We start from the raw sequence: 72,089 nt of genomic DNA, 5'->3' as shown, positions 1-72,089 counted from the left end.
GCTATCTATGGTTTCAACCTTTCCCATTCACCAGGTTCAGGATAGGCCCGGACCTCTTAAGAGTGCCCACGGACCCATTGGCTCATGCCACGTGTCACGAGTGGAAAACAGGGATAACAATTACCCCCCAAGTCTTCATCCATGTTCACATGGTGGAGAGTTACCTCGCTCTCCCAGATCAATCTCAAATATCCTGGTTCATTTACTAAGAGTCGGGTTCATTTACTTCGGGACCACTTGTGCGATCCCCATCCTTTCAAACTCTCAATGTTTTAGACATGTGTCTTCAGGTTGATGGTGCATCTGTGCCACTCGCGCCCTAAAGATCTGGAAAGAATCTTTTGATTTCCCAGGTGACCGATGGAAGTCATCGCAATTATGGAGACGTCTCGTCTGTGCGAAAAGGGTTTATTGGGTACTCGAGTGGGTTGTTTAATGCTGTACACCACCCAGAACCAATGGATGTGGATAGCCTTGAGATTTTTAAAATGGACCGTTGGATGAGGTAGATGCGGATCGTGGATTGCGAATCCACGATTTAGTGTTTGATTAGGCCAATTAATGCCCCTGCATAATCCGGGACTGATCGCGAAAATATATATACGCAAGTGCACGCAATCGATTCAAGTAATATAGATGATAAATAGAGTATTGTTCCCACGAACACTATTTTCCAATTACCACTAATTGTTCTTTTAATTTCTATTTGGCAACCAAAATTTAGATGAATGACTTTAATTTTAAAATTATAACTAACTATGAACAAGAATCACTAATTAAAATATTTAAATAACTATTAAAAAAACCTAGGGTGTTAGTTTCATCAACTTTTTATTCTACTAATTTTATTAATCAATTCTAAATTTCTTTCTTCCTATTCTAATAGCAGGTTAACAAAAATTGATTCCTAATCTTTTTCAAGATATAAGTTCTCATCCTATATGCAGATTTTCTACATCTTTGTGATAAACTTAAACATATAGCAGGCATTAAGCATAGAAACCTAATTACTACACAAGTCATACAGGTACTTTCCTCCAATATGCAACCTATGCTTATATAATGATAACATATTCAATTCTCTTCTTTCAAATTTTGAATCAAAATCATAAAATCAAGCAAATATTGATCAGGTATTTACTAGCATTAAACACACATTATATAGATTAGAATAGAGAAGAAAAATCAATAGAACATCACAATTAAATTAGATAGAAATCCAAGTGACTAAATTAAACCCTATATAAAATTGTTTAGTTCATATCAAACATGACTAAATCAAAAAAATAATAATTCAAAAACATAAGATTCACAAACTTAAAGAAGAAAGAAAAATATAAAAATGCAGAATAACTAGCCTATGAATCAAAATTAGTCTCTAAAATGTAATTAAAAACTGACCTAATTAAACCCTAAATACGAATTTATAGTAAAAAAAAATTATATAAGCTGTGTTTTTCATATGCGGGCCGCGACTTGGCCTTCTTTGGGTCGCAACCCATCTCTATTTTTAAGGCCTTTTCACTATGTGTAAGTCCTCAGGCGTCGCGACTCAAGCATCATCAAGTCGTGGCCCGTGTCCAAAATTCCCCTTTGCTGAGCCTCTGACTTTGCCTTGCGCCGCGACTTATAAGGTCAAGTCGCGGCTCTAATTACCTCCATAATCCATGCGTTTCTGACTTGCCTTGAGTCGCGACTTGTAAGCCCAAGTCGCGGCTCTAATTCCATTTTTTTCTCAAATTTCTTCTTTCAACTCTTCTCTTCATCAAAAACTGACTTTTAATCGTCCTTAGCATCATTTTGAGTCCAACAACCGCCAAGATCATTGTTTTTCCACCATTTTCACTTCTTTTTACATTTTTCTCGTGATTCATTGCACCAACCTACAACAAAGACAAACAAAAGCGTAATCTTGCACAAAGCACGCATAAAGACTCAAGATTACCACAAAAACACATTCTAAAATGACACTAAAATGATGTTATCAAACCCCCCCAAACTTACTCTTTGTTGGCCCTCGAACAAAGGACTCAAACAAACCTAGACTCTAACAACATGAATTATACCAACAACAAAAACTATGCCTCAAAATCATGAATGTTAATCTTATAATTCTCAGAAAACTACTCAACAGTTTATTCAATCTAGAATTTTGATCAAAACACTCCATCAGCACACTTTAGTCTACTAACGTTTTGGATTATCGAACCATGATCATTAAATAAACATATTTGAAATCAATTATGCTAACCAAATTTCTTTCCAATCGACCCATTCAAACCAAATAATTCCATAAGCTCACATACTTGCAATTCTCCACTAATATAAATCATGATATGCATAAGAATCAATAGGACTTTTATAGGCTTGTAATGATGGTTTAGGTAAAGGTAGATGAAAAAATAATTTTTAAGCTCACTTTACTATAAGCACATGACCAAACTCACCAACTTTACTTTCATAATATTACAATCCCATAATCCCCTTTCTTGTTTTTTTCTTTTTTTTCTTTTCTTTAGAGATATATATATATTTTCAATAATAACTACACTCCCCGAAACTTGATTTTTTCTATATTCATATTGAGAGTGTATTGAAAAAAAAAATTCAATATATATACTCTCTCTAATTTTTTTCTTTCACTTTTCATTTTCTAAACCCACTAAAATCACAATTAAACCCCATTACACATCAATCCCCATAAGTTTTCTCAATCATATGCTCATAGTATATTAGGGACGGATATATAACCAAGTTTCAAGTATTAGGCTTAAATGATGGTTTAGAATAAAAAGATACAAGATTAGGCTCAAAAAGGGTAAACAAAGGATTAAGTAATTTAAGGTTGAAAAGAAAAGCTCAAACGGTCCAAATGATAGCCTAAATCATATTCCTAAGCATACATGATATATTATTTCGCCTCAAATAACAAGTAAGCAAGTTCTAGAATTATAGAAAATAATTTCCACTTTCCATTCATCATTCCACTAACCAATTTCAGCAAGCATAATCAATATCCAAAAACATAAATTTTACATCATGACAAGATATACGCGGAGGACTTTGTCCAGGTGGGCCCTGTAGTCCTGGAAGGGTCCAAACTTCCCACTAGCAACAGGTGGGAAATGGACGGGGAGAAGAATGAGTTCCGGAATTACCGAATGTTACAACAGCTGGAAAAAGCTCTTGGAGTAGAATTGACTCTAGGACTTTTCTACAACTGACTGGCCTGGAAGGAAGAGAAGGCCCATACTAGTGTGGGCATGTTCGGGGCCTGGAGCATAGGCCATATCAGCATGGGAACTACTCTCCCGCTCCACAACTATTTCACATGATTCCTCAAGTTTGTGGGGATCGCGCCTTTCCAGCTTCTCCCCCAAGCTTACAAATTGCTTGCGGGATGGCGCAGATTTTGTGCCTCGAAGGAGATCTCGGTGCCCACTTCCATGGAAGTGTTGTATTTCTACAAGCTAGAGCCGCAACTCAACTCCAAAGACAAGATCGAGATGGATTTTATAAACTGAAAGCCCTCGAAGTTAGTCTAGCTCCATTCAGCACATGGAAGCATCCCCCGGATGTCAGGCACTATTGGTTCATGACATCCGGGTTCCTCCTAGAGAAGAACCCCACTTTAGTGATGGACTTTCAGCGTGTGGGTAAGTTATCCTTCTCCGCTTTTTTATCCATCCTTTAGTTTTGTTTACTGGACACTTAAATCCTGGAAAACATGTCCATATGCTCAGATCCGGCTCATCGAATCGATCTTGAAGCGAAAAAAATTCAATGTCACTCTGAACGCTGAAGAGCTGGACATGGGGGCTTCGTAACTAGGAGAACCTTCAGCTACTCAGGTTGATTGTCGCAAACCAGATGATAGATGCCCCTAGCTTCCGGGGGCTGTAGTGCGAGAGGGATCCCGCCCTGAGGGAGGAGCTGGCCTTCATCCACATCGAGGCAGTGGAGGTCGCGGCCAAGGCTGACGTGAAGAAGGCAATGAAGGAGTAGGCCCATCAAGCAGAAAGGGCTGAATCCAAAGAACTGTATGCCCTTCTCGAGGGGAGGCAGCCTAACACCGGAGCTCAGGGAGCTAGCATTTCGGGGCAAGGTAAATCGCCTCCGATTTTAAATTATGCCCTTCATTTTGGGGGCTTAGTTAGGAATATGCAACAGTACCAAAATTATTTGACTAGGACTGCTAGCAGCATAGGGCTTCCTTGTCCCATTGTTATAGATACGCTGACCCTCATGCACTCGTTCTGGTTCCTCCAATACGGTAGCTTTTTGGACCTGGATGACATGGGGGACTGAATTCACTCTTTCACCTTAGGGGAGTTGAGTCGTGCCCGTTCCTTAGATAATGGTTCGTCCTAGAGGACTTTAGACTTAAATGTTCTTTTTTATTTTTTACTTTTACTCTCATTCATGTACTTTACTGATCAGTTTTCTTTTCTATCTCAGGTGATCCGGAGATGTCCAACCCTATGGCCAAGATGAAGGAGATGATCGAGGCCAGGGCGGCTGTAGCCACGGCTTCAGCGAAGAGGGCCATAAGGGGCCCGACCAAGAAGAAGATCATGGAGCCGATCCTTGGGGATTCAGAGCCAGTTCTGGAGGCTTCTAAGAGGTGTCTAAATGGAGGTTCCGTCCTGAGGGCACACGTCGAAATGATTCCGCCCCAACCTACTCCTCTCCAGGTTATTAACTTGGAGCAGGAGCCTTCTGAATGAGAAGGGATGGACAAGAGGAAAGTGGACTCGGTCACCGCGGAGTCCTCGAAGCAGGCCAAAAGGGCCAGGACCAAGGATCCAGCCTTAGTTGAGGAGCATTCCTCCGGGGGAAAGCCTCATTGTTACGCAAGAGGTCCCGGAGGCCCCAGGGCTTCCGGTCAACCCAGTCCTTCTCGAGGAAGGGGACCTAGTCCTCCAAGAAGAGAGAATGAAAATGGTGTCTCGGGCCTAGGACGAAGGTAAGGACAAACGGTACCGGGCCCTGACCATCTGGAAAAAGGTGGAGTTTACCCAACATCCGGAGGCTTTCAATGCTCCCCAACAGATCGTGGATCGACTTGTAGCTGAGATCGGATTTCGGCCTAAGTTGGGGCAGGACACGGCTCCGCTTGCAGCGGATTTGCTGGCCCAAGTGGGGGCTACCATGTCCAATCTTCAGCTCAAGCGATATGCCACCTTGGCTAGCCAGGATGCCCTTTTCATCTCTCAGGCCATTGGTCACCAGGCCACTGTGGTAAGCCACATGCACGTCTAATCTTTTATTCTACCATCATTATTCATGTTAGGAAAATATGTATTTGCCTCAATGGAAATGGTAAGAAAATACAACTCTATGCAATAATATTACAAATAAATAATGATTGATTAAATAAAGTTACAACTCTATAACTGAAAATACAAATAAACAAAGAAAAGGAAGAAGAAGAATAAGAGAATAGTGAAAATACAACTCTAAGCAAAAGATTACAAGTAAAGTAAAGGTGTTTGAAATAAAAGAAAGGAAGATTACAACTCTAAACAAAAGTTACAAGTAAATAGAATAAGAGAATGAAAAGAAAAGCAATAGTATAAAATGTAAGAACAGAATCAAAAGTAAAATCTCACTTACACAACCTAAGTGAAGAGTGTTGGGGATCACCAACTTGAACAAGGTTTAAAACATTTGTTCAAAAGCTTATTTCCCCCTAACTCAAGCACTAAGGGATCTCTCACAAATTATAGGAAATGCTTTATGGAATTATCAAGCCTCAAGGTGTTTCTAGCCAAGTGCTCTAATGGATAGAAAAGTTGTGTCTCTCAAGTGAGCTATAGGCTCTTATTTATAGAGTTTAAAGACACCCTTTGAATTTCAAATTCCACCAACTCCCATGGTTGTTACCAATGATTAATTGGATTATTATGGAATTAAAAATGAGATTTGGGAGTTATTTGGGATTTTGGAACCGTTAAACACATTTGGAAAAAACTAAAATTTTAGCCTGAAATGCACCTGTGGCCGCGGCCACTACTCTCTGTCCCCCAGTCCGCGGCCACCATTATTCAGTGGCCACGTGTAACGCCCTGGTTACCACAAGATAGTTACAGTGAACTTTGAACCATGATTTAACTCGCTAATCGAGTTCTTTGGTTAAAAACGTGCTTCTAAGTGTTATTAATAGGTTAAGGTGGAAAACCAATCAAAAGGAAATGATATAATTTATTTAAAACATAAAACTTTTCATGGCCCACAAAAAATTTTACAAGTTATTTACGATACAAAATGGTCACTACAGTATAAAATTTACAACCCGCCAATCTAACCGGCAAAAATAGGGTAAACCCCCTAGTTCCTCTGAGAAATCCTTGGCCGTGGTGGTCAAGCGGCCGCATATGTACACAACACCACCTAAGCTCTCCACTCAAGGTCGGGTGAGCTTTTCTTTCCCTTTACCTGCACCACATAGCACCCATGAGCCAAAGCCCAACAAGAAAACTCAATACTGCAAGAATATAATATCAAACGATGATCATAATAACCATCCAAGACTTTTAGTCCAAAATAAAGGAGTGACAGTTGTACAAGTCACTAAGGTAGGTTCCATTCCCTTACCGATAAGTGATCATTTCACTAGCTTAAACAAGATAGGTATCTGATGAAATAGTCACCAGCATAAACCTACCAAGTGGCCATAGAGTCACCAACGTGGGATTCTGTTCCCTTAGCCATGTGACAAAACAGTCACCTAGGCCTTTGGCCCTGGCTCTGAGTAACTAGTCATAGACTAGACAAGCGCTTATAATTTTCATCGAACTTAGGGTTGGTCCAGCATTAATGCTCCATATGAGTCATTCAATGCCAATGTTCATCGAACTTAGGGTCGGTCCAGCATTAATACTCCATATGAGTCATTCAATGCTGACGTCAATTAGATCTAATCTTTTATCAGCTCTGCATTCAAGACGCTTATGTCATTTCTGACTCTTAGGTCAATAACACGCGACCAGTGCCGATTCTGATTAGTCAGTTCCATACACAAGTAAGATAGATTTGCTAAGCATTTAACATGCAATCAATGTCCACATTTAACAACCAACATGCCTCTACAATAACCACACATGTCACATATAGGGTGTAGTTTTCTTACCTCTGGCTCGAGCGAGAATTAGTAAAAGAACGACCCTTGAGAACGATCAACCTTTTAGTTCCTTGACGGTCACCTGGTCATAACCAATTATGGGATTCCATCAATAAAATGAATAACAAAGGTTCCCGAACCAAAACCTAGCCTTCGAGACATCAAATGCTACTAAACCGGGTAGTAGGATCGATTCCGAGGCCTAAGGCTTGAATCCCCAAGCCAAAAACCTATTTTTGGCCAAAATGCCACTAAGGGTCGCAGCCCTCCCTCACCATGCCACGGCCCACCCCTCAACCAGAAGCGGCCCCCTTTCAACTCCCCAGCATGGGCCGCGACCCTTCATCTCCATGTCGCGGCCCTTCGGCCCTGCAGCTTCATCCTCAAGCTTAGGCCGCAGCACTCTAGAACAGAGTCGCGGGCCCACCTGAAACTCAGCCAAAACCCCTATTTTTTTTCCCTTTGAACTCATTCTAAAACTTCATTAAAACTCCCCCAACATCACCAAGAAAATCCACCAATTTTTACTACAACTTACCCACCATACAAGAATCAAAACCCAAGTAAATTTTCCTAAAAAACTTCCATTGATTCTCAACTAAACACTTTAAATTTCTCATCTGAAAACCATTAGAAAAATAGAGTATAGCTAAGGTTTCCTGGAAGAATTCTTACCTCAAGCTGGATTTAAGTCCTTTTCAATGGATGAACAAAAGTCCTAAGCTCCAAACTTTGATTCCTAGCTTGGTTCTTCAAATTGAGGTTCAAAACTTGAAAAGAAGAAGAGAGAGGAGTGATGATCGGATGAAGGAATGAGAAAGCTCTGTTTTGGTAAGGTTCTACAGTCTACATGCTTGATATATATATATATCTTAGGCGTGAAAAGACTATTTTGCCCCTAGGTCATTTAAAGGTTTCTAAAGACTCCCAAGGGTAAAACCGTCCTTTTCCACCTATTTCGTTAATCATAATTAACGCCCTCCAATTCCCGTTATTCTCGATATCCTCAAATACCAATAATTCATATTATGTTACCCTTGAATTCCCGGCAACGCTCTAATCACCAAATTACCCCAAGACTAACCCCGAGCCCCAAGCTTAAACCTATTATGACCAAACCGATAGTTTGAATTCGAAGATCATCTCATGCCGAACAGCTTGAACAAATCCACGTTATAATGTGGCCTCAACAATAGTTCACCGACATGCATACAAATATACAATTATGCCCTCAACGGGCCAAACTACCAAAATACCCCTGTGATGAAATGTGGACCCACATGCATGCATTTAACATCATATTATAATATAATTCACATAAACATGCATATAATAGTTTAATGGCATAATAAAACAATTATGGCCCTCCCAGCCTACTAATCCAACCATTAAACCACATTAGGGATTTGGGGCATTACAACTATCCCCTCCTTATAGAAATTTCATCCTCGAAATTTACCTGAACAACTCGGGATGCTGACTTCACATATCTAACTCCAGCTCCTAGGTCGCTTCCTCGACCTTGATGTTCCTCCACAAAACCTCAACCAAAGGTATCGTCTTATTTCTGAGGACCTTGTCAGTCAATGAAGTAGAAATCTTTGAGAACCCTTCCACGAAACGCCTATAATAACCTGCCAAACCAAGGAAACTTCTAACCTCAGAAGCATTCTTTAGCCTTGGCCAATCTCTGACTGCCTCAATCTTCGCTGGATCTACCTTAATCCCCTCCTTACTGACAATATGTCCAAGAAAAGATACCTGAGATAACCAGAACTCACATTTCTTGAACTTTGCAAACAACCTATGCTCCCTCAGTCTTTGTAGAACCAACCTCAGATGATGCTCATGCTCTGACTCAGACTGAGAATAAACCAGGATATCATTGATGAAGATGATAACAATCTGGTCTTGATAATCCTTGAACACTCTGTTCATCATATCCATAAAAGCAGCTGGGGCATTAGTCAATCCAAAAGACATGACCAAGAACTCATAATGCTCGTACCTGGTGCGAAAAGCAGTCTTCGGTATATCTCCCTCCTTGACCCTCAACTAATGATAACAAGAAAGAAGGTCAATCTTTGAGAATACCTTTTTACCTTGCAACTGATCAAATAGATCATCTATCCTTGGCAAAGGATACTTGTTCTTGATTGTTAACTTATTCAGTTCTCTGTAATCAATGCACATCCTCAGAGAACCATCCTTCTTCTTCACAAACAGAACTGGCGCTCCCCAAGGTGAGAAACTAGGTCTGATAAAACCCAAATCCAACAGTTCTTGCAACTGTACCTTTAATTCTTTCAACTCAGCTGGGGCCATTCTGTAAGGTGCTCTAGACACTGGCTCTGTCCGTGGTGCCGGTTGTATCACGAACTCTATCTCTCTGTGTGATGGAAACCCTGGCAAATCTTCTGGAAATACATCCAGGAATTCACAGACAAATCTGGTCTCTTCTAGTCTCACTGGCACAACCTGTGTGGTGTCAACCACACTGGCTAAGAATCCAATGCAACCTTCTTGCAATAGATCTCTATCCTTCAATACATAAATCATAGGTATCCGAGGTCCATGCACAGTATTAAGAAACACAAAAGGATCCTCACCTTCAGGCTCAAAGGTGACCATCTTCCTTCTACAATCAATGGTTGCCCCATACTTTACCAACCAATCCATACCCAGTATCATGTAAAAGTCAATCATAACCAACTCTAACCAACTCTATCAAATCCACTGACAACTCTTTGCCCTCCACTATCACTGGCAAAGATCTGACCCATCTCCTGGATACCACTAATTCCCCAGTGGGTAATAAAGTTCCAAACCCCACAGCATAAAAATCACAGGATCTACACAGTCTATCAATAATTCTGCTAGCAACAAAAGAATGTGTAGCACTAGAATCAATCAAAATATTATAAGGGGTTCCAGAACTAAGAAGCTGGCCTGTAAATACTGAGGGAGAAGCCTCAGCTTCTGCCTGTGTCAATGCGAACACTCTAGCTGGGGTCGAGCTGTCCGCTTTCTTGGGTTCTTATTTTCTTGCCTTAGGGCAATTCTTCCTGAGATGACCCACTGCTCCACATGAAAATCAGGCCCTTGCCCTACACTCTCCCATATGAAGCCTTTTACATCTAGGGCATTCAGGATAAGACTTCCAGGCTTCACGACCACCTTGACGACCCATTGAAATACCACGGGGTGGCTTATCTAGACCTGAAGCTGGGAAGGTGTCAGGAACCTTCCTCTTTTAATCACTGGGGCCTCCACCCCTACCAAAACCCATAAATGGAGGACATGTCCTCATGAACTCCTTTCTAGCTGCATTATCTCGCCAGATCTTGCTCTCTGCACTCTCAGCTATGAGTGCCTTCTCGACCACCTGTGCATAGGTAGTAACCCCTGCCAGAGTGGTAATGCGAACATCTCAGGCTAATCTAGGTAGTAGCCCCTGGAGAAACCTCTCCCTTCTGGTCCCATCAGTGGGTCTTTGCCAATCGGTCAAACTTCAAGGCATACTCAGTCACTGACAAACTCCCCTGAAGTAGCCTGATAAACTACTCAGCTTTTTCCGCCCTGATGGCATCATTATAGTATTTCTCATTGAACAGAGTATTAAACTCTTCCCAACTCAGGGCATTGATGTTTCTTGTCTGGGATAAAACTTCCCACCAAATTTGGGCATCCTCCCGAAACATATATATGGCATAAGCCACCCTCTCATTACCAGTCACCCTCATGAAATCCAGGATGGTGGTAATCATGCTCATCCACTGCTCCGCTTTAGTAGGAACTGCACTGCCTTCAAAGACTGCAGGTTGCTGCTTTCTGAACCTTCTATCGAGAGGCTCCCATTTATTACCAACCTCGGGCAGCTGCCCAGCTGCTGGCACAGATACAGGAGGTGCCTCAGATACACTAGCTACTGTAGGAACCTGCTGTTGTCTCAGGAGGCGGAGTTCTTCTCCCTGCCTCAATATTGTAGCATGCAGGTCATTGAACAATTGATGGCAGTTCTCAGGAGCTGGCAGTGGAATCTGACCCTGGTCATTCTCTTGACCCTGATTATTATTCTAGCCTTGATTACCCTGGCCAGCTGATGAATCTGTCTGTCCTGGATTCATTCTTATCAGCTTATATTGTGCTACAATAGTCAATACGGCCAGTCAGGCAGTGATAACTAAACCTCTTGCCGCCTTACGGTCCAAGAACAAGCAGATAACTCTCATATTCCATAGTCATACAAATATAAAAATAGATACATGACCACATCATTTAGCACTTAACATGTATCAAATAATAGTTCACAATCAATAATACTAATGAGTATGTTCCAGCAATATCAGTACTATTTAGCACACAGTTGCTGAAAATGCAGTATTCAGGGAACAGTCTTAACATGGTGTCTCATGTAAATAGGTAAAACATTTATACTGTATTTAAGCAGTTATATATATAACTACATAAATAGTTACCAAACCATGAGTCGAGCTTGTCTTCAGTGGTGAGTGTACATGCCCAGCCAGTCTACAGGAACCCTAAACCTTGGCATGCTCTGATACCAAGTTGTAACGCCCTGGTTACCCCAAGACAGTTACAGTGAACTTTGAACCATGATTTAACTCGCTAACCGAGTTCTTTGGTTAAAAACGTGCTTCTAGGTGCTATTAATAAGTTAAGGTGGAAAACTAATCAAAAGGAAAGGATATATTTTATTTAAAACATAAATTGTTTATGGGCCCACAAAATCGTTTACAAGTTATTTACGATACAAAATGGTCACTACAATATAAAATTTGCATTCCCCCACTAGATTAAACAGTTATCTTATTGTAACACGTATTTAATCAATCATTATATTTAAGAATATAACAATATCCCCCACTTGATTAAATAAGAACTCTCTCTTATAGGAGTCATTGCATTAGTGCATAAAGCAAAGTGTTTTTCAACTTGAACTTTACTATAGTGTAATTATCACAAAATTTGTCAAAAATTTGGTTGCACTAGGCATTGAACCATCTTTTCATAATAACAAATCGGTGATAACACACACACCTTTATGATGTTCACTTGAGACCTCTATGTCTCGCTTTGCACCGTTAATGGCCATGTGCACTTTCCATTCATGGACGTTCTTGAGAATACTCTCAATTCTCATGAGAGGCGGCACCACCCCTAGGTCCATATAGGTAGAATTCTTACAGTATTTTGTTACTAAAAATACTTGTCTTCACAAGACTGAATTCTATTAAAAAAAAACTTTCAGTTTTAACCCTCAATTTGGTAACTCACAGTACTCAATATCTCATAAGGGACTTGTTTTGAGTACGACTAATGTTCACTTGATTGACTTTTTGTTACCTATTGAACCTAACACTAGTTAAATAACTAGTGTTAAGATAGGTTACCATCAATCGTGAATCTCTTTGCAGAGTTTAAGTCTCATCCCTCGAGATGATGTAGCCACTAAATCCCTCGTTAATGGCTTAGTGAAAGGATCTGCCAGATTTTCACTTGTTCTCACATAGGATATTGAGATGACTCCTCTTTGAATCAATTTTCTTACATATCCATGTCTTAGACTAATGTGTCTAGACTTCCCATTATACACTCCGCTGTATGCTCTAGCCAATGTCACTTGGCTATCATAATGTATCAATATAGTGGATACATTCTCTTTGATTAGGGGTATCTCTATCAACAGATCCCTTTACCATTCGGCCTCTTTGCCGGTAGCAGCTAGAGCTATAAACTCTGCTTCCATAGTGGAATGAGATATACAAGTTTGTTTCTTGGAACCCCAAGAAATTGCACCTCCACCAAGTGTAAATACCCAACTAGTTGTGGACAAATTGTCCCCAAGATTGGATATCCAGCTTACATCTGTATATCCTTCTAAGAATGAAGGAAATTTGGAGTATTGAAGGCTTAGTCCTTTGGTTTTCTTGAGGTAACCTAGGACTCTTCCAATCGTCTTTTAGTGATCCACACTTGGATTACTTGTAAACCTACTAAGTTTACTCACCACAAATGCTATATCAGGTCTAGTACACTGTGCAGCGTACATTAGACTCCCTATAGCACTAGCGTACTCCAATTAAGCCACCGCTCTTCCTTCATTCTTCTCTAGTTTTACACTATGATCGAAGGGAGTATTGGCATCTTTAACCTTGAGATGGTTAAATTTGTTCAATACTTTCTCAACATAGTGGGCTTGCCCTAACGCAAAACCCCCACTATGTTTCTTTACTTTGATACTAAGTATGGTGTCAACTTCTCCAAGATCTTTCATCTTGAAGGTTGATGATAGAAATCTCTTCGTTTCTTCTATCCTTTTCATGCTATCACTTAGAATAAGCATGTCATCCACATATAAGCAAACAATGATCACATATCCCTTACAAATTTTGGAATACAAACATTTGTCTCCATTATTATGTCTAAACCCATTAGACATGATGGCTTGATCAAATTTCTCATGCCATTGCTTAGGAGCTTGTTTCAATCCATATAAGGATTTTACAAGTCTACATACTTTATGTTCATATTTTTGTAGGACAAACCCTTTGGGTTGTTCCATATAGACCTCCTCGTTGAGGTCACCATTAAGGAATGTCGTTTTGACATCCATTTGACAAACATACAAGTTGTGTATAGAAGCTAAAGCGAACAAAATTCTTATAGAAGTTGTTCTAGCAACAGGCGCATAGGTATCGAAATAATCGATATTTTCTTTTTGCCTAAACCCTTTAGCTACTAATCTAGCTTTAAAGGTTTGGATAGTGCCGTCAGTGTGGTATTTTCTCCTAAATACCCACTAATACCCAATTGGCTTAGACCCCGGTGGGAGATCTACCAATTCCCAAGTGTTGTTGGAAAGAATTGAATCCATCTCATCATTGATAGCTTGTTTCCAAAATGCACTATCTCTCGATTGCATAGCTTCTCTATAAGTCTTAGGATCATCCTCAACGAGAAGTACAATAGGGATTTTCCTAATGACGTCCTCTCTATTTCCTTCTACCATGTAGAATGAAATTCGTTGAGAATCTATCTCATCCACTACTAAACGTTTCGCATTTTTAAGTCTTTGACTTCTTCTAAGTTCAAAGGGTTGCTTTACATTCTTTTGAGAATTCTCCTCTTGAGAATCAACTTTGGATGTAGAAGCTTGAGAATTGTTCTCATATAACAAATTCTCCTTTAGAGATGTTGAAGCTTGAGAATTGTTGTCACATAACATATTCTCAAAAAATTCAACTTCTCTAGATTCAATCACAATATTAGACTCTAAGTCTAATAGCCTATAAGCTTTACTATTGTTGGCATAACCAACAAAAGCACACTTTATGGCTCTTGAACCTAACTTTGTTCTATTAGGTTCGTTTTTCTTGCAATATGCAAGACACCCCCACACTTTGAAGTACCCTATGTTGGGTTTTCTTCCTTTCCATAACTCATATGGAGATATCTCATTTTTCTTCATCGGTATTCGATTAAGAATGTGACAAGCGGTTAATAACGCTTCACCTCATAAGTTGAAATTCAACTTAGAAAACACCAACATAGAATTTATCATCTCTAGATAAGTCCTATTTTTCCTTTCGGCAACACCATTGTGTTGTGGTGTATAAGGTGCGGTGCACTCATGAATTATACCATTTTCTTCACAAAATGTATTGAATTCATAGAGAAGTACTCTCCCCCTCTATCACTTCTTAGCACCTTAATCTTTTTATTTAGTTGATTTTCAACTTCTAATTTATATAATTTAAAAGTATCAAAAGTTTCATCTTTAAGCTTTAAAAGAAACACATAGGTATATCTACTAAAATCATCTATAAAAGTAAGAAATACCTTTTACCACCTCTGGTTTAAACACCATTTAATTCACAAAGATCACTATGGATTAAATCTAGTAAATTAGATGATCTTTCTACACTAGTAAATGGTTTCTTAATCATTTTTTCCTTAACACATGTTTCACATTTACCATAGTTTTTAATATTGCATGCAATCATACCACATTTTACTACTCTTTTCATGGTTGAAAAACCTATATGCGATAGTCTAAGATGCCACAAAAACAAAGAGTCATACTCAACAATTTAGACGAAATTAGCATTTTTATTGATAACATTGAAAGTTACATCATTGGTGCACAATTTAACCATACCCTCACAAGAGTACCCCTTTCCTAAAAATACATTTGATTTGGTAAGTAGAAGTTTACCGGACTCAAAAATGGCTTTAATGCTGGGCTTGCCAAGCAAATCACCATTTACCAAGTTTCTACTCATTTCGGGAACATAAAGTACATTCACTAATGTAACTTTCTTGCCGGAGGTGAAAAAGACTTCAATGGTACCTTTGATTTGCTTGAGTTAGGGGGAAATAAGCTTTTGAATGTTAGGAAAATATGTATTTGCCTCAATGGAAATGGTAAGAAAATACAACTCTATGCAATAATGATTGATTAAATAAAGTTATAACTCTATAACTAAAAATACAAATAAACAAAGAAAAGGAAGAAGAAGAATAAGAGAATAGTGAAAATACAACTCTAAGCAAAAGATTACAAGTAAAGTAAAGGTGTTTGAAACAAAAGAAAGGAAGATTACAACTCTAAACAAAAGTTACATGTAAATAGAATAAGAGAATGAGAAGAAAAGCAATAGTATAAAATGTAAGAACAGAATCAAAAGTAAACTCTCACTTACGCAACCTAAGTGAAGAGTGTTGGGGATCACCAACTTGAACAAGGTTTAAAACCTTTGTTCAAAAGCTTATTTCCCCCTAACTAAAGCACTAAGGGATCTCTCACAGATTATAGGAAATGATTTCTGGAATTATCAAGCCTCAAGGTGTTTCTAGCCAAGTGCTCTAATGGATAGAAAAGTTGTGTCTCTCAAGTGAGCTATAGGCTCCTATTTATAGAGTTTAGAGACACCCTTTGAATTTCAAATTCCACCAACTCCCATGGCTGTTACCAATGATTAATTGGATTATTATGGAATTAAAAATGAGATTTGGGAATTATTTGGGTTTTTGGAACCGTTCAACACATTTGAAAAAACTGAAATTTTAGCCTGAAATGCACCTGTGGTCGTGGCCACTGCTCTCTGTCCCCCAGGTCGCGGCCACCATCATTCAGTGGTTGCGGCCACAGCCCAGTTTCAGCACACCAATTTGTGCTGTTTTTCCAAACAGTTCTAAACCCACCCTCCCAATTGATTTTGTAACCCCCAAAACACATTATTGGGGTTAAAATCATATCTCTAACAGCCATTTCACATATGGCTTTATGAAATTCATCTCAATATTGTGTAACACCAAATTTACAAAATAAAGGGTAATATTTGGAAGTTACAAATTTGTAACACCAAATATGTTACATATTTGGATATATCTCATATATCTAAATATTGTAACTCTCTATTATATGTTACAATATGTGACACTCTTTGTCACATTTATTTAATCTAAAACATTATATTATAATATAATATAATATTACATTATATTATAAAATAATATAACAATTCCTTGTAATTTTTCTAACTTTGATTTGTTCCAAGATGCCATGTTGGCCCATAGGAACCTGGATTTGGTGGTCGAGATGGCTGTGAAGCTGGAGACGACCTAGATGGAACTGGAGGGGGTCGTTAATCACTGGAAAGCTCTTTCCAAGGAGGTTGCTCGGATTGAGGCTGAGCGTGAGGAGGTTGCCCAGGTTCGAGCTCAGCACAAGGAAGCTTTGTCCAGGAAGGACGTTGAACATAAAAAGTCAATGGACAACTTAGTGGTGGAGCTACATCGTGTTCGTGGCTCGGAGGCTTCGATCAAAGCCCTTCTGGAGGCGGCTGAGGCCCAACCTCTCCAGGAGCAGGAGAAGGTGGCAAACCTTGAGTCCCAGAACTAGGCTTTGGAGGGCATGGTTCAGCTGGAGATGAAGCAGAGAGAGGAGGCTCACCTGGAGAAGGAGCAGGCTGATGAGATGTTGGCAATCACTTTTGACGAGGACATTTACATGGCATGGATCCAAGACAAGAACATGAATCTCTTCCTCTATCCAGATCCGACTAGAAAGAGGGCTAAATTTGAAGCTAAGGAGAAAGCTGATGCAGCGCTCCTAGCTGGGGATGAACAGGGTGAGAATGCTTCGGATGTCCCGGATCAGAACGAAGCCTAGGCCTGGGCCTCTGTATTTTAGTTAGGGATTATTTCCTGTTTTTCTAGTTGTATTACTTTTATGGACGCGAATGCGTCCAAGACAATTTTTATTATCTGTATTGTTATATATTGGTTTTTCTCTGCATAATGATTCCCACTTTGTATTCGTTTATTTCTTCTAAATTCACTAGATGTTTTATCACTCTGCATGAATCCGGGTTGAATATTGAGTCATGGTTCCAACGGCTAGGACCATTAAGGGAAATAATGTATAAGGTTCGAGTCTTGACAGCTTGGACCGTCTTGAACTTAACCAATATAACTTAACTGATTTATCCCGAGTCTATGGCTCAGGTTCCAACGGCCTGGACCGTTAAGGATTTATTAATTGTCATCTGATTTATCTGTCCTGATTCTAGTGTTCAGGGTCCAACATTCTAGACCATTAGAGATTAGTTGATTAGCTTATTTCGAACCTGAAGTTCAGGTTCCAACGACCTGGGTCGTTTATAAGACTAACTTTAATCAATTTAAACATAAGATTCACATTCCCATGGTTATGGGTCATTATAAGGAAAACGTGAATAGGGATTTCGTTATGCGGGACCACGTTAGGTCTAGACCAATTTTTAAGAGTTGGGTTTTGAACCCCCCGGACCATGTGAGTCCGGGTTAGGATTGGACTTTGAGCCTTGCATCCTATTTGTTGGGAGTTAGGTTTTGAACCCCTCAGAGAAAGTGTGTCCGGGTTAGGACTGGGCTTTGAGCCTAGCATCCTATTTGTTGGGAGTTAGGTTTTGAACCCCCTAGACCATGTGGGTCCTAGTTAGGACTGGGCTTTGAGCCTTTGATGAGATCTTTCCCCCAGTCTATATGTATTAGGGAAAGATCTCATCAAAGAGTTAAAGTGTCTGGCGATCTTTCCCTAATACATCTTCAACTACACCTGTGATTCCTCCCGGGACTCTTTGATGAGATCTAGGGATTCTTGGAGTAGGGCATGTTTCCAAACAGGATCGTATGTGTCCCGTCTATGAGACGGGACTGTCGTTTCTACTGGGATGAGCACTTCAAATCTGTACACCATTGAATAGGGAGTATGCCTGGTTGACGTTCTTTCTGGTCCAGTAGGCCCATAGGACGCGGGGAAACTCTTCTGGCCACTTGCTCTTGCAGGCTTGTAGATTTTTCTTTAATGTTCCCATCAAAATTTTGTTCACGGCCTCTGTTTGCCCGTTTGCTTGAGGCCTTGTTGTAATGCCCTGACTAATTCTAAGACCTCAGACCATTAAAACTACTAAGAGATAGCTACTATTTTTGGAATGCATGCATAAAATAATAGAACTTTATTATAAAAACCCAAAATACAGAACCCCATTGTTATAACATAAAAACATAAAGAAAACTTAAACATGTATTATAATCGTTCAAATACTAAATGCGGGAAAATAAATACATAAATTAAAAAAACTCAAAATATGAACTTCATCCTCGATCTTTTCCAGCAGTCCATTCAATCTATCATCTCCCAATACACATGCCAAAGCTGCAATGAACCTTCCCGCATTCTAAGCTTATTTTCCTACACCATCTAAAATAAAAGGAATGAGCCTAATGCCCAGCAAGGAAAATCTACTAAAACATACTATAAAACATAAGACTAAAAACATATATCATAAAAACATATGACGTAAAAACGTATATCATATAAACATAAGACTACAATATTAGTGGCCATTAACTCATTGCTGTAGTGTAGACACCCAAGATTTTGTACTTGTGAAAGGTCCAAAGCACCCATTAAAGTCCCCTAAACGCCTAAATACAGGCCTCGCAAGGGGCGTCTCACGAGGGCTGCGTGCCCAGATGCCCCGCCTCGCGAAGGGCGTCTCGCGAGGGCCTCGCGCCCAGCGGCCATGCCTCACTGGAGGCGTCTCGCGAAGGCTGCGTGCCCAGATGCTCTGCCTCACGAAGGGCATCTTGCGAGGGCCTCGTGCCCAACAGCCACGCCTTGCTGGAGGCATCTCGTGAAGGCAACGCGCCACAACTCGGCGTGCCCAGATGCTCCGCCTCGCGAGGGCCTCGCGTCCAGCCGTCGCACCTCGCTGGAGGCATCTCGCGAAGGCTGCGTGCCCAAATGCTCTGCCTCGCGAAGGCGTCTCGTGAGGGCCTCGCGCCCAAGATCCACGCCTTGCTAGAGACCTCTCGCGAAGGCAGCGCGCCACAACTCGGTGTGCCTAGATGCTCTGCCTCGCGAGGGGCGTCTCGCAAAGGCTGCGTGCCACCAATCGGCGTGCCCAGGTGTTCCGCCTCGCGAGAGGCATCTCGCGTGGGCCTATCGCCCAGCAGCCACACCTCGCTAGAGGCGTTCCGCGAAGCCTTGCATCATGCCTCCTCTTGGTGCATTCGGCCCTACCAGGCCTCATCTGCACCACTAGGGGTCACCTCCCAAAATTGGCCTCACTAGAGGAGTCTTATCTCACCCCTTAAGATTAGCGCCAACTGCTAGGCACCACTCTTACCGTAAGTCCAACAAGAGGTAAAATTATGGATCTCTCTAACACACCAATAAGGCTGAATTGGAGGGGCCTCATAGCGATTCACACCATGTCAGAAGAAGTACGGACACTAAGCCCATGCCAGATAAGTAGTGGTCGTACAAGTGAAGTACTTGTTATGATCCACACCAAGCAATCTCTGACACTCGTACTCAATAAGTAGTGGAGACATCCCCACGGACTCTGACCATGTTGGAGCTGACACCACTACCCTTGAGACCACTCTCCTGACAGTGTACTCATGTACCATCTAGTCCCCTGGACCACAATGTATCAGGGGCCATTAGAGCCCACTATAAAAGAAACCCTACTTCCACTTGGAAGGGGGTTGGAAAAAACACTGTAGCACTATACCATAAAAAATACAAGTTCATTTCACAATTTTCTTTCTGCAACTATTCTTTGAGTTTCTGATTAGATCTTTGAAGTTTTTCATTTGATAAGCTCTATATTTCAATTTTTCTAACTTAACTTGGTTGACGAGTTCTCACCGTCAACACGTAGTATGTGATAAAACCATCTAGATCCTCTGTCTACTAATCGAGGTAGGTTAGATCACAAAATAGTATATGATAAACCATCTAGGTCCTCTGTCTACTAATCAAGGTAGGTTTAATCATAACTCTAATCTACAATAATGATAAAAATCTTGGGATTTATTTGCTATCTAAGCAACTATATTTCCCAAGTGACTACAACATAACGCATATACAAACATATATACATAAACACAACATAGCATATAAACATATCATAACACATACAATCTAACCTATTTTCCTTACCAAAAATTGGGATATTGGAGACAAGAACGGGATTGGAAAATTCCTAAAACCAAACAGTAAGAATCATTAGTTTTCTAAAGAAATGGAGATGAGAAGGAGATCTAAACCATCAAGATATAAACTTACCAAAAAACCTTAAGTTTCAAGAAACTTAAACACCTAACCAAAAGCCATAATAACAAGTTAGGATCTGAAAGAAAATAAAAGAACTATAATGAATTAAATTTGAGGATAAGAATACCTAAGATAGACTAGAACAGTGATATACACCTCAATACTAAAATATCACTCTATCTCACTTCCCAACTATTTAAAAAAGCTTCGATTGAAAAGCTTTTAATCCCAAAACCCTAATGTTTTCTCTCTAGAATAAACTTAGTAGCTTGGAGGCACTGAAGAATGCTTGAATGATGAATGAAATGTCTGAATGAAAAGTCCTATTTATAGAGTTCAAGGAGTGAAACTAACCCCTTTTAAAAAGAATAAATAAATGAATATTAATTGAATAAATTTGAATTATCTGTTCAACAGATGCCTAGAACTCGGTCAAAAACGTTCAAGAGAAAATCTAAGTTGTTGAGGCTGTTTCTAATTCGGTTCCACAAAGTTTCAAAAATATCGTAAAAGAGTCGATGTATCGCCCCCCATAAGCGATATATCGCCTACCCCTATGTCTCGAGCCTTCGTGGTTTCGTTCGTGCGAAGTCAATGTGTTTTCCGTATCAACCTTAGGCGACATATCGACCCCTATAGCTATGATATATTGGAATACGCTGATATTTTAAACACGTTTTTTACACACTTTCAGCACACTTGAAGTTTGGTAAAACAACTTTGACTTAGTAAAACGTGATCCTAACAGTTGCTGGAAGGTTCTAGACCTTCTAGATCTACCCTTTATTAATATATTCATCTAAAATCCTTAAATTCTTAATAAACATGCATGTAACAAGTGTCACGTTCTCAATTATTCTATTAAAATCTTAGGTTATAATAAATATCATTTATAGGACTAGCTATATTAATTAAACCTTATGTTAAAATTAATATTTCTAAACTAAAAGTTAAACTTATAAAATCTATAACTACTACTAAGTAAAATTTCGAGAAGCTACAATTCTCCCCTACTAAAAAGAATTTCGTCCCCGAAATTTACTTACCAAACAATTCTGGATACCGTGCTCGAATGTCTTCCTCCAACTCCCACGTTGCCTCCCGTTCTGAAATATTACTCCATAGGACCTTGACTATCGGAATACTCTTAGACCATAATTCCTTCATCCCTTTCTCTAGGATGCTAACTGGTCATTCCTCGTAACTCAAAGTAAAATTTTGAGACGCTTACAATTCTCCCCTACTAAAAAGAATTTCATCCTCGAAATTTACTTACCAAACAATTTCGAATACCGTGCTCTAGTGTCTTCCTCCAACTCTCACGTTGCCTCCCATTCTATACTATTACTCCATAAGACCTTGACTATCGGAATACTCTTAGACCGTAATTCCTTCATCCCCTTCTCTAGGATGCTAACTGGTCGTTCCTCGTAACTCAGGTCTTTCTGCAGTGCTAATGTATCATACTTGAGAATGTGAGATGGGTCTGACACATATCTACGCAGCATCGAGATGTGAGACACATTGTGGCAATATGTTGCTACTACTACTACTACTAAGTAAAATTTCGAGACGCTACAAATCTCCTCTACTAAAAAGAATTTCATCCCCAAAATTTACTTACCAAACAATTCCGGATACCGTGCTCGAATGTCTTCCTCCAACTCCCACATTGCCTCCCGTTCTATACTATTACTCTATAAGACCTTGACTATCAGAATACTCTTAGACTATAATTCCTTCATCTTCTTCTCTAGGATGCTAACTGGTCGTTCTTCGTAACTAAGGTATTTCTGCAGTGCTAACGTATCATACTTGAGAACGTGAGATGGGTCTGACACATATCTACACAGCATCGAGATGTGAAACACATTGTGGCAATCTACTACTGCTACTACTACTGCTGCTGCTACTACTACTACTACTACTACTACTAAGTAAAATTTCGAGACGCTACAATTCTCCCCTACTAAAAAGAATTTCTTCCCTGAAATTTATTTACCAAAAAATTCTGGATATCGTGCTCGAATGTCTTCCTCCAACTCCCACGTTGCCTCCTGTTCTATACTATTACTCCATAGGACCTTGACTATCGGAATACTCTTAGACTTTAATTCCTTCATCCCCTTCTCTAGGATGCTAACTTGTCATTCCTCGTAACTCAAAGTAAAATTTTGAGATGCTTACAATTCTCCCCTACTAAAAATAATTTCATCCTCGAAATTTACTTACCAAACAATTCCGGATACCGTGCTTGAGTGTCCTCCTCCAACTCCCACGTTGCCTCCCATTCTATACTATTACTCCATAAGACCTTGACTATAGGAATACTCTTAGACCGTAATTCCTTCATCCCCTTCTCTAGGATGCTAACTGGTCGTTTCTCGTAACTCAGGTCTTTCTGCAGTGCTAACGTATCATACTTGAGAACGTGAGATGGGTCTGACACATATCTACGCAGCATTGAGATGTGAAACACATTGTGGCAATATGCTGCTACTACTACTACTACTAAGTAAAATTTCGAGACGCTACAAATCTCCCCTACTAAAAAGAATTTCGTCCCCAAAATTTACTTACCAAACAATTCCGGATACCGTGCTCAAATGTCTTCCTCCAACTCCCACATTGCCTCCCGTTCTATACTATTACTCTATAAGACCTTGACTATCAGAATACTCTTAGACCATAATTCCTTCATCTTCTTCTCTAGGATGCTAACTGGTCGTTCTTCGTAACTCAGGTCTTTCTGCAGTGCTAACGTATCATACTTGAGAACGTGAGATGGGTCTGACACATATCTACATAGCATCGAGATGTGAAACACATTGTGGCAATCTACTACTGCTACTATTGCTACTGCTGCTACTACTACTGCTACTACTACTAAGTAAAATTTTGAGACGCTACAATTCTCCCCTACTAAAAATAATTTCTTCCCCAAAATTTATTTACCAAACAATTCTGGATATCGTGCTCGAATGTCTTCCTCCAACTCCCACGTTGCCTCCTGCTCTATACTATTATTCCATAAGACCTTGACTATTGGAATACTCTTAGACCATAATTCCTTCATCCCTTTCTCTATGATGCTAACTGGTCATTCCTCGTAACTCAGGTCTTTCTACAGTGCTAATGTATCATACTTGAGAATGTGAGATGGGTCTGACACATATCTACGCAGCATCGAGATGTGAAACACATTGTGGAAATCTGCTAGAGCTGGCGGTAGGGCTAATCTATATTCTACTGGTCCCACCTTGTCCAATATCTCAAAAGAACCTATAAATCAGGGACTAAGTTTGCCTTTCTTCCCAAACCGCTGCACTCATTTCATAGGAAATATTCTTAAAAATACTTGATGTCCGACTTTAAATTCCACATCTCGTAGCTTGGCATCCGCATAACTCTTTTGTCGACTCTGAGCAGCGAGCATACGCTTTCTAATCAACTCCACTGCATCTTGAGCCTCTCTAACAGCTTCAGGTCCAACAAGTTGTCTTTATCCTACCTCATCCAAATGTAATGGCGATCGGCACTTCCTTCCATAAAGTAACTCATAGGGTGCCATACCGATCGTTGCCTGGTAGCTATTATCGTATGAGAACTCTATAAGTGGCAAATACTTACTCCACAATCCTCTGAAGTCTACTACACAAGTGCGCAACATATCTTCTAAAATATGTATGGTATGTTCAGACTGACCGTCGGTCTGAGGATGAAATGTCATACTGAGACTTAGCTTGGTACCCATGGCTTGCTGCAAGCTTCCCCAAAATCTCGATGTAAACACCAACCCTCTATCAGATACTATGGTCTTAGGGATTCCATGCAGTCGTACTATTTCTTGAACATAAATGTATGCATACTGGTCAGCAGTGTACGTAGTCTTGACAGGTAAGAAGTGAGCTGACTTAGTGAGTCCATCTACCACAACCCAAGTCGAGTCATGTTGCTTATTTTTTCATGGTAATCCTATCACGAAGTCCTTGGCTATGTCTTCCCACTTCCATTCCAGAATACAAAGCAATTGTAATAAGCCTGTAGGTCGCTAATGCTCTGCCTTTACTTGTTGGCACATAAGGCATTTGGACACATATTCTGCTACGTCTCTCTTCATTCCCGGCCACCAATATAGTGTCTTATGGTCGTGAGTCATCTTGGTCGACTACGGGTGAACTGAGTATGGAGTAGTGTGTGCCTCTTCTAAAATTTCATTTTAATCCCATAGTCATTTGGCAAGCATAACCGTCCTTTATATCTCAAGAATCCATGTCCTGATATGGAGAAATTCGTAGTCTTGCCTTCTTTGACTGCAGCCATATGTGATACTAACGTTTCATCATGCCCTTGCCCAATCCGTATACATATAATAGACTTGACTTAATGGACAAGTTAGCTAGCTGTCCCATGACTACTTCTATTCCGGCACTAATCAGCTCTTGCTGAAGCGACTTCTCAAATCCGAATAATACTGCTAGATTTCTGTAACTTTTCTGACTTAATGCATCTGCAACTACATTTACCTTTCCTGGGTGGTATAGGATTTCATAGTCATAATCCTTCTGCATGAAGAAATATTTTAAGCTCTTGTGGTCCGTATAAATCTCACACTGTTCTCCATAAAGATAGTAGCGCTAGATTTTCAATGCAAAGACCACCACTGCCAACTTCATATCATGTGTTGGATAGTGTTGCTCATATTCCTTCAGCTGACTTGAGGCGTAGGCCATCACTTTGTCATTTTGCATCAACACACAACCCAAACCTTGCTTCAACGCATCACAATATACTACAAACTTGTCGTTGGGTGTCGGTACACAAAGTACTGGTGTTGAGCATAATTTATCCTTGAGCAATTGGAAGCTTTCTTAACATCTATCCGTCCAGCTGAACTTTCGTTGTTTCCGGGTCAGGTTGGTAAGCAGAGTGGCTATCTTGGAAAAGCCTTCTATAAATCTCCGATAATAGCTTGCTAGCCCGAGAAAACTTCTAAGCTCTGACGCATTTTTAGGTCTTGGCCAATCCTTCACAGCCTTGGCTTTAGTTGGGTCCATTGCAACTCCATCCTTGGATACTATATGGCCGAGGAATGCTACTTGTGATAGCCAAAATTCGCACTTCTTGAACTTGGCATAAAGTTGATGCTCCTTTAGTCGCAGCATGGTCAGTCTTAAATGTTCCTCGTGCTCGACTTCGTCCTTGGAGTACACCAAAATATCGTCAATGAACACTACGATGAATTTGTCCAAATAATCCTTGAAGACCCGATTCATTAAGTCCATAAATGCAGTTGGAGCGTTGGTAAGACCAAAAGACATAACTAAGAACTCATAATATCCGTATCGAGTCCTAAAAGTTGTCTTTGGTATATCTTCTTCCCTTACCTTGTGATGGTATTAACCAGACTGTAAATCAATCTTTGAAAATACAGTCGCTCCTCGGAGTTGATCAAATAAGTCATCGATCCGAGGTAGCGGGTACTTGTTCTTAATTGTCACCTTGTTCAACTCGCGGTAATCGATACACATCAGCATGCTTCCATCTTTCTTCTTCACAAATAGAACCAGTGATCCCCGTGGCGAATGGCTCTGTCTGATGAAACCCAAGTCTAAGAGCTCTTGTAACTACGGTTTCAACTCCTTAAGTTCGGTAGGTGCCATCCGGTATGGTGCCTTTGAGATAGGCTCGGTTCCCGGTACTAGTTTGATTGTGAAGTCAATTTCCTGAGTAGGGGTGACCCTGGTAAGTCGTCAGGAAATATCTCTGGAAATTCCTTGATAACGCAGATGTCTCCAACCTTTAATGGTGTTTCTTGTGCCACAGCCGTGATGCTTGCTAAGAATGTGTGACATCCTTTCTCTATCATCTTCTGAGCATTGAGAGATGAGATAAGCGGTGTCCGTAGTCCTGAAACCTTTCCCATAATACATAGTTTATGACCGTCAGGAGTTTCGAACATCACTTGCTTGCGTCTGCAGTCGATGGTTGCACCATGCCTTGCTAGCCAGTCCATGCCCAGTATTATGTCGAAGTCCTTGATCTCTAGCTCTATCAGATCTCCTTCTAGTTCCGTGCCCTCAACTTTGATCAGTACTCCTCGTACTATTCGTGATGATAGAACTACTTCGCTCGAAGGCAATTCCGTAACAAACCTAGTTCTAAATTTTTCACAAGGTTTGTCTAATTTCTCTATCATTCCTAATGAGATATACGAGTGTGTTGCTCCCGAATCAAACAATATTGAACATATATTATCTAGGATAGGAAGTTGACCTATGACCACCTTGTTACTAGCTTCGGCTTCACCCTAGGTCAAGGCAAAGACTCTAGCTAGAACCATCTTGTTGTCCTTATTTTCTTCTATTTTGAGACATTCCTTTTTCCGATGATCTTCCTGGCTACAATTGAAACAACCTTTGGTATTTTCACGACACTCCCCAGGATGTCTTTTCTGGCACTTGGAGCACTGAGGGTATTCCACATAACTCGACCTATTATTATCATTGTTTGTCCGTGATCTTTTGTCACCATCAGCTTGCTTATTATCAGGATACTTTCTTTTCTGCCCATTATTATTGTGTTGGTGGTTGTTGTTGTTTCTACCATTCTGATTCTGATTATGCTGCCTGGGTTCAGAATTGTTTGCCTCCTCCTTACTAACATTTTCTTGGAGCCTTTCCACCTCTATAATCGTTTCTAGAACATCGGTGTAAGAAGTGGTTCCAGGGTTTGCAACCTTGACTCCTAGCTCAATCTTGGGTCTGAGTCCCCTGGTCAACTTGGTAACCCTCAAGAAATCGGTTGGAACCAATTCTGGTGCAAACTTGGTTAGATGATCAAATTGTCGAGCGTACTCGACTACTGTCAAATTTCCCTACTTCAGACTGGCAAACTCTTCCACCCTTATAGCGATAACAATCGAGTTGTAATGCTTTTTTTGAAACAGCTCCACAAATCCAGTCCAAGTCATGGAGGTGACAGCATGAGTTTTTTGTACCAAATCCCACCAGAATCTAGCATCCTTTTTCAATAAAGAGGAAATGCATGATATGTGATCCACGTTGTCGAGGTTCATGTGTGCTAGAATCGGCTCTACATTCCTAAGCCATTCTTCCGCCTCAAAGGAGTCGGTTGTCCCTTCAAAGTGTGGATCGTGCTGCTTATGAAAACGCTCGTAGATTGGCTTTATGTACAGAGCTGGATAAGGTGCATAGTTTGCCACCGGCCCTCCCCCATACTAATATCCTACTTACTAGGGTGCTTGATCCGCTGGCTGAGGCTGCGGCTGTTGTCATTGTTGCTGTAGCAGTTCTTCCACTTGTTGACGTAGCCGGATAATCTCAATGGTGTTGTCAACTAGTGGTGGTGCATTTCTATTAGCAGCATCATTAGTAGCATATGTTCCCTTTCTTCGGAACGAAGGGACTTCGTGAGTCTCGTTGGCGGTGCTGGGGGCGTTGCCATTCATGCATGCAGACCTTCAAAGCGACATCTTTAGCAAAGTTCTAACAGTCAAGAAAACACGTTTGAACTTACCCTAATAGGTTCTAAGGCAAAACTTAGTCTAAGCAAACATAACTCGGACCTATCAGTTATGATTTCTTATAAAAATTATATAAGTCTTCTTTATAAATTAGGGTGTGTTTCTATAATTAGAACATTAAGCTATCTTTATCATTTTCTAAGTCTGTTTCTAACCATCCTATATGATTTAATTCTCAGGCTCGAAACTCGTCGTTGTTCCAAAGTTAACCATATTAAGGGAGGCCTGGGATCAGTAAAATCGTTCCCACTACTATGGCCCCCTAAACTCTCAATACAGAACCCGGTCCATTGATTTCTATCCACCTTCACCGAAATCAGTCATTATTTATTGAATTTATTCTAAATTGATTGTGATTGCAGAAAAAGAAAAAAAAAATCAAACTCATACATGCCATTCAAAAATAACAACTTTATTCATTTGGAAAAAAAATTCACTTATTACAATCATAAATTCAAAATAAATACAGAAACTATACTAATAATAATCTAGGGTAAAATTTCTAAAATTCAGGATCTTCTACATCTGACCCTTCTTCTAACATATCATCATCTATTTCTTCATAATAATCACTACTATGATCCTCGAAACTACCTCGGGGAATATTCATTAAGATATTATGCTTTTGTTCATTAGTAAATTGAAACTCAAACTTAGAGGTAAACCTAAGTATAAGAAAATAATATCTCATGGCTACCGGTAAATCATCTTCATCATCCATAGTCTCCCATAATTCTTCTAATTTTGAAACTACAATAGGAAAATCCTTAAAAAGCCTAATTACTAGGACATATTATTCCATGGATCTCATCATAATTTGCCTAGCAATTTGAAGGTGAACTATCTCCTTGTGAAATATGATCAATCTATGAGTGATTCTTTCTAGCACTCTTATTGTATCCCTTGGTTCTTTAATCCTTTTTATTGCCTTAATGGCTCGGATATCATGATAGGGCAAAGCTCCATTCATTTTGACTGAAAACATAATGACTAAAACGTTAGCTATTAACATAAACATACTATTCATAACATAAACACTTACATTGGCGGTTAGATTCAAAGCTTTTGCGTGTGTATCAAGGAGAACTTCATGCATATGAATTGTGGGCTCTGATACCAAGTTGTAACACCCTGGATAGCCAAGACCGTTACACTGTGTGTTTATAAAGGTGCAAGACTTGCTAACCAAGTCAATTAGTTAGAAACGTGTTACTGAAACCACAATTGAACTAGGGTTAAAACATTTTTGTCTCAAAAGCTTCATTTTTTATAATCAAACATTTTCTTTACATGGGATCCCAGAAGTAGTAAAGTTAAAAGACAGTTTACAAAATTTCAGGATTAAAATACAGTTACTAGCCACTCTAAGGCAAAATAGACAATTAGGCTTTTCTCGTCCTGTACCACTCCTCGGCCGTGGCGGCCGATCGGCTGACTATGTACATTCAGCCCCAAAGCTCTCCATCTCAGGACTGGTCCACCTTGCCTTTGCCTTTACCTGCACCACGTAGCACCCTTGAGCCAAGGCCCGGCAAGAAAACACAACAACAGAGCATAATCATCAAGCAAACAACCAGATAACTCATGCAGTATAATCATATACTCAACATTCCAAACATTCACCTTATTCAAGTACTCAGCATACCAAGTACATCATTTCATACTAATAATCAATTCACACATGATAACCAGGGTCAACGCCCTTAGGTCGCACCCTCTATACTACAATCCCAGGGAAATAACATAATAAAATGTACAGTCTACAATACATAGTTTTATGATTTCATTCTTTCAATGAAAAAAATTTTCTTTACCTTTTTTTTTTCCTTTTTCCTTAGACTTTACATTTCCAGATCTTGATAGGAATCTAGATCATTAGCAAGATAAGATCAAAACTTGTTGAAAAAAAGAAATAAAGAAATAGAGTAAATAAATAGCGATAACGGTAAGATATATCAATATCATAATAGAAATCCCACTGACTCCGGCCCGCTTAAACCGAGCTTAGTGAATATTAAGTTGTCCTCAGCTACCAGTGGCCAAGCCGTGCCCTATGCGTAAGTACTATTTACGGCGCTCTTAGGCCGTTTAATATATGTCCCATGGCATAATACCATCTATGACATCATACAGATATAGGGAACTCTTAGTCCCAACACAATCACAAAACCGGGTGCAGTTTTCTTACCTTTAGATCCCGATAACTTTGTTCAATTCAACCCTCAAGCACGATCCCGTCTGAGCCCTAGCGTACACCTAGTCATGGTCACAAGTTAGAACCACACCAAACTTCAAATCCAAAACCTAGCCTCGGGACCAATCCCAAGCCCTCGGGAAGCCCTAATTCCACCAAACGAGGTGGTGGAATCAAACCCCGATCCCCCGGGCAAAAACCCTAAGAAATAACCCAAAAATCCCCTTCTGGGAACAGGGTAGCGCTACAGCGCTAGTCACAGCCAGACAACACTCAGGTTTTTCCCCTTCGAACTTCCTCGAGCCAAAACCCTCTAACACTCTTCCAAACCTCAACCAAACACCAAAGCAAGTCCACCATCATCTATAACTCACCCCATATGACCCAACCATATGAAACTTAGCCACATGCACCCCAAAACAAGGAAATCACCATGGCTGAGTTTGAAGCTCAAAAACTCAACAGAACAAGAGAAATCACAGAACTTAAAGCCATAACTTCTTACCACTGATGGATGAATTCAACCTAGGTTATCTTCCACACTTCCCTAGCCTTCACCTCCTCAAACCCTTAGGCTTAATTCCCTAAAATTCCCACAGAAACTCAGCTTAGAAAACCAATTCAATACCAAAACCAAGAACTGAATAACAATCTCAAAACCTTACCTCAAATGATGAATAACCTCTACTAATTCCCCAAGCCAAATCAAGGATCCTAGTGTTAAGTCTTAGCCTAAGTCTTCTCTAAATTTTAGCTCCAAATTTCCAGAAGAATTGGTGAAGAAAAGCCCAAACCGTACAAGAGGGTAGTGCCCTGTTTTCCCTTCTTTCTTTTCTCCTTCTTTTCTTTTGTCTCAATCCTTTGTCAGACCTCTACTGCCTTCTACACATTCCACTAAGGAATAAAGCATTATAATACTTATCCCTGCTTTTAACTCAAATGACCAATTTTCCCTCCCATTTAAAACTAAGCTTTTAAACCTCCTAAGGGCATTTTAGTCATTACACCCAATTCCCGCTAATTCATCGAATGTCTCTAATATTTACTGCTTACTTCCTGACACCTAACTAATCACCAATTATATTCCTCAATATCAAAATAGACTCCAATATATTTCCTAAATTCCCAGAAATACCCCCAGGCTCGCCCCGAGCTGGGTATAAATCCCCGCCGTGACTTTTTCACTAAACCACTCACTAGGACCGCCTCAAGTCACAAGTTACAAATATATCCACATAATAATGTGGTCTCAACAATTTATCACAGTTATTTACATTTATGCCCTCAACGGGCCAAAATTACGAATATGCCCTTCTAACCTAATCAGGGCCTACATGCATACTAATACACATAGTCATGCATCACAGATATCCAAATAATCAAATAACATGCTTTTAATCATTTAAATCACATATAATCCAGTTATGCCCTCCCGACACACTAATCAAGGCCCTTAAGCCTTATTAGTAATTTTGGGTCGTTACACCAACTGTAATTCCCCGACTAATTCTAAGACCTCGGACCATTAAAACTACTAAGACATAACTACTATTTTTGGAATACATACATAAAATATTAGAACTTTATTATAAAAATCCAAAATATGGAATCTCATTGTTATAACATAAAAACATAAAGAAAACTTAAACCTTTATTATAATCGTTCAAATACTAAATGCGGAAAAATAAATACATAAACTAAAAAAACTCAAAATATAAACTTCATCCTCGATCTTTTCCAGCAGTCCATTCAATCAGTCCTCTCCCAATACATATGCCAAAGCTTCCATGAATATGTCCCGCCTTCCAAGCTTATTTTCCTGCACCATCTAAAATAAAAGGAATGAGTCTAATGCCCATCAAGGAAAATCTTCTAAAACATACTATAAACATAAGACTAAAAACATATATCATAAAAGCATATGACGTAAAAACGTATATCATACAAACATAAGACTACAATATTAGTGGTCATTAACTCATTACCGTAGTATGTGATAAAACCATCTAGATCCTCTGTCTACTAATCAAGGTAGGTTAGATCACAAAATAGTATATGATAAACCATCTAGGTCCTCTATATACTAATCGAGGTAGGTTCAATCATAACTGTAATCTACGATAATGATAAAATCTTGGGATTTATTTTCTATCTAAGCAACTATATTTCCCAAGTGACTACAACATAACGCATATACATACATATATACATAAACACAACATAGCATATAAACATATCATAACACATACAATCTAACCTATTTTCCTTACAAAAAACCGGGATATTGGAGACAAGAACGGGATTGGAAAACTCCTAAAACCAAACAGTAAGAATCATCAGTTTTCTAAAGAAATGGAGATGAGAAGGAGATGTAAACCATCAAGATATAAACTTACCAAAAAACCTTAAGTTTCAAGAAACTTAAACACCTAACCAAAAGCCATAATAACAAGTTAGGATCTGAAAGAAAATAAAAGAACTATAATGAATTAAATTTGAGGATAAGAATACCTAAGATAGACTAGAATAGTGATCTACACCTCAATACTAAAATATCACTCTATCTCACTTCCCAACTATTTAGAAAAGCTTATAATGGAAAGCTTTTAATCCCAAAACCCTAGTGTTTTCTCTCTAGAATAAACTTAGCAGCTTGGAGGCTCTGAAGAATGCTTGAATGATGAATGAAATGGCTAAGTGAAAAGTCCTATTTATAGAGTTCAAGGAGTGAAACTAACCCCTTTTAAAAAGAATAAATAAATGAATATTAATTGAATAAATTTGAATTATCTATTCAACAGATGCCCAGAACTCGATCAAAAACGTTCACGAGCAAATCTAAGTTGTTGAGGTTGTTTCTAATTCAGTTCCACAAAGTTTCAAAAATACCCTAAAAGAGTCGATGTATCGCCCCCCATAGGTGATATATCGCCTACCCCTATGTCCCAAGCCTTCATGGTTTCGTTCGTGCGAAGTCGACGTGTTTTCCGTATCAACCTTAGGCGACATATCGACCCCTATAGCTGCGATATATCGGCATACGCTGATATTTTAGACACGTTTTTGCACACTTTCAGCACACTTGAAGTTTGGTAAAACAACTTTGACTGAGTAAAACGTGATCCTAACAGTTGCTGGAAGGTTCTAGACCTTCTAGATCTATCCTTTATTAATTTATTCATCTAAAATCCTTAAATCCTTAATAAACATGCATGTAACAAGTGTCACGTTCTTAATTATTCTACCTAAACCTTAGGTTATAATAAATATCATTTATAGGACAAGCTATATTAATCAAACCTTATGTTAAAATTAATATTTCTAGACTATAGGTTAAACTTATAAAATCCATAACTATTTCTACGAGTTTCCAACTAAATCATGGCTTGAACCAATAACCACGAAAACTAAAATACTACAAGCTACAAGTTGCTACTACTGCCGCTGCTGCTGCTACTACTACTACTATCTAGCTAAGTAAAATTCTGAGATGCTACACTTGCGATCGCGAAGAATATTTTGATGATGCCAAGTCTTTCATAGAATTCGGTGAAGTGGAGGCTATCAAATTGCTTCCCGTTGTCGGACATGATTTTGTGATTGAAGCCATATCGGCACACAATGTTGCTGATGATGAAGTCCAGGGCCTTCTTGGAGGTGATGGTTCTCATTATTTCTGCTTTGACCCACTTGGTGTAATAATCAATGGCTACAATGGCGTATTTTACTCCACCCTTCCCGGTCAAGAGGGATCCTACTAAATCGATTCCCCAAACTGCAAAAGGCCAGGGACTGGTCATCAAGGTTATTTCCATTGGAGGGGCTCGCAAGATCTTCACATACCTTTGGCACTGTTCACATTTGCAGACGTAATCAACATAATCCTTCTTCATCGTTGGCCAGAAATATCTTTGCCTTATGATTTTCTTGGAAAAGCTGAGTCCGGCTATGCGATCTCTGCAAAAACTTTTGTGCACTTCATGCATGATTGCACTCATTTCTGTCCCAGATATGCATCATAGATAGGGCATGGACAACCCCCTGTGATAAATTTTTCCATCCATCATGACGTATCTGGGAGCCTGGTATTGAAGTTTCCTAGCGGCAGCCTTCTCCGCGGGCAATTCCCCAGTGGTTAGGTGCTAGATGAGAGGGCCCATCTAGGACGTAGAGTAATCGATGGCGTTGATGACTGTGGAGGCTTGAATACTAGGTGCATGTAGATGGTTGATTGGGACAACCCCAGAGAATTCTGCTTCAACATCTATGGCCAATTTTTCCAATGTGTCTACAAACACATTTTGTTCCCTTGGGATCTGGCGAAAGAAGTATTTCTTGAAAGATTGGAGTAACTCCCGGGTTCGTGCCATGTAGGCAGCCATCTTCTCCCCCTTCATTTGGTATTCCCCCAAAATCTGTCTGACCACCAATTGGGAGTCACTATGGACTTCTATATTTGCTGCTCCTACTTCCTGGCCCAAGCGTAGTCCGGCCAGCATGCTCAGCCACATTGTTTGACGCTTCGAACTGGAAGCAATGAGTGCTTTGCAACTGGTGACCTTGAAGGGATATCAAGATGATCCTGGCCCCAATCCCATTTTCATTTGAGGCTTCATCTACGAAGATTTTCCACAAAGGCATTATGGGGTCGATAGGTTCTTCATCTTCGGTTATCCCAGTGCATTTTAAGATGAAGTTGGCTAGGGCATGTCCCTTGATAGAAATCCTGGGATATATGTTATGTCAAACTGGCTAAGCTCCATGGCCCACTTCAAGAGTCTCCCCGACGATTCGGGTTTCTGTAGTACTTATCGTAGGGGGTGGTTTGTCAGTACCTTAATGGCGTGGGCCTAAAAGTAAGGTCTCAGCTTCCTGGAGGCGGTCAGTAAGAAAAATGTTAGCTTCTCGATTAATGGGTATCTGGACTTCATGCCCAGCAACCTTTTTCTTACGTAATAGACCGGGAGCTGAACCTTTCCCTCTTCTCGCACTAAAGCGGCGTTGATGGCATGTCTCAACACTGCCAAATACAGGTACAATGGCTCCCCCTCCACTGGTTTCGATAAGATTGGCGCCTGGGCCAAATATTCCTTCAATTTTTGGAAGGCCTCTTCACATTCGGTCATCCATTCAAATCTCTGGCTTCCGCGAAGTATATTGAAGAATGGGATGCACTTCCCCGTTGACTTCGAGATGAAGCGGCTCAAAGCTACTATTTTTCCTGTCAATCTTTGAACGTCTTTGTGCTTTTGGGGTGATGGCATCTTGATCAATGCTCTGATCTTGTCTGGGTTTTCTTCTATTCCTCTCGTACTTACTATGAAGCCCAGAAACTTACCAAATGCCACGCCAAAAGTGCACTTTTTGGGGTTCAGCTTTATCCCATACTTTCAGATAATGGAAAATGCTTCTACCAGGTCATCTGCGTGTTCAGGCGAGGCCTTGGAATTGACCAACATGTCATCTATATAGACCTCTATGTTCTTCCCCAGTTGGTTTCGAAACATCCTATTGAATAGCCTCTGATAGGTGGGCCCAGCGTTCTTAAGCCCTAAGAGCATGACGATGTAGCAGTATACACCTTTGCCAGTCTGGAAGCTGGTGTGTTCCTAGTATGCTACATGCATTGAGATCTGGTTGTAGCCGGAGTAGGCATCCATGAAACTCAACAACTCATACCCGGATGTAGCATCCACCATCTGGTTAATCTGGGGCAGAGGGAAGCAATCTTTCGGGCAGACCTTGTTAAGATCGGTGAAATCAATGTAAGTCCTCCATGTCCTGTTCAGCTTCGATACCAACATTGGATTGGCTAGCCAAATGGGATACAAGGCCTCTCGAATGAAGTTGATCGAGGATAACTTCTCGACTTCTAACTTGAGGGCTTCTGCTCTCTCTGCCCCTAGGGGTCTCCGCTTCTGCAGAACAGGAGTTGCATTTTTGTCAATGATCAGGGCATGACATATGACGTTGCGATCGATCCTAGTCATATCAAAATCAGACCAGGCCAGGACATCCTGGTTCTCTTTCACCCGGGCGATTATGGCAACCCTGACCTTCGAGTTCAGGTTTCTCCCGACTCGGATTACTTTGGTCGAGCCGGTGTCATTGTTGCACACCTCTTCCACCTCCTCCATGGGTTCTAATGCCCTCTTCACTCATATCCGCGTATCCAATTCATCCTCCTCTCGGACCACCCTCCGTGCTGGTTGTGGTGGTGGGATTGGATCGTCATTTTCCTCTTCAATAGGCTCTTCGCAGACCATGAAGATTGGTCAGGCGGAGACGTGATAGCACTTTTGGGCACTTTTTTTATCTCCCCGCACAGTTCCCACTCCTCCATTATCACATGGGAACTTCATGCAGAGGTGGCGGATGGAGGTGATGTCACCGAAATTGACTAAAGCAGGACGGCCAAAAATTACGTTGTATGTCGTGGGGTAGTTCACCGCTACAAAAGTGCAATATTTGAACGAGCCCTGAACCTTGTTCCCCAATGTCACGGGTAGTTGAATCTTACCCATTGGGAGCAATGAATCCCCATTGAAGTCATAAATTTGTGTTGGGCATGAAGCAAGATGTAATGCCCCGGATTCCCTAATGTGGTTTAACGGCTGGATTTGTAGGCCGGGAGGGCCATAATTGTTTAATTATGCCATTAAACGTGTTTATATATGTTTATGAGAATTATATTATAATATAATGTTAATTGTATGCATGTCGGTGATATATGTTGAGACCACATTATGATGTGGGTTTGTTCGAGCTGTTCGACATGAGACGATCGTAGTTATTGATTAGCGGTTTAGTCACAACAGGTTTAAGTGTCGGGACTTGGTTTGAGTCTCGGGGTGATTTTGATGGTTAGAGCGTTACCGGGAGATAAAGGGGTAACGGGATGTGAATTATTGGTGTTTGAGATTATTGAGAATAACGGGAATTGGAGAGCGTTAATTATGATTAACGAGTTAGGAGGAAAGTACCAAAAATTCCCTTGGGAGTCTTTAGAAACCATTAATTGACCTAGGGGTAAAATGGTCATTTCACCCCTAGGATAGATATAACCTTATTTAGCTGGAAAAGGTGATGGAAAAACAGAGCATCTTTGAGAGTTCTCTCGTACCTTCTTTTTCTCTCTGTTCTTTGTGGTTTTTGAGCCAACTTTGAGGATTCTAGCTTGGGAAGCAAGCCTTGGGAGTTTGGGAGTGTGTTCCATCATTGAAGAGCTTCATAAGCCAAGCTTTGGGTAAGTTTCTAACCATAGTTTCTCTGGTTTGCTCTGTTTTAGTTTTGTTTTGCAGCTAAAATGTTTAGGTTGAATTCATGGGTTTTGTTGGGAGTTTTGGCTAGGGTTCCCATGCTTGTGATGTTTGGGATGTGTTGGGATGGTTTTTGGGTTCATTTGGCATCAAGAATAGGCTTTGGAAGCTTGGGAATCGAGTTAGAATCGAAGGAGATGAAGAAAGTCGGTTCAGGGGTGTTCTGGGCTGGAGGTAGCGCTACAGCGCCCACCCTAGGGCGCTATAGCGCTCCTCAGGAGGGTTTCTGGCACTTGGGTGGTTCTGAGTATAGCGCTGTAGCGCTACCCTGTTCCTTCCAAACCCCGTTTTGAGTGTTTTTAAGGGTTTTTGACTTGGGGTTTCAATCCTTAAGGCCCGGGATCGATTCTACTCACCGTGTGGGCATGTTTCGAGGTCCCGAGGATGGTGCTTAGGTTAAGACCCTATTATTGTGTATTCTCATTAATGGAGGTTATAATTGGTTGTGATTAGGTAACCGCTAAGGAGCTAAAAGACCGATCGTTCTCAGAGGTCGTCTTTATCATACTTCTCGCTCGAACTTGAGGTAAGAAAACAGTGTATGGACACAGTTGCACCCTGTACAGGTATATGACATGCATGGTTTGATATTGAGGCATGTTGTTTGTTATATGTGAACGTGGATTGCATATCAAATGCTAATGATTGCTAATCACCTGTTTAAGACACTGACTAGTCAGGGACCGACTCTAAAGTCGATGATCACGCATTGAGTGGCTCTATGGCATTAATGCAAGACCGACCTAAGGTCGAAGAAACTTACAAGCGCTTGCCTGGTCTACGACCAGATGACTATAGCCAAGGTATATGACCCCGGTGACCGTTTGTCACATGGCTAAGGGACGTTGTCCATAGTTTCGACTCTAGAGTCGTGAGGAAGGTTATGTTGGTGACCAATCACCATGCACCTGTCCTGAACAAACTTATGAATGAAACACTTAACGATTAAGCCCTGGTGACCCTATCGTCACATGGCTAGAGGGAGCGATGCTCATTACTGTGACTTTTGGCTATTGTCACCTATTTGTTGGACTGATAGTCCTGGATGATTATTACGATCGTTGTTGATATTATACCGTATCTTATTGTGTTTTCTTGCTGGGCCTTGGCTCATGGGTGCTACGTGGTGCAGGTAAAGGAAAGGAAAAGCTTGGCCAGCCTTGAGTGGAGAGCTTGGGCGATGTAATGTACATACAGGGCCGCTTGACCGCCACGGTCGAGGAGTTCTCAGAGGGACTAGGGGGTTTACCCTATTTTTGCCGCTTAGGCCGGCGGAGTTTGTATATATGAAACTGTAGCGACTCTTTTGTAATACGAACTACTTGTAAACATTTTGAAAGGCTCATGAGCAGTTTATTTACTTAATGAAATGTACCCTTTCCTTTTACTGGTTTTCCACCTTAACCTGATAATAACACTTAGATCACGTTTTTAGCCAAAGGACTCGGGTAGCGAGTCAAATTTCCGGTTCACCGTTCTCCGTAACTGTTCTGGGGTAGCCAGGGCATTACACAAGATTTGCCTCTGTCAATCCAATTATTGTGAAGGCTGGCTTGAATAATACATTGAAGGAGCTCTCGTCATCCACCAATACTCAAGATACCCTTTTGTTGGCGATTTGAGCATCAATGACCAAGGGTTCATGAAGCGGGAAATGAACATTCCGGGCATCCTCTTCCGTGAACATGATGGACAGGTTCATCAACTTTGAGTGTTGGGCAGGAGTTTGGACCAAGGCACATACCTCATGGTCGTGATCGAGCTCACTGAGGTATCTTTTCTGATCATTCCGGGATGGCCCTCCCAGATGCGGGCCTCCTGATATGGTAGCCACGTGGCCATCTACCCGTGGAGGCGCGGTTCCGAGAGGATATGGCATTCTGGGCCCAGGTGCTTGCACTATTGAGGACCCATGGGGGACCTATGCTCCCAAACCTGTAGCGTACCCTCCCTGAGGAGGTCAGTATGATCCAGGTGCACCTGAGGCCATAGGTTGTCCGGGAGCTGTTGGTAGTCCCGGAACCCCCATTGGCATCCTGACCCATTGGTGGAGATGCCCCAATTTGATCAAGTTCTTGATCTCGTCCTTCAGCTGGCGACATTCTTCAGTCATGTGACCCACATCTTTGTGGTAAGCGCACCTTTTGTTGGTGTCCCTCGAATTCTTTCCCCCTTTAAACATAGGGGGTGGGTTCTGATAATGGACTATGTTGCCCGTTGCCAGGTAGATAGTTTCCCAGGTGTCCACCAAGTTGGTATATTCCATGTATTGGGGCTCGTAAACCTTTTTCCCTTCTTCGATGGCTCGGATCGATTCTGAATCTTGCCCGATCTCTTTTCTCAGGAGGGATTTATGCTTGCCTCAGCTCCTCCAGCTTGAGGTGGTTGGGCACCGCCGAGGGCGACACTGTGCTTGGTGGGTGCCACTCTGTACCCAAAAAATGGGGTTGATGGAGATGGATCATATCACGTTGAAGTGGGCACATAGACCGTTGGGGTCATTAATGACATCCCAAGGGTCCCAGCGGATCCGGACGCCGCTAGGGGTGCCTGATAGATATTTGCTGGATACTACACTCCATATCCGAGGAAGGCTTGGGTGGCCGACTAGGTTGCTGGTTGCTATCCAAAGGCTTGGATTCGGGCCTCCTCCCAGTTGATGAAACCTTGTGCCCTCCTGATGAATTCTTCAAGAGTGGTTGCCTTGTTGCACTGCATGTCGTCCCAGAGAGGGGACCTAGCTCTGATCTCAGACTAGAGAGCCACCAGGCATTGTCTGTCATCCACCTTAGTTTGTTAGGCTTCCTCCATAAAGCGTTGAATGTAAGCCCTAAGGGTTTCTGTGGGATGTTACTTAACATTAGCCAGCGCATTAACTTGCATGTCCAGCTTTATGGCAGCCACGAACTGTTTACGAAATGCTGACTGCAACCCGGACCAAGACTGGAATCTCTAGGGTCCGTGTTCCCGGTATAGGCGGGTGGGTCCGCCATCTTGAACCTAGGGCTGAGCATTGGGCGGGTTGGTCGGGTTACAAGGCATTTTTACTCGTCCAATGTCATAATCAGGTTAGTAAAAGTGATTCGTAACTTGCCCAATTAAGAAAAAAAAAATTTTAACCCGTCCAATAATTTGGGCGGGTTGGTCGGGTTAACCCGCCCAAATCGAAATTGTATTTTTTTTTTGCGGGTTGGTCGGGTTAACCCGCCCAAACAAAAGTGGTATTTTTTTTTTAACATTTTTGTAATTCTTTTCTTTTAAATACTAGTACTAATAGTGTGAAGTTTATATTTTTAAGCTTAAAACAATATTTTAAATTTATAGTAAAAAAATTAAAACAAAACTTAATTAATTTATATATTTATTTGAATATATTAAAAATAATAAATTCTTAATTGGACGAGTTGGGTTATATTGGGCGGGTTGATAATTATTTTCAACCCGCCCAATGTAACAATTGGGCGGTTTAAATTTTGGTTGGTTTATTCGGGTTGCATTTTTTGGCGGTTTTTTCGGGTTGGTTTGGGCGGTTTATTCGGGTTGGGCTGGTTGTAAAAAATTTTGCACAACCCTACTTGAACCCCTTTGGTAACACAACATTCAGTATGTGTTTGGCGCATGGCTCATTTTCATCTTCTTTGGAATCAGAACCTCTGCCTTCTTGTTTTTGGACCAAGCGATCCTTGACTTTTTTAAGAGCAGCCAGTTGTTCCATGAACTGTCTAGTAGTTCCATCGTCCAGGGGGACTCTTTCGTTCCTCCAGTCATTGAGGTTATTCCTCAAGTTGCCTCCTCGGGGGTGAATCTTTTCCTTGCAGGCCCTCTCCTTTCGAGCGTTGAGGTTGTCATGCCAGTCTACTCGAGAAGTATCATCTCCCAAACTGATTGCTTCTGGCTCTTCTCCCCGTTTGCGCCCTCCGTGATCCTTGTTCATGGAGGTGCTGGGATAAAAGCGTCGCTCCCATTCATCCTGTCTAGGGATGTTCCGGGGCTTGATACCCTGCGAGCACTTCCCCTGTGGATCATTCGGATGATCCCGTCCTGGGACAAGATTCATCCGTTCTTTCCTGGGAATTGTCTTAGGTTAGCCCTGGTTCTTAGAACAGGATGAGCTTTCTTCTGGGGGTTTGTCTTTTCAACAGGATTGACCATTTTGGCTTTTCCTTTCTCATGATCAGGATTCAATGGGCCGGTTCCGGGATGCGGGGATGGTCCCGGAGGAGGAATAGGGCTAGCGTCGTTGGATACGCCAGTCCTGATAAGTGGGATAGGCGGCTGCGTTCCTGGAGGATGAACAGCTGAAGGATTGGCTGCCAATCCTTGGGCAGCAATAAAGGCCTGAAGAGCCAGGAGGGATTCTTGCATTTGCGGGTAGCCTCTTTTTGTTCAATCATCCTGGCTTCTTGATCCAGGACTTGTTGTCTCAGGCGGACCACCTCTGGATCCTCCTGTTCAGGATTCATGTCCTTCTCGTCAAGATCAATGAGTTTTTCGGCTCCGTGGTCCTCATATTCCCTTTCATCTTCCTTATAATAGCCTTCATCGTAGTCACCCCCATCCCCGAAGTTCTAGGAATCGTTGGGCACAGGCCCCTGATAAAGGGTATCCTCGGGTTGGTCTTGAGGAAATGTTTGATTGGGCAATGGTTCTCCATTGTCTTGTGGTTGTTGGTGAGTAGGATCAAACATGGTGTACCTAGTGTTCACCATTTTCGCAGATGATTGAGATTGATTCAATCTTCTTTTAGCTCTCAATGAAAGCACCAAAATGTTTACCGAGTTTTCGGAAACTAGAAATTTATTAGGAAATAAGAGCCGACAAGAAAGAATTAGAGATGAACAATCAGAGTTTTTACGTGGTTGAGGTGTTAATGAGTCTTAGTCCACGAGTCAATAGTATTAGACTTTAGAGAGTTTCTGATAATGGAGTTTTCTACAAGTTTTAGCAGAGTTTTGCTTATAAGAGAAAATTTGGGATCCCTGCTATAGTACACAACTGGCCCTATTTATAGGCAGTCAAGCGCAGTGGGCTTATGCCGAATTAATCCAGGCCCAATAGGGATGTAATTACAGTTTGCTCACTAATGGAGCCATAATACAAAGAATGTTACATAGTAAAATGTAGTTAACCTAGGCCCATTGGGCCGACTCAGGCGTGGCCAAGCCTTACAGCTGCCCATTGTATGTTAGCTCGGACTGGTCCATGTGGGCTTCTAAGGGGATCCTGGGGACATGATCTGTCAGAGTAGTGGCAGTACTATTTCCTAGGAACAGTGTATGTTTCGTGCATACCTCTTTTGCAGGTTAGTTGAGGAGACCAACTGCCGAATTTCATGGGGATAGGTCAGCATTGGGGCTAGCTAGGCTTGCCCTATCCGAAAGTTCGGTCCGGGTTCGTTTGCTAATGTCCCAGTTCACTCACCGGAGTTCTGGTTCGTTCATCAGGACTCAAGTTCATTTGTCAAGATGGATATCGTGACACTGAGTATCTCCCCTGGATTCTTGATAAGGTCTATCTCCATCAACTAGTTAGTCTGCCGCCTCAATTGGCATCCTGGAGGATATAGGTTGGTCGGGGCTGGGAAGATGAGTCGGGCCTGCATCTTAGTCCTAGTTCTTTTGTTTTGCTCGCACCCATTGAACGTTGTTGGGCTCAATGGTGCTTGGGCTATCTGGGGTTTCAACCTTCCCTGTTCACCAGGTTCAGGATGGGCCCGGACCTCTTAAGAGCGCTCACGAACCCATTGGGTCATGCCACGTGTCACAGGTGGAAAGCAGGGGTAACAACACCAAAGTCTTAAATAAGATTAAGCATCAAGAAAATAAGATAATGCTAAATTAAAAATACATCCATCACCACTCAATTACCCTGATATTGATCGACCTCACACTGGGCATTTTTTAAAATAGGAAAAATAAGGAGTGAACTTATAAAACTTAGTACAAAAATAACTAACTATGAACCTTTATTTTTAGAAAAACACTATATGGTTAGCTAAAAATCTATTTTAAAACCATAGTATCATAATAATATAATAAATTAAATGAGAAAAACCATAAATAATCACAAGAGTACCATTTAGCTACCCACACATATCTTTACAATAAATATTGTCTGCTGCTAGTTTTGAGGGACGATTATTAGGCTTAAGATTATATGACATATCACACATGAGAAAAAATTATTGTTATTTAATAAAGATAATATTCTTTTACTCATAGTTGTATCTTATTTATATACATGATATTATGAAGATCCAATATTTCTATTCCACACATTAAACAGTATAAGTAAAGAAGGTCTTAGGGAATCAAGGTTGAGAGAGGTAGGCCACGAGGTTATGGGCAAGGATGCTTGGTTGAGTATAAGAAAAAGGCTTGAGACGAAACATGGGTATAGTTATGCCATGGTGCCTAAGGTAAGACTGAGAGTTCTACCAAGGAATCTAAGGTCTAGCAATGGTCAAGTGGGCTTGAAGGGAGCTAAAATTAGCATATGAGTATCTTGACACTCTAAACAAGCTTCAAATTTAGAAATATACTACAAATTTGCTCGACAAGATGAGAATCTTCTTGATCTAAACCACCAAAGAAATAAGTACAATGATCTCTTCAAAATACAAGATACTTAATAAAGGCCACAATTGACATCTCATATTTATGAAGGGTCTGGAGCTGAGTACGTAATTCAAAGAAGTGGGAAATAGGGATAAGCATAATAACTATTTATCAGTGAAGTACCAAACACTAAAATTTACATTTGGAAAGCCACAGTGTAATTGGATTTCAGAGTAAATCAAGATGATTATTCAATTTAGTGTGTTTGTCTAATCATGTAATTACACTATAACCATATAATTAGAGGTAATTGAAGTAGTTAAGTTATCCAATTCTCATAACCCTCGTGAGAATGAAGTGTAATTACACAATGTAATTACTATTGATTGTAACTAGTAATTATTACATAATATTATTTTACTATGTAATTTATAACTGTTTTGACAAACATGATAATAGAAATTTATAATTAATTACCACTTAATATCCAAACACCTTATATTTGTAATTACTAAGATATGTTGGTTGATTTTGATCTATGAGTGTTATCTTTTTATAATGGACTATATTTGATTGACTTATTAATGAATATTTCTTATATATTTTTTAATAAAAAATTATATAAAATAGTAATTACAATGTTAGTTCCAAACACACAATAATATAAGTGAGTCTTTTTTATAATAAATTTTTATATGATAACGAGTATTTGTGGTGCTTTTTAGTATGGGAAATTTCAGTTTCTATGCATCATATTGGGTGCTAATTAAAAAATATGTTAGACATATTAAGTATTTCAAAATAATGCCACTTTTTGACACTCTACCAAAAATATTATCATCTCTTCCCTCTTCTCACTTCTCTCTTCCCTCTCTCTATTTCGGTTCACTCTCTCTCACCTCACGACACTACCAACACCACCACCACACTAAATATTGCATTTCGAACAGATCTGAGCATAGTTTTTTAGCCTTTTTTTTACGATTTTTTTCAGATCTAAAACTTTGAAATATGCAGAAAATCGACTTTGCTCGATGATGGTTCGATGGTGCTCGATGGACTCGATGCGATTCTTGCAAAAGACATAATTTTTCATTAAGGTGTCTGTTTTGGTGATTTTTTTTTTTTGTATTTTTTTCAAGATCTACACATTTGACATGCACATATGCACATTTGTGAAGTGTAACACTTGAAAAAAAATACAAAAATCCAAACATACCTCATGTTTAAGACATGTTTTGGTATGTTTTCAAGTTTTAAACTTCACAAATGTGAATATGAGCATGTCAAACGTGTAGATCTTGAAAACATACTCAAAATCAAAAAAAAAAAAATCACCCCAAACGGACACTCGAGTGAAAAATCATGTCTTGCAAAAATTGTATCGAGTCCATCGAGCTGGCATCAAGCACCATCGAGCAAAGTCATTTTTTTCATGAAAATCTTGATTTTGAAGACCTCATCGAACCACCATAGAGCTATGTTGATTTTTTACATATTTCAAAGTTTTAGATCTGAAAATAAAATTGCAAAAAAAATCTAAAAATTATGTCCAGATTTGTTCGAAATGCAGTATTTAGTGTGGTGGTGGTGGTGTTGGTGGTGTCGCGAGGTGAGAGGGAGTGAACCGAGAAAGAGAGGGAAGAGATAAGTGAGAAGAAAGAAGAAATGAGGGTATTTTTGGTAGAGTGCCATAAAATAACATTATATTGAAATCTTTAATATGTCTAGCATATATTTTAATTAACACCAATATTAAGTATGGAATGTGAAATATCCCTTTTAGTAATAGTGTTGATTAAAAGTATAATGTTTCTTATCTGCATACTAAATATACTCAAATATTAGACATAAGACTTATTTTGTTAAAAGAAATATTGTATTTTAATACACATTCTATGTGCACTTATCTTTTACTTATTTATTACTTGTATAGTGCTAAATTCAAGTGAAAATTACACCTAGTACCCAATTTAAGTTAACCTTTTTAATTTTTACCCATCTTTTAAAACTCTTAGATTAATACCCAAAATATTACTGACTCTACCCATTATACCCCTTCTATTTCACAACTTCTTCTCCTCACACGCATATCGTCTTCTCTCCACTACAGCTTATTTAAATGGGGAAGTAAATGACACGACAGAGGCAAAGATTGAGATTTTTACATTAAATTTCTAGTAGTGTTTTAAGGGTAATATGATAAATGTGCTTAAAAAAATGGGTAATATTCAACTAAATGTTATTAGTAGCTATTTTTAGTTAACTAATCATAAAACTGGGCATTTTTCAAGTTATCCCTAAATTCAATATAGATTTTAATGGGTTAAATTTGACATCCCTAAACCTGATTTTGGTCAATGTTTTCTCAACTAAAATCACACATAATTTACCAAATTAATAATTCAGAACAAAAATAAAATCATTCTGCTTAAAAACGGTGTTGTGATATTCAATTTTTTCTTCATCATAATTGAGTTTAGAGTTCTATTTTAACCATTTTACAAAATACAGGGTCCAAAAAGTAATTTGTCAAAAAAATAATTTGTCAAAATACAAAGTCCAAATAAATAATGAGAGAAAACACAAAATCCAAAAAAAAATAAAAAAAGTATAAACCCATTTTGATATTGTATTAGAAATGCTGTTAACAAAAATATTTAAAATAATAAAAATAAAATCCAAAAAAAAAACCATGACTTTGGCTTTTACACAATTTTCTTGTTCGGCACCTCTGTTACTCTTTATTTCGTTAGCTAGTTCCATCTTCACCTTCCAATCTCAATCCACCCAATCTATTCAAATCGACGATTTTGATATAACCGTAGACCTCAAATTCTCCTTAATTAGCCTCAATTGTCTCTTTCAGAATTTAGATTTCAGAGTCCCACTCCCACCCGTTTGATCACATTCAATTCTCCATCAAATACCAGTAGAGTTTCAATCTCTTCAATTTGCCAAATGGGTTTTCGCCGTTTGCTCAGATTACCAAGATTTTGGTAATCAGAGATTAAGCTTCATAATTAAATAGTTCTTTCAATTTTTTTTTTTCAGTTCGAAACGTTATTTCATAGACTCGTTCCATTACAGATTTGTGTGATCGTCTATTAAAATCTTCACATAGAAATTTTTTGATGTAAGGTTCGATTGGGTTCCTTTGTTTTCTTCTTAGATTTGAGTATTTAGTACAAAACAACATGAGCTAGTTTTTTTTTCTCTTTGGTACTACCAGGACAGAGTGAAAGATCTTGAGCTTCTTTGTCTGGAGTTGTGGAAATAATTGGGATTTGCTTATTCAATTTAACGATCTCTAGTGAAGTAAGATTTAAGAAACAGAAAAATTAGATTTTTCTGTAGAATTAGAACTTAATCTAATCATGGTATTATTTTTATTCAGGTGCATAGCTTTGGCTGCAGAGCAGAAGAAGAGATGTAAGTTCAGTTTGAGTTTTGTGTATCTGGTCTGGTGGGTTGAGTTTTTTGAGCTTTATATGATTTATAATGAAGATGTTGAGGTGATTTGAGCGGAAAACTCAAAGTTCTACCAAATAAGACTAGGATTTTATATCTAGCTTGAGTAAATTGTTTGTATACTATTTCACGTGCAAAAAATTCAATAAAAAGAGGGTCAAAATTTAATTTTATGTAAAAAAAAGCCCAACTGATAAATATTTGATATTTTTCTCAGTTTATGCTGATATTCTAGCTGGCTGAAATTTCAAGAGCTGGAAATTTTCATCTGAGTTAATATCAATGGCTGATAATCGACGTAGTAATGTCAAATCTGGTAACGGGAAAGCCTCAGGAGCCAGCAATCCATATGCCATCAATTTGGATAACTTCAGTAAACGATTGCAAATGTTGTATTCACACTGGAATGAGCACAAAAGTGAGCAATGGGGTGATTCTGAGGCACTTGCATTAGCAACGCCTCCTGCTTCTGATGATCTACGATACCTGAAATCATCGGCCCTCCACGTCTGGTTGCTCGGTTATGAGTTTCCTGAAACCATTATGCTTTTCATGAAGAAGCAATTGCATGTCCTGTGCAGCCAGAAGAAAGCCTCTCTGCTTGATGCTGTGAAAAAATCTGCCAAAGAGACTGTGGGTATTGAAATTATAATGCATGTGAAGCCCAAGAATGATGATGGAACGGGACTGATGGATAGTCTATTTAGATCAGTCAATGCTCAGTCGAAGTCCAGTGGTAATGGCTCTCCAATTGTTGGATACATAGCCAGAGAGGCTCCTGAAGGGAAGCTTTTGGAGACTTGGACTGAAAAGTTGAAGAATGCAGACTTTCAGCTAGCTGATGTAACTAATGGGTTTTCTGACTTGTTTGCTGTTAAAGACAACGTTGAACTTACAAATGTCAAACGAGCTGCGTTTTTGACATCATCCGTTATGAGGAGTTTTGTTGTTCCCAAGCTTGAAAAGGTCATTGATGAGGAGAAGAAGATTTCTCATTCTTCTTTGATGAACGAAACAGAGAAGGCTATACTGGAACCTGCAAGAATTAAGGTGAAGCTGAAGGCAGAGAATGTTGATATTTGTTACCCTCCAATTTTTCAAAGTGGAGGAGATTTTGATCTGAAACCAAGTGCTTCAAGCAACGATGACAATCTTTGCTATGACTCAACTAGTGTAATCATATGTGCCGTAGGATCTCGCTACAACAGTTACTGCTCAAACGTTGCTCGAACCTTTCTAATTGATGCTAATTCTGTGCAGAGCAAGGCTTATGAGGTTCTCCTTAGAGCCCATGAAGCAGCAATTAGTACTTTAAAACCAGGCAATAAGATAAGTTCTGCATACCAAGCTGCCCTCTCGGTTGTTGAAAAGGACGCCCCTGAATTGGCTCCAAGCTTAACCAAAACTGCAGGAACTGGCATTGGTCTTGAGTTTCGTGAGTCGGGTCTTAATCTTAATGCCAGAAATGACCGAACTCTGAGACCAGGCATGGTTTTCAACGTGTCACTTGGTTTTCAAAACTTGCAGGCGGAGACCAAAAACCTAAAGACCCAGAAATTTTCAATTTTGTTAGCAGATACTGTTATTGTTCGTGAAGATGTCCCAGAAGTTCTGACGCAGTCAAGTTCTAAAGCTGTTAAAGATGTGGCATACTCTTTCAATGAGGACGATGATGAAGAAGAAGAACAAGTAAAAGTAAAAGCTGGGACTAAAGTTGGTGGGACTACCTTATCTAAGGCAACACTTCGGTCAGATAACCAGGAGATGTCAAAGGAAGAGCTAAGAAGGCAACATCAGGCAGAACTTGCTCGTCAGAAAAATGAAGAAACTGCAAGGAGGCTTGCAGGTGGTGGTTCTTCAGCAACCGATAATCGCGGGGCTGGGAAAACTATTGGTGACCTTATTGCATACAAAAATGTCAATGATTTGCCTCCTGCAAGAGATTTGATGATTCAAATTGACCAGAGGAATGAAGCCATCCTTTTGCCAATTTATGGAACCATGGTTCCTTTCCATGTTGCCACTGTTAAGAGTGTGTCCAGCCAGCAGGACAGTAACAGGAATTGCTACATCAGAATTATATTTAATGTACCTGGAACACCATTCAATCCTCATGATGCTAATTCCCTTAAGTTTCAGGGGTCAGTTTATCTAAAAGAAGTTTCATTCCGGTCCAAGGACCCAAGGCATATAAGTGAAGCTGTACAACAAATTAAGACCCTCCGGCGGCAAGTTGCTTCTAGGGAGTCGGAAAGAGCTGAGAGAGCAACTTTAGTTACTCAGGAGAGACTGCAGCTTGCAGGAACAAAATTTAAGCCAATAAGATTGCCTGATCTATGGATCCGACCTCCTTTTGGTGGTCGTGGAAGAAAGCTCTCTGGGTCTCTTGAAGCCCATACCAATGGTTTTCGCTATTCTACTTCAAGGGCCGATGAAAAAGTAGATGTTATGTTTGGCAACATTAAACATGCCTTTTTCCAACCAGCAGAGAAGGAAATGATCACTCTGTTGCATTTTCATTTGCATAATCACATTATGGTGGGAAACAAAAAGACAAAAGATGTGCAATTCTATGTGGAGGTGATGGACGTGGTCCAGACGCTAGGAGGTGGGAAGAGATCTGCGTATGATCCAGATGAGATTGAGGAAGAGCAAAGGGAGAGGGCTCGAAAAAACAAAACTAATATGGACCTCCAGAACTTTGTGAACCGAGTTAATGATTTGTGGGGACAACCCCAACTCAAAACTTTTGACCTAGAGTTTGATCAGCCCCTGAGAGAGCTTGGCTTTCATGGTGTACCACACAAGGCCTCAGCTTTCATAGTCCCAACTTCAAGCTGCCTGGTTGAGCTGATAGAGACACCATTTGTGGTAATCACTCTTAGCGAGATTGAAATAGTCAATCTTGAGAGAGTCGGCCTTGGGCAGAAGAATTTTGATATGACCATAGTATTTAAGGATTTCAAGCGAGATGTATTTAGAATTGATTCTATTCCTTCAACATCTTTGGATGGCATCAAGGAGTGGCTTGACACAACTGATCTTAAATATTATGAAAGCAGATTGAATCTCAACTGGCGGCCTATACTGAAAACTATTACTGATGATCCTGAGCAGTTCATAGAAGATGGTGGATGGGAATTTTTAAACATGGATGTTAGTGATTCTGATTCTGATAAATCAGAGGAATCAGACAAAGGTTATGTACCTTCAGATATACAGTCGGACTCAGGTTCCGAAGATGAAGACGATGATAGTGAGTCATTGGTGGAATCGGAAGATGACGACGAGGAAGACTCTGAAGAAGAATCAGAGGAGGATGAAGGGAAAACCTGGGAAGAATTGGAGAGGGAAGCAAGTTATGCAGATAGGGAAAAAGGAGATGATTCTGACAGTGAACAGGAGAGAGCAAGGACTAAGATAAAGGCTTTTGGAAAGGCTAGGGCGCCTGACAAGAGAAATCTGGGTAGCAGCCTTCCCAAAAGGCCCAAACTAAGGAGATAGATAGGCGTCTTCTTCTCTTGCTCTCTCCTTTTTGTTATATTTACCCATAGATTGTTCTTGTATAACTATGTTTTACAAAGATGTTCATGTATGTACTATTGTTTAGTTGTACTATAAAGACGTCAAGGTAAGTTTAAGTTATGAACATTTCCTACTTGAAAGATGGTGTTTGATGAAAGTTTTGCATGTGTTACTCTTGGTAGCACTTGTCTTCTTTAGCTGCATACGGCCTTTAATGAAATACTCCCACTTAGTTATGTACTGGTACACAAAGAAAACTTCGAACTCTATTGTAAGCTTCAAAAGAAAAATCTTTCTGATCTGCCCTCTCAAATACTAGCTGGTGATCCTTTGAAATGAGAGAGGTGTGTTTTCTAATTCCTTAAATTTTTGGGTAACTGAGGAACTCTGTAGATGCTATCATGGGATATGCAGATGCTGGTGTGGCAACACCAATCCACCAACTAGAACACGAAAAAAAAATGCCTCTTGTATTTGCAGGTTGCAAGTTTGATATTAGCAGAATGGAACTCTGCAAAAAAATTCAATAATTGTTATCATCCAAAAATAAAACCAATGTAATTTGAGACAAGAGAAGGGCAGGATACGCTCCAACACTAAAGAAAATAGAAGCTGCTATCATACATCCCCTTATGATGCTGTGCTAATTAGATTTTTTTTATTATTATTCATAAGAATTAAATAATATATGCTTATTTAAGTTAGTTTTCTATTTTGTGTACTAAGAGAATGCTCGAGCTAACTAGCTAAGCATACAATAATTCAGCCATATTCGAAGGCTTCCTCAAATTTCAACCACTGGTCACACTGCTAAGCTAATATATAGGATGACATATAACATATGGGCAGGTAATTTTGTAAATGGCACGAGTAGAATAAGGTTTCTTGTATGAAGTTCTACGCACCTTACTCTCTCCCATTCCCCTGACAGGTACTGTTACTGTTCATTGCAAGAGTTTCAACCACTGGTCACACTGCTAAGCTAATATATAGGATGACATATAACATATGGGCAGGTAATTTTGTAAATGGCACGAGTAGAATAAGGTTTCCTGTATGAAGTTCTACGCACCTTACTCTCTCCCATTCCCCTGACAGGTACTGTTACTGTTCATTGCAAGAGTAATAAGAAGTTAAAATATAAATAATAGAAGCAATAATCCCCTCAAGGCAGGTTAATGATTAGTTAACCATCTTCCTACCCAAGAAGATTATTAATGGTTAGTTAAAGAAAAACTGTGCTTCCAGAATAAAGTTACCAAATGAGACAAAAGAAACAATGTGTACCAACTAAAAGATAATTGGAAAAGGAATTTTCTTCCAGCAAAAGTGATGCTACCAATATACAACCAACAACAGATAATGACTTTAACGTAACCTATTTGGTCCAGCAATACAATTAAAAACTTGAAAACAAACTAGAACAAAATAAGAATTCCAATCTAAGTCAGCCATACTGCAGCAGTAAGTTGCTGCTGAATACTACCAAAGTAAATGAAAACAAGAAACTTCTGGCTACGCCTATCTTCTTGTCTTAGCACGCTTAGGTGGTGCAGATCTACTAGGAGGAGGAGCTCTGGACTTTCCAAAAGCTTTCATCTTCCTTCTTTGCCTCTCTTCCTCACTGTCAGACTCGACACCTTTCTCCCTGTCTGCATTGCTGGCCTCCTTCTCCAACTCTTCCCATGTCTTTCCCTTCTCTTCTTCTGAGTCTTCTTCAGTATCCTCCTCCTCATCCTCATCTGACTCCACCAGTGATTCACTGTCAGAGGCCTCATCTTCGGATTCTGATTCAACTTCCACATCAGATGGCTCATAACCCTGGTCAGACTCTTCCGATTGCCCCGAGTCTGAATCAGTAGCTTCCAAATTCAAAAATTCCCAACCTCCATCATCAATGAAGCTCTGAGGGTCATCAGTGATTGTCTTCAATATTTGTCGCCAGTTTAGATTCAGCCTGCTCTCGTAATATTTGATGTCTGTTGTGTCAAGCCATTCTTTGATACCATCAAGTGCTGTGGATGGAATAGAGTCAATCCGAAGGACATCCCGCTTGAAGTCCTTAAATACAATGGTCATGTCAAAATTCTTCTGCCCAAGGCCAACTCTTTCTAAATTCACAATCTCAATCTCACTCAGAGTCACAACAAGGAAAGGAGTCTCTATCAGTTCAACTAGGCACGTTGAGGATGGAACAATAAATGCTGAAGATTTATAGGGTACACCATGGAAACCAAGCTCTCTCAAAGGCTGATCGAACTCAAGGTCAAGGCCGCTGAATTGAGGCTGCCCCCAAAGATCATTCACCCGATTCACAAAGCTTTGAAAATCCATGTTGATTTTATTCTTCCTATCCCTCTCCCGCTGCTCTTCTTCAATCTCATCAGGGTCATAAGCAGACCTCTTTCCACCACCCAATGTTTGAACCACATCCATAACCTCGCAATAGAATTGGACATCTTTGGTTTTCTTGTTCCCCACCATTATGTGGTTGTGCAGATGAAAGTGAAGGAGAGTGATCATTTCATTCTCAGCTGGCTGAAAAAAAGCATGCTTAATATTCGCAAACATTACATCCACACGCTCATCCTGCCTAGTGGTAGAATAGCGAAACCCATTCAAATGAGCTTCAAGGGTACCAGGTAACTTTCTTCCACGACCTCCAAAAACAGGACGAATCCAAAGGTCAGACAACCTGATTGGCTTGAATCTGTTACCAGCTAACTGGAGTTTCTCCTGAGTAACAAGGGTTGCCCTCTCAGCTCTCTCAGATTCCCTTGCAACAACTTGTCGTCTAAGTGTTTTAATCTGCTGTACCACCTCACTTATATGCCTTGGGTCCTTAGAGCGGAAAGAAACCTCTTTCAGAAAAATAGAACCCTGATACTTAGACGAATTTGCATCATGAGGACTGAAAGGAGTCCCGGGAACATTAAAAATAATTCTAATATAACAATTTCTATTAGTATCTTGTTGGCTGGAAACTGTCCTAATTGTAGCAACATGAAAAGGCACCATACTCCCATATACAGGCAACAGAACAGCTTCATTCTTCTGGTCAATTTGAATCATCAAATCTCTGGGAGGAGGAAGATCATTAACATTCTTGTAGGCAATCAAATCTGCTGAAGTCCTAGCAGCATTACGGTTGTCTCCTGTCCCAGCTCCACCACCAGCAAGTCGACGGGCAGTTTCTTCATTCTTCTGTCTGGCAAGCTCTGCTTGGTGCTGCCTACGGAGTTCCTCTTTGGAGATCTCATGATTATCTGACCTAAGAGTTGTCTTCGACATAAAGCCCTCAGTTCCATTAACCTCAGCTTTCCCTTTAGGTTTCTCATCTTCTTCTTCGTCCTCATTGAAGGAATATGCCACATCCTTGACAGCTTTAGAACTTTTACTCGTCACTACTTCTGTCTTATCATTGTCGACAATAACTGTGTCAGCAAGCAACAACGAAAAATTCTGTTTTTTGGGGTTATTGGATTGATTCTGCAAATTCTGAAAACCAAGTGACACATTAAAGATCATGCCAGCTTTCACTACCCTGTCATTTTTTGCATTAAGATTCAATCCAGACTCACGAAATTCAAGGCCAATGCCTGTCCCAGCAGACTTTGTCAGATTTGGAACTAATTCAGGAGCATCCTTCTCAACAACTGAGAAAGCTGCTTGATATGCAGCACTGACTTTATTCCCTGGTTTCAGCTCACTGATAGCTGCATCATGTGCCTTGAGAAGAACCGCATATGCCTTACTTTGTAGCGGGTTGGCATCAATCAAAAATGTCCTGGCAACATTGGAGCAGTAACTCTTGTACCGGGATCCAACAGCACATATGATAACACTCGCCGAGTCATAGTAAAGTAGCTCGTCATTGCTTGCAGCACTAGGCCTCAAATCAAACTCTCCACCACTTTGAAAAATAGGAGGATAACAGATGTCGACATTCTCTGCCTTCAGCTTTGCACTAGCTTTAGAAGGCTCCAATATAGCCTTCTCTGTCTCATTCATCAAAACAGAATGGGTGATTTTCTTTTCCTCATCAATAACGTTCTCAAGCTTTGGAACCACAATGTTATTCATGACATTAGTAGTCAAGAAGGCAGCCTTCTTAACATTCACAAGCTCTTCCTTGTCTTTACAAGCAAACAGATCGGACAACCCATTTGCTATATCACTGAGCTGGAAATTAGCATTTTTCAACTTGTCCGCCCACATTTCCATGAGATTTCCTTCAGGAACTTCTCTAGCAATGTATCCAACCACGTTCTTACCATCATCATCATCTCCCTTGGATTGAGCTCGGATGGCACCAAATATAGCTTCCATGAGCCCACTTCCATCATCATTTTTTGCCTTCACATGCATCACAACATCAATACCAAGAGTGTCCTTGGCAGGTTTTTTCACAACATCAAGTAAAGACACCTTCTTCTGGCTACACAAAAAGTGAATCTGCTTCTTCATGAAAACCATAATTGTATCAGGAAATTCATATCCCAGAAGCCAAATGTTCAATGCTGAGGATTTCAGGTACCGCAGATCCTCAGATGCTGGAGGCGTAGCTATTGCAACCACATCAGAAGAACCCCACATGTCAGATTTGTGTTCATTCCAATGTGAATAAAGAGACTTCAATCGCTCACTGAATTTAATTAGATCAATAGAGTACGCATTCGCAGCACCAGTGGCCTTCCCATTAGGAGGTTGTCCATTTCCATTGCGATGATCAGCCATTCAGAACTACTCCCGTATTCAACTCGTCTGTGCAGCAATAACATCCAAATTAACCAGGTAATGACCATTTTTTCTCGTTTTTTTAAGAAAAATATACAAGTAAGCAGCAAAATACCATATTCAAGTTTTTCCCAATTCCTTTAATTTAATCTAAATAAATAAATTAATCCCAAAAGAAAAATTCAAGAATCTTTATGCATAAAACCCTAGCTGCGGTATAGATAATAGAAACAACCACAAATTTATAATTGATTCATAAACCCATTACATCATAAAAATGTTAAAAACATTTAAGAGCTCCAAAGACAATAACTTGCAAATCGAACATCTAGAAAGCTCGCAAAAGAATTAGGGTTTTTTTATATAAATCGCCGTCCTAAGCCAAAAACAAGTACTATACAACAAACTAAATTTTAGAAGAACAGATATATAAACTCGCCTAAACACAATAATACCCCTCCGTCTCAGAAACCCCAAAAGACAACAAAAACTAGGGTTTCTCAAACACACAAATACAACCCTACCGAAGAAAAACTGAAGCAAACGAAGAAATGAACCAAAGTAAGAAGCAATAGAAGTAGAAAACGAACATTTCCAAACCTTGACTCTGACCTTTCAGGTCAGAATTGGGAAGATACAGCAGTACCAAATTAGGTTTTCACTATCGAGGGTTCAATGCCAGGCAAAATCGAGCTAACCTTTCCGAGCATGAATAACTAAAATTTAAGAAAATAATTGTACTAAAGAAGAAGAGGAAGAAGAAGAAGCCAGAGTTAGGTTTGGGGACAATGATATGGGAATAGATATGGAGAATTAGGGCTGATAAAATTCTTGAGGAAAAAAAAAAAGAAATGGAAACGAGGCGAGAGAGAAAAGAAGACAGAGAAGAGGAGAGGGGGGGAAGAGACTGAAGAAAAGAAAATTTAGATTTCGAGGCTCTAGAAGATTTATTAGGGATGCCTTGATTTTTTCTTAAGGTCGAAAAAGGACGTTCGAGTTGGAGAAAATTACATCGTGGTGCGTGGTTTTGTAGTCAGATTTGGATTTTGGAAAGGGTAATTATGGAAGCTGGATTCTTAGCTTGACGGTGTCGTTTTAGGAAAGTTTTAGTAAATGCGGAATTCAGGAGTGGGTTAATTCGTGTACACGTAACGACGCCGTTTGGGTGAGGCGGGGGCGGGAAATTGGCCTTCTTTTGAGGAAGATGTGGCGGGAAATTATGGTATTAAGTGGAAAAAAAAATAAAAAATGAGATGATTAAGCTTTTTTTTTTTTTTTTTTTACAAAAAAGCATCTTTTTGTTTTTTTAGTAATTAGCGGCAAAACTAAGTTATTTGTTTGGAAAATTTTCACTTTTTATCATTAAAAAAATTTGGCGACAAAACTCTTATTATTATTTTTTTTTTACACTTAAACCCTTTATTCTTTATTTTTATAGGAAAAATCCTCCTCTATTGGGCCATTTGTTTAATACTTAATTATTTATTTAAAAAATAAATTTAATTAATTAAAAATTTTGAAAATGAAAAAACTAAAACCAATTTAAACATTATTAGAATTAAAAATATATATACTTAAGAACATTATTAAAATTAAAAAAATAATTTTAAAACATTGTCATGATTAAAAGATAATTAAACACAATCAAGTTCAGCCATCTTCTTCTTCTTCTTCCCTTCTGCTGCAGGAAAATCGATGGGGCTTGGAGTCATGCCTTCAGATGTGGGTTGAGGAAGGCACCCTCGACTTCAGTTTGGCGAAGCTTGGATTTTGAAGCTCATATATGGGTTGAGGACAACGATTTCCAGTTGTTGGCTTATTGATCTCTGCAGATGATGATGTCTCACTAAAGCTTTGTCGCCGACAATTTTGAACAAGGATTCGACAACGTGCTTAGGTTTGGTGATTCAACAACTTTAGAGGGTTCATTGTGGCCTTGTCGATTGGGGATGGAGGTTTTGGCTACGTTTACAGATGAGCTGTTAGGGTTTCGGGGTTAGGTATTGAGATTGACGATGATGTCGTTCCCTGTAAGAATGATGTTGTGATCAAATAGTTAAATCGTAGTGGTTTTCAGGAGCATAAAGAATGGATAAATGAAGTGAACTTTTTAGATGTTGTGAAGCACCCAGATCTGTTTTTTTTTATTATTATTATTTCTATGTTGGGGTTTTGATTTTAATTTTTTTTAATCTGATTTGAACTTGCAAATTGGACGGGCAAAAATACTGGAGGAGTGCTCCACATACGACTTCTACCTTCTATTGTGCATTTATGATGGATTTGGGTAGAGCTTGAATCTGGGTTTTAGAATATGTAATAAAGAACAACTTTTTGTTTCATTTAATTATGGGGTTTTGTTAATGGCTTTTTGAGTTATTATTGGGATTTAATGTAAATTTTGTTTGTAGATTTAGGTTTTATATATTGATTCATGATTTTGGGTTTTTAATGAGGATTTCAAAAGCTGAAGAACACAATTTGCAATAAAAAAAATAGTTTGAAGAGAATGATGCATCAATTTAATGATTTTTTTTCATTTATATTTTAAATAATTTTTAATGGAAAATTAATTTTAAATGATTTTAAATTAAAAATATTTTGTTTTTAATTTTAATTAACTTAAATGTTTTTATTCATTTTAATTTAAAATAATTAAAAGTTTATGATGTGGTATTGGTTTAGACGTCCACGTGGCTCCCCGTTGGCGGTTTGGAAAGTTTTCCCACAAAAAATAAAGAATTGGGGGGGGGGGGGGGGGGGGGGGGGGCGTTAAGTGTAAGAAAAGTTAAAAAATATGGGGTTTTGCCGCCAATTACTTTTTTTTTTTTAAATAAAAATAGGAACTTCATCTTTTCTTACAAGTGTTAAATACACATCAAAATGCAGCAACAATCGAAGGAAGGACCTCGTTTAACCAAGTTAGCTTAATGTCTAGCCTAAGAATGTGCTTAACCAAACTATAGGCCACAAAGTTATTATAGCGTCCCAAATTTGTTAATAAGGCTTAATGCCTTGATTTGCGTACCTGGAGGGTAATAATTGATTTAATTACATTAATATATGAATTTGATGGTTATGTAATTAGAAATGCATGTTTAGGTGAATTAAATATGCATGTGTGCCCCATTTGGCTATTAGGGGCATATTTATAATTTTAGCCCATTGAGGGCATAAATGTAATATTTATGTATATTACGATTGATACCACATGTGAGTGGTGATATATTTGTGATCCACGATCTGAGACGGTCCTAAGGAGCAATTTAGCTAAAAAGTCACAATGGGGTCAAATATCCGGCTCAGGAGGAGTCTAGGGGTATTTTGGGTATGTTATATGTGTTCGAGATTTATTGAGTAATGGGTATTAGTTTAGTAATGATTTGGACATGTTAGGATTTAATGGGGATTTGTAGGTACACTTGAGGAATTGGCGGGATAAGGCAAATGATGAAATTGCCCTTGAGGTTATTGTAAGAGTTTAATTAGAATTAGGGGCAAAATGGTAATTGGCCTTAATAATAGATAGATTTTGGTTGAAGAGGGTGTCCCACGTTTTCTTCTCACTTTGGCATTGTGCTTGGGTCTCTTGAAAGCTCTAGAGGAAGTTAGAAACCAAGGAAGGACTTCTGAGTTTGTGGATCAAAGTGGGAGAAATCAGGCCAGGGATTGAAACCGAGGGAGCTGGAGGTTGTTCTACACATTTGAGGTAAGAATTAAAACTAGTTTGTTGTTGAATTCCTCTGTTTTGTTGGAGTTTGAGGGGTTGGAACCTAGATAATTGAACTTGGATTGTAGTAGGATTTTTGTTTAGTTTCTTTAAGTTTATGTGCTGCTATAAGTTTGGTATAAGTGATTTGGGGTTGAATTTTGGCTTTAGGATAGGTTTGGGTTGATTTGCAGGGGATTTTGAGGTCTAAAAATGGAGGTAATTTCTAGTTTTCGAGCTCGCACCGCGACCCTGTTCATCAGCGTCGCTAGGGGACTTCGGGAAAAGTTGCCCAGGCGCTGCGGCGCAAGTTTGGGCGTTGCGTCCCGTGTCTCTCAACAGAGAGGCATTTTGCCTTTGATTTGTGGCGCGATGTGGCCCTTAAGGGGGGTTGGGTCGCGGCCCAAATGCAGGATTTTGGCTTTTTGAGGGTTTTTAGCTTGGGAACTTGAACGTTAAGGCTCGGGAAGGTTTCTACTACCCAGTTTGGTAGAAACCAAGGTCCCGGGGGCTAGATTTATGTCTCGAAGCTATTTATTGGATTAGAACTTGATGAACGGCTATTGTAATTATGTTGTGACTAGGTTTCAGCAAGGCTCATGTCAAAGGATTATGCTCGGGATTGCAGTGCTCAGATAGCTTGGGACACAGGTAAGAAAACTGTTGTACTCGTAGAGCAGGGCGTAGCCCTATTGCTTGTATTGCAGGGCATGGCCTTATTGATTGAATTGCAGGGCTTAGCCCTATTTGTTTATGTTTAGTATATGTTTAAATATTTTTTGATATTATGCTATGTTGTGCATATTTGCGAATGAACAGCAGGAAGCCGAGTACTGCAAGGGGCCGAGAACGGCGTTGAGCATGCGGAGTGCAAAGCCGAGTACGACAAGGGGCCAAAATCAGCATTGAGCACGCTGAGTGCAATCCGTTAGGGTGAGACCCTCCTAATATGCTGGAGTCATCCTCTCGGTGAAGACCGCGCCTAGGGCCTGGTAAAGCGCTTGGGACGGCATGGCCGCTATGTGTTTAGCTTGTTGGCTGTTTTGTTATATGTTGTTGATAGATATGCATATGTTATTTGTTTTGTGTTGAGTTTTCTTGCTGGGCTTCAGCTCACGGGTGCTCTATGGTGCAGGTAAGGGCAAGGGGAAAGGTCGACTAACCATGGGTACGGAGAGCGTGGAACGACAGGTACATGTTCGGCCTACCTGGCTGCCACGTCAGGGTTATTTTGGAAAAAATGAAATGTACTGTAATAGTTGTTTTGTCGCCTAAGTCGACCACATGTACATTTTGATATGTAGTATATTTTCTAAACAGAATTTCGGGATCCCAACTGTAAAACTTTCTGAGATTTTAATGAATTACCAAATGTTTTGTATTTAATGTCTTTGAACGGGTTTTATCTCGGTTTAGTCACACTTTTAATCTAAAACCTCGATTAGCGAGCTAATGGCACGTTTTAAACTCACTTAGTAACGACTCTAAGGATGTAGAGCGTTACAGTTATAATTGTGAACAACATAAGACAAAACTACCCTTGAAAAGTTAAACAATAAAAAAATATCATAAATCAGAATACTCAACTCATTAGCACAACGAGACTTGTTATTGGTAGCCAATACTAAGGAGAGAGTCTGAGCAAGTTGCTTTAATAGGAATTCTACATGTATGAACCCAATTTAGACCAACAAGAAGAGCTAGGGTCTCTGCCTGAAAAACTAAAATGTCACCTAAAAGGAAACAAGCAATATTAGAAATGTGAGCAAAAACTTATGTACTGTTTTAAAAGAGAGATAAGAGTTTTCAACTTTGGTTAATATCAGGAAACACTACATAGGCAAATCTCTTAATAAGGACTTGATTAAAAGATAATATGGGTGACATATTTTAATTTAACTCTTTGTATTAAAGATACCAATACTCAAGTAATAGATGATAAATACTTAAACATTTATGATTTTGTGCAGTGTCGCCACAACCTGTTGCTTTGCTGCCATGATGATAATATTGGGACCAACTGTGCTAATTGAGCTAGAAATAGTTGCATCATCCATAAGAGTCATCAGGGTGTTCTCAATTTTCTCTCTTCTAGGTACAAGGGAGGAGAAACACGACTTTTACTAGCCAATGGTAGAGTATTCTTTGATTGTTTATAAACCGATTTTAATAAACTCCCAATAGTTGAATATTCACTATGTTATTTGTTGGGGATGTCTTGCTTGTTAGGCATGCATTATTTTATTTCTTTTAGTCTATATTGCTCAAGAATCAACTATGTTCTTCTCAAAAGTATCTTTGTCAACAATCTCAAGTGCATATAGTAGCATATTCTTAAACAAGATGTTTTCTCTTGGCTCTTGGAGAAAAAAGGCACTCTAGGAGATTCCAAATGGCTTGTGAAAAAAGACACTAAAAGACTACATGAGCATTCAAATCAACGCCAAATTTGCACAAAGTACACGGGTTATTTGAAGCAATATTATGTCGATACATCCTACTAAGAGTGGGTAGGGTTTCATGAAAACATATCCATGTAAAGTTTAGTATTTTTTTCGAAGAATTTTTAATCCCCATAAATTCTTCCACTAGAAAGAAAACATTACACTAGACAATGAGGGTAAGGAATTGTCAATTGACATAGCAATGTTATAACCACTCTTGACTGAGTAGTTACCGTGATTGGTATAGTGCCAAAGCCATGAGTCATCAATAATTAGAGAAAATGCTAATACCAATATAACCAAGTAGGGGTGTACACGGTTTGTTTTGGTTTGGTGCAATTTAGAATTTTTTTTAAACCAAATCACTGTTAGGATTAATGCCCTAAAAGCATGTAAAGAAATTTTATTGAATTAAATAAAAACGAAAATTTTACTATATTTGTGTAACGCTTTGGTTACTCCAAGACCATTACCGTGGACTTTAAACAGTGCTTAACTCGCTAAACGAGTCATTTGGTTATAAACGTGCATCTATGTGTCATTAATAGGTTAAGGTGAAAAATCTCGATAAAAAGGAATGGATATATTTTATTTAAAACATAAAACTGTACATGGGCCCATAAAAACGTTTACAAAGTTATTTACAATCCAAAATGGTCATTACAGTGTAAAAGTTACAACATGTAGACCAAAAGGACAAAAATAGGGTTAACCCCTAGTTCCTCTGAGAAACACCTTGGTTGTGGTGGTAAAGCGACCGCATATGTACACATCACCACCTAAGCTCTCCACTCAATGCTGGGTGAGCTTTTCTTTCCCTTTACCTACACCACATAGCACCCGTGAGCCAAGGCTCAGCAAGAAAACTTATTATTGCATGTATATAATATCAATGGATGATTATGATAATAATACTGGGGCTTGTAGCCCTAAGCAGATAAGTGATATCAAGATTCTGGTAATCATGCTGGGGTGTGTAGCCCTAATCAGATAATATCAAGATTCTGGTAATCATGCTAGGCCGTGTAGCCCTAATAAGATAATATCAAGATTCTGGTAATCATGCTGGGGCGTGTAGCCCTAATCAAATAAGTGACTGATGAGTGAGTCACGAACTTGGGCTCTGCACCCTTAGCCATGTGACGATGCAGTCACCTGAGCTTTTGGCCCTGGCTCTAAGTAACTAGCCTTTAGACTAGACAAGCACTTTTGTTTTTATCGAACTTAAGGTCGGTCAAGCATTTCATGCTTATGTTGATAATGCTTATGTCGATTAGATCTAATCTTTTCGGCTTGCGTTAAACACGCAAATACCATTCTTGACTCATAAGCCAATACCATACGACCAGTGCTTAGTACTACTGTCAAACTTGACTAATGAGTCATAACTTCACAGTCAATACTAACACCATTGCCGATTCCTGACTCACAGGTCAGTGCCATACACAGATAAGCCAAGCTGCTATGCATTTACTATGCAATCAATGTCTACATATAGAGCACTCAACATGCTTCATCAATAACCATGCATGTCATAAACTGGGAGCAGTTTTCTTACCTCTGGTTCGAGCGAGAAATAATAAAAGAACGACCTATGAGAATGATCAATCCTTTGATCCCTTAGCGGTTACCTAGTCATAACAAAATATGGAATTCCATCAATAAAATCAATAATAAAAGGTTCATGATCTAAACCTCTCTCCCAAGACCTCAAATCCTACTAACACGGTTAATAAATTTGATCCTGAGCCTTAAGAATTGAAACCCTGAGCCAAAAACCCTAAAAAGTACCCAAAAGAATGCCCTGGGAAAATAGGGTAGCGCTGCCCCCCCAAGCGCTATGGCGCTACAAGCAGAGCTGCCAAGCCCTGGACAGCGCTGTAGCGCCCAACCCTGGGCGCTGTAGCGCCAGAACCAAGGTGTTCCAGCTCTGGTTTTTCCTCTTCAAGTTCTCCAAATTCCAAACCTCAACCAAACCCACAAATGAACCCAAAAACCAATTCTACAAGTCTTAGGTATCAAAACCCAATCAACTTTCCCAAAAACCTCATTGAATTCTCAACTATCAAATCCAAGATTTCAACTGAAAACTAACTGAAAAACAAGGCATAAACCAGAAATTTCATGGCTTAATTTCTTACCTCAAACTCAGGATTATGCCCTCTTCAATGGCTGAACATAATCCTAAACCCTCATGCCTTGATTCCCTAGCTTGAATCCTCAATTGGAGCTTCAAAAATTTAAAAGGAAAGGGAGAAAAAAGATGATCGGGAGGAAGAAGGAGAAGAGGCTCTGTTTTGGTTCAGCTTTAGTTAATTCCACATCCTTCTACTTAGTTTGAATATCCCTTGGTCAAACGACCAAAATATCCCTAGGTTAAATAATGTATTTTCAAGGCTAACAAGGGCAAAATCGTCTTTTCCTATCTATCTCGTTAATTATAATTAACGTCCTCTAGTTCTCGTTATTTCCAATATTCTCAAATAATAATAAATCATATCCCATTACCCTATAATTCCCGGTAATGTACTAATCATCAAGTTACCCCGAGACTCACCCCAAGCTCGGAAATAACCCCGTTATGACCAAACTGCTAACTTGCATTCAAAGATCGTCTCATATCAAATAGCTCGAACAAATCAAAATTATAATGTGGCCTCATCATAAATCACCAACATGCATGAAAATATACAAATATGCCCTCAACGGGCCAAATTACCAAAATACCCTTAAAATGAATTGTGGACCCACATGCATGCATTTATAATCATATAATAATATAACTCACATAATCGTGCATATAATCATTTAATGACATAATAAATCAATTATGACCCTCCTGGCCTCCTAATCCAGCCATAAACCTCATTAGGGATTTTGGGGCATTACAAATTGAATATTATAATTATTGTTTGAATTAATTATATGATAATACAAGGAAAGTTCCTTATTCTTTCATGAGAATATGATGTTTTATTAGCACGAGAGAATTAAGATCATATATAATGAATAAAGTAGTTAGTAACATATTAAACTAAAGAATCTTTAATGAATGGTTACTAGTGCGGTTTACTGAGCATACGAGATGCAAGTGATCTAGATTCAGATTACTGATGTGGATAGACATCTTAGTAAAGGTGTTGTATATAATAGAAATTATAAATAACAAGATCGATAAGAATTAATTATCTTTATAAACTTGTCGTTTGACATAAAGATTTGAGTTTTATCATAATAGATGATCATTTGTAGATCAATCTAAATCTTGAGTATTCATGAACTATTGTTTGTGTTTATTGGATATTTTGATTCACTCGTTAAGGTTTCTTAGTATAATGAGGCTAATGATTTTTGTTTTGGAGATTCAATATCATGAATAGTTGGGAACATGAATTACAATAATGGAATCCATACTTTCCTAACGGATCGAATATTGGTTCCCTTAAGGATTAATTCTGGAACTGAATAGTTATTGAGCTCAAATCTATAATTTGATTATAGATTAATTATTCGCTAGTGAATTAATGGTACTTAAGGATCAAGAGGTAATTAGAAGGGTAAAATGATAATCTTGACCAGCTTTAATTAACAAACCAATAAATGAAGGACAAAACTACATTTATTGATTGTATCAATAGACTACACTAGAAAACTCTATAAATATAATTATATATACCTAGAGTGCAATTCCATATTTATAGTGGAGTAATCATGGAATTAAAAAAATAAGATTATTTGATTAAAGAGTTTAATTAATAATCTAGTTTATTGGAGCTTCGTATTATAGGTCTATGGTCCCCATATCACCTATGACATACACTGTCAAGGGTAAGAATGTCAAAAGAAAGATTTGTAGGAAGAATGACTTAATTGTAAATGAATTAATTTTCCAGGGCAATGAAATAATTATGTGATAGTTATGGGTAGTTGATTAATTATGAATCAATTAATTAATTAACTATATAATTTTTATTTTGAAAAACTATAGGTTAAAATTAATATTAATTTTGTTTGGATTAATATATAAGAGAGATTAATAATTATCTTATTTAGAATAAGATATTTATTTATTTAAATCTGATATCTTAAGATAAAGTTAATTTTGAATTAACTGATATTTATTGTCTTAAATATTAATTAAATAAACAAATGAGAAATTTTGGAAAACTCTAATGTGGCTCACGCCACTCACGGTATTGCATAGTGAGTGGCACCACACATGGATATTTTCTATCCCTGAGATTTGAATTTTGAATTTCAAATAATTTTTTTATTTAGTTAATCTTTTTAAATATGATTTAAATTAAATAATTTAGTTATTCACACTCCCAGGAAGCGTGCAAATGAGGACAAAGCACGCTGGAAAGACTCGTGTTGGTTTGCAGGGCTAGTCGTCATTCTAGGAAGCAGCCATAGTGACGTACGGCATTACAAATGGTTTCAGAGCTTTGACCCAGCTGGAAGTGTGGCTGACGGGGACGTCGGACCCCTAAGGGGGGTGATTGTGACAGTCAGAATCCCATGATCCGCAAGGGGAAAGACCGGGTAAAAGCTATGCAATCCCACATCGTCTGGGGAAGGTCAAGTGTGATGATTCTAAGACTGTGTAGGTATGTGACTACACAGTAAGAGGGCTTAAATGGATTGATGGGTACTACCTATGCCAACAAGATGCATCTTCTTTTCGGTAGCCCATCACTTGAGAACTCCAAAGTTAAGCGTGCTTGACCTGGGGTAGTCTCATGATGGGTGACCTCCTGAGAGTTTTCCCAAGAAGCATACGAATGAGGACAAAGCACGCAGGAAAGACTTGTGTTAGTTTGCAAGGCCAATCGTCATTCCAGGAAGCAACCATAGTGACGTGGGGTGTTACAGGTCTGGAGAAGTATTAAACAATCCAGCATAGCAAAATCAACCATGGAAGTCAAATACATAGCGGCTTGTGAAGCAACTAAGGAGGCGGATATTAGGATTAATGCCCTAAAAGCATGTAAAGACATTTTATTGGTTTTAAATAAAAGTACAATTTTATTATATTTGAATGTTATAATTATTGTTTGAATTAATTATATAATAATATTGTTGACCCTCGATATGGTCAACTGACACGGAGTCAAACACTTAAAGTGGATAGATGTGTTGGAATAGATTTAATGACAAAAACAGTAAAGAACACAGTAACTTATAGTGGTTCAGCCCCAAGAACTGGTAATGACCTACGTCCACTTAAGCTATTATTGATATGAGCTCTCAAAGGAGTGATCAAAGAACTAGGGTTCTCTGAGTTTCACAAGCCTGAGAGAGATAAACAATACAATCGTAATACAATAGCTCTAATTCTCTTGTAAGTGTATAGCTTCAATCAACTAAAAGCCAAAAGTCCCTCCCTTGAGCTATTTCTCTCTATTTATAGGCTCAAGGAGGATTACATGAATTTGTTACAAATATTCTCTCCTAATTAATCGAATAATCAGGAATCATAGGAGATAATCTCGGAATTGATTATGATTTACCCAAGATCATCTTGAAATATGCGGAGTGTACGACCATGCTGTTCGTAAAGAAACTTCAAATGTTACGCCAAGAGAATCTTACTGGTCGATGGTCGAACAGAACTTCTGCCAGGTGTCAGCCACGTGTTTAAAAATGTCAGCCACGTCACCCGTGCCTGATTTTTGGATAACAAATATCAAGAAAATTCCCTATTCATTCATGAGAATACGATCTTGTATTAGTATGAGAGAATTAAGATCATATATAATGAATAAAATAGTCAGTAACATATTAAAGTAAGGAATCTTTAATGAATGGTTACTAGTACGGTTTGCTAAGCATACGAGATGCAAGTAATCTAGATTCAAATTACTGATGTGGATATACATCTTAGTAAATGTGTTGTATATAATAGAGATTATATATGACAGGACCGATGCGAATTAATTATCTTTATAAACTTGTCGTTTGACGTAAAGATTTAATTCTTATCATAATAGATGATCATTTGTAGATCAGTCTAAATCTTGAGTATTCATGAACTCCTGTTTATGTTTATTGGATCTTTTGATTCACTCGTTAAGGTCTCTTAGAATAATGAGGTTAATGACTTTTGTTTTGGAGATTCAATATCATGGATGGTTGGGAACATGAATTACAATAATGGAATCTATGCTTTCCTAATGGATCGAATATTGGTTCCCTTAAGGGTTGATTCTGGAACTGAATAGTTACTGAGCTTAAATCTATAATTAGATTATAGATTAATTATTCGCTAGTGAATTAATGGTACTTAATGATCAAGAGGTAATTAGAAGGGTAAAACAATAATTTTGACCAGCTCTAATTAACGAACCAATAATGGAGGACAAAACTACATATATTGATTATATCAATGGACTACTAGAGAAAACTCTGCAAATATAATTCTATAAATACTTAGAGTGCAATTCCAAATTTATAGTGGAGTAATCATGTAATTAATAAATAAGATTATTAGATTAAATAGTTTAATTAATAATCTGGTTTATTGGAGCTTCGTATTATAGGTCCATGGTTCCCAAATCACATCTGTCTTACATTGTCAATGGTAAGGATGTTAAAAGAAAGATTAATATAAAGAGAAATAACTAAATTGCAAATGAATTAATTTTCTAGGGCAATGAAATAATTATGTGATAATTATGGGTAATTGATTAACTGTGAATTAATTATTTAACTATATAGTTTTTTATTTTGAAAAACTATAGGTTAAAATTAATATTAATCTTCTTTGGATTAATATAAAGAGAGAGAATAATAAATATCTTATTTATAATATGATATTTATTTAATTTAAAACTGATATTTTAAGATAAAATTAATTTTGAATTAACTAATATTTATGTTGGGATAAATATATTGTCTTAAAGATTGATTAAAAACAAATGAGAAAATCAGGGAAACCTGATACAGGCTTGGGCGACACACACTGTACTGTACAATGTGTGGCGCCTGTACCAGGAATTTAATCCATGTGATTTGAATTTTGAATTTCAAATTTTTTTGTTTAATCAGTTATTTAATTATTCCTTTTAAATATGATTTAAATAAATAATTAAATGTAAATATCTAGTCCGTTTTAAATTTCTATTATATTTTAATTAAATATAGATTATTTAATTAGAGTAAATATATTTATAAGTCTGATAGTACGTGACTTTCAGAATAATGCTTCATTATTATCTTGAGAAATAAAAATATAGACTATCTCTCTAAAGCGATAGTTTTCTCAAAACCTGAAAACTATCCTAAACATTCTCTCTGTCAAAACTCCCTAGATCTCATGTGTTAAGTATATCTAGAGAGTCACATAAATCAACATTTTGAATCCTACGTGCCCACACACATCCTTGTGTGTTTGAGAATTGGTCTAGAAGATCAAGGTGTGAGATATCAGAGCACTGGATAGGAAGATCGTTGATTTATACAAAAAGACTCAAGGACACTTGATAGGCTACAAGAGTTAATTCGTGATCTGTTTGTATGTGATTTAATATTTATAGATGTGTATGATCATGACTGGTATTAATATTTATTAAAATAAGTCTATATATTCCACTGCGTACCTTTGATTTGATCATTTAATATCAATAACAGTTTGGTTGAGAAAGTTCTACACTGATCTGGAAGTAGTTCCTGTTGGGTTTTATGCCCTTAATAAAACAATATTTCTTATGTAACAAGTTATTATTATCAATAAAAGAAATATAAATCTTTTTTTTATTCAATCGCATTGTTTGCTTGTTTTATTACATGTTTATTCAATTAATACAAATATTCATAAAATCTCGAACATATGGATAGTTACAATTATAGTGACTAGGTCACATTGGATTATAGTTGTAATTATTGTTGTGAAAAAATAATTTTGCTTCAATAGAAATGGTAAGAAATTACAACTCTATGCAAAATATTACAAATAAATAATGATTGATTAAATAAAGTTACAACTATATAACTGAAAATACAAATAAACAAAAGAAGAAGAAGAAGAAGAGAATAGTGAAAAATACAACTCTAAGCAAAAGATTACAAATAAAGTAAAGGTGTTTGAAACAAAAGAAGAGAATATTACAACTCTAAACAAATGTTACAAGTAAATAGAACAAGAGAAATAAGAAGAAAAGCAATATGAAAATATAAGAACAAAACAAAAGGAAACTCTCACTCACACAACCTAAGTGAAGAGTGTTGGGGATCACCAACTTGAACAAGGTTTAAAACATTTGTCCAAAAGCTTATTTCCCCCTAACTCAAGCACTAAGGGATCTCTCTCAGATATTGGAAATGCTTTCTTGAATTATCAAGCCTCAAATTGTTTCTAGCCAAGTGCTCTTATGGATAAAAAAGTTGTGTCTTTCAAGTGAGCTATAGGCTCCTATTTATAGAGTTTAGAGACACCTATTGAATTTAAAATTCCACAAACCCCCATGGCTGTTACCAATGATTAATTGGATGTTTATGGAATTAAAATAGAGATTTGTGAGTTATTTGGTTGTTGGAAAAGTTCAAAATTGGATAAAACCGAAAATTGGAAGATGCTATCAGCCACTTGGGCCATGGCCTGAAAAACATGAGCCACGGCCCACGATGTGTTTTTGCCTCTTGGGCCGCGGCCTGAAAAACTCAGGCCATGGCCCAAGACGTTTTCCAGCAACCAATTTTTCCAAATTTTTCAAAACGTTCCAAATTCATTCCCACTTGATTTTGTAACTTCCATACACATTATGGGAGTTAAAAATCACATCTCTATCAGCCATTTCACATATGACTTTAATAAATTCATCTCAAAATTGTGTAACAACAAATCTACACAACAATGGGTAATATTTGGAAGTTACAAATTTGTAACACCAAATATGTTACATATTTGGATATATCTCATATATCTAAATATTGTAACTCTCTATTATATGTTACAATATGTGACACTCTTTGTCACATTTATTTAATCCAAAACATTATATTATAATATAATATAATATTACATTATATTATAAAATAATATAACATTCCACCACTAAATTAAATAGTTATCTATTGTAATACTTATTTAATCAATTATTATATTTTAAAATATAACATATCCCCCACTTGATTAGTGCATAAAGCAAAATATCTTTCAACTTGAACTTTACTATAGTGTAATTATCACAAAATTTGTCAAAAATTTGGTTGCACTAGGCATTGAACCATCTTTTCATGATAACAAATCGGTGATAACACACACACCTTTGCGATGTTCACTTCAAACCTCTATGTCTCGCTTTGCACCATTAATGGCCATGTGCACTTTCCATTCATGGACGTTCTTGAGAATACCCCCAACTCTCATGAGAGGCGGCACCACCCCTAGGTCCATATAGGTAGAATTCTTACAGTATTTTGTTACAAAAAATACTTGTCTTCACAAGACTGAATTCTATTAAAAAAACCTTTCGGTTTTAGCCCTCAACTTGGTAACTCACAAGTACTCAATATCTCAGATGGGACTTGTTTTGAGTACAACTAATATTCACTTGATTGACTTGTTGTTACCTATTGAACCTAACACTAGTTAAATAACTAGTGTTAAGATAGGTTACCATCAATCGTGAATCTCTTTAGGGAGTTTAAGTCCCATCCCTCAAGATGATGTATCCACTAAATCCTTCGTTAGTGGCTTAGTGAAAGGATCAGCCAGATTTTCACTTGTTCTCACATAGGATATTGAGATGACTTCTCTTTGAATCAATTCTCTTACATAGCCATGTCTTAGACTAATATGTCTAGACTTCCCATTATACACTCCG

At 38.8% G+C, this 72,089-nt stretch overlaps 2 protein-coding genes across 6 annotated transcripts; one reads left to right on the top strand and one right to left on the bottom strand.

Moving 5' to 3' along the window:
* Positions 1-47,076: 47,076 nt before the first annotated feature.
* On the top strand, positions 47,077-51,529 carry LOC133788333 (FACT complex subunit SPT16-like). 4 transcript variants are annotated; one of them, XM_062225779.1, is made up of 5 exons: positions 47,077-47,375; positions 47,467-47,512; positions 47,609-47,694; positions 47,774-47,808; positions 48,065-51,529. In XM_062225779.1, the coding sequence occupies exon 5, from the start codon at positions 48,130-48,132 to the stop codon at positions 51,349-51,351; it is 3,222 nt and encodes a 1,073-aa protein (XP_062081763.1). In that variant the 5' UTR covers positions 47,077-47,375; positions 47,467-47,512; positions 47,609-47,694; positions 47,774-47,808; positions 48,065-48,129; the 3' UTR covers positions 51,352-51,529. The 4 variants fall into 4 exon arrangements, with proteins under 4 accessions (XP_062081763.1, XP_062081764.1, XP_062081762.1 ...); XM_062225780.1 differs by having other exon boundaries at positions 47,467-47,517; XM_062225778.1 differs by lacking the exon at positions 47,467-47,512.
* Positions 51,530-52,654: 1,125 nt separating this feature from the next.
* Positions 52,655-57,026, bottom strand: LOC133788332 (FACT complex subunit SPT16-like). 2 transcript variants are annotated; one of them, XM_062225776.1, is made up of 2 exons: positions 56,700-57,026; positions 52,655-56,136 (listed from the first exon to the last, which is right to left on the bottom strand). In XM_062225776.1, exon 2 carries the CDS (start codon positions 56,107-56,109, stop codon positions 52,894-52,896), a length of 3,216 nt encoding a protein of 1,071 aa, XP_062081760.1. In that variant the 5' UTR covers positions 56,110-56,136; positions 56,700-57,026; the 3' UTR covers positions 52,655-52,893. The 2 variants fall into 2 exon arrangements, with proteins under 2 accessions (XP_062081760.1, XP_062081761.1); XM_062225777.1 differs by having other exon boundaries at positions 56,710-57,026.
* Between the last annotated feature and the right edge of the window lie 15,063 nt (positions 57,027-72,089).

Source organism: Humulus lupulus, chromosome 7 (assembly GCF_963169125.1).
Source record: "Humulus lupulus chromosome 7, drHumLupu1.1, whole genome shotgun sequence".
NCBI lineage: Eukaryota > Viridiplantae > Streptophyta > Magnoliopsida > Rosales > Cannabaceae > Humulus > Humulus lupulus.
The sequence above is the reverse complement of the archived record's forward strand: the minus strand, read 5'-3'. Positions and strand labels throughout refer to the sequence as shown.

Coding starts and splice junctions, on each gene's coding strand:
- LOC133788333 (XM_062225781.1), top strand. CDS start 48,130: ATGGCTGATAATCGACGTAGTAATGTCAAATCTGGTAACGGGAAAGCC.
- LOC133788332 (XM_062225776.1), bottom strand. CDS start 56,109: ATGGCTGATCATCGCAATGGAAATGGACAACCTCCTAATGGGAAGGCC.